Consider the following 72089-nt stretch of genomic DNA (forward strand, 5'->3'; position numbering starts at 1 on the left):
TCAGAGAATATTTACAATTGCAAATTGGATTGTGGAAAAGCACAGAGGAGTAACAGTAGCCTCCTCCAGTCTGGACAAAATCCAGCTCTATGACAGTATTGAAGCTATTTTAGGTATTCTGATTTAATAATCTCTCTTACAACAAAAGCAACAATAAAGAGGATTTAGCTACTATTTTTTAGTAGGTATCTTAACATGTAATTTTCAGTGAAGTTTAGAAATGAGGCAAGTGTTATTTACTTCATTTTACTTGAAGTTATGGCACAGAGAGCAGCAGCGTGTTACCAGAGGTCAGGAGGGCTGGCAGCAGAGCTGGGACAGCAGTGCCCAGCTGAGGGTATTATTCAGTGGTCCCCTATTCCAGAAAGCAATCAGAAAACAGAGGCACCTCTGCCCACTGAGAACCAGTTTGCCCTGAAGAGCCATTTGCACCTCTGAAAACACTCTTGATCAGCTAATCTGGAGGTCAGGCAGTGAGAAATCACAACCAAATAGCACATTTAAAGTTCTTATCCTGAGCACCTAAGTAAAGAGAACAATAAACCTCTTTCACTGCATCTCCATTTTTCCTTTATACTCATCTACAGATGCACCCTCTTCACCATTCTCCACCTCATTTGGTGTATATGCATTATTCAAAAAACCAATAAAACCCAAGCGTGGAAATAATTTTTCATAAAGTGCATAAAATCAGCCCCTCTTTAAGATGACACTATGTTTCCAGTGTTTGGTTTCTCCACTCCCACACACATTACAGATAGCCTAAAATGGCACAGGGACTCTGTTGGGTATGATTTATTGCCTTGATTTATTGAACTGCGCAATGACAGAGCTCCCGCTTGACAAGTTTTCGTTTCTTCATGACAAGTAATTAGCCTTCATATTGCCAAAGGGCTCTTCAGCTGCCCTGTCAATGCTGTTCCAACCTAATGAAAATACACCGTCTTATCATAGTAAGACATTTACATTATTCACATATTGCTTTCCAGTGGCCTCTCATTAGCTTCAGCCTGCTTAACTTTGCTGGTTTATTTGCTGCAACAGAACAGAAAAAATATGATGCTCAAGGAAGAAAGGAATCATTCAGCTGCAATCTTGCCTCACTGCTGGGTTAAAACAAGGTCTTCTGACACCCCTGTGCCAACGATTTTAAGGAGAGCGTGTGAGGATCTATACCCCAGCACACATTTTTGGCTATGGATTTACTCTTTAGCCTTCATAGAGCTGCACCTTGTCATTAAGCACAGCCCCAAATAACAGGGAATGTTATAATCCACACCTCATCACAGTCATAATCTCTCTCCTACTTCTTCCTCCTGACAGGTAGTTTACAGCTATTTGATCCTGATACCGAACTCATCTCCTGCCAAGCTGCCAGCGCTCTAGCCAGCAAACAAAATCTATAACCTCATCCCTGCCTGTTCCCTATCTACCTGGGGAGAGGATAACTGTCAGTGGTTCAACAACCTTCCTAACCCTTTCAGGCTGGGACCATTAACATCCCACTGGAGATTTGCAAACTCTAAAGTGCCTCAACACCTTAGCACATACCATGCACCGACCTACCCAAACTAACTTAACTACAGGCAGTGCGGCTGCCAAGAGCAATTTTGTCTAGCAGCAAGCTCTTAAGCAATGCTGCACAAGACCACCTGGGACCACTGGTTAGGAAGATAGTCAGATTTGTGTGCAAGAAAAAGCATATTGTAAGAGTGAACAGACAAGCTGCCACAAAATACACATTCAACTAGGCTCCCTTATAAACCTTCTGGAATACTAGATCTTTCAGAATTTTTTTAGCATTTCAATCCACAGATTAGGATTGTATTAGAGCACACCAAATCATTCTATCCTTTGCCTTGGCTTTCTCTTATCCTGTTTTCTCCACCTTGCAATAAATTTTATTCCCATTTCTGGGACAAGGAACTCTGTTCATCCTCCATACAGGACCGGGCTTTCCATTGACTAGGAGGCTGGACTGCTAGAGAGAGCGATTAGGAAGCAAAGCATCATTATGAAGATAAACTGATTTCTTTACCTGGAATGGATGATGGAGAAATATGAATTTTACCTTGGGGACTTCAAAGCTGTCAATTAATTGCTTCATACAGAGCCAAGAATTTAGGTCTACCACCAGCAAGTAGAAAAAAGACGGACGAATCGTACTAGGAAACCAGCACCTGGCAAAGACACTTCTACAGAAAGCTCTTTTCTTTGCAGAAGCTGTCTTGCTAACTGGCCAGTGGAGTAGTTAATGTGTTTACATTCAAGAAGAAACTAACTTGCATCCGGACTGCTGGAGCCTTGCTTGGTCTACGACAGATAATGGTCTAACCCTAGGTGGATGCAAAAGGGTAAAATGGGGAACAAGGGCCCCACAGCCATGCTATTCTGTGGCCTTGGTAAGACCCTGCCTTACCCAGGAGACATAAGGAGGGGAAAACAAATCTCATTGCCCTCTGCTTAATCCTAACAGAAAAAGATAGTGAGGAAAAGGTGAAGCACACTTTCAGTCTCTGCTACCCCACTGGATTGCACAACTGAGAAATACAGTTGGTAGTATTCAAGAGCTGGGCATATTGCTCCCAGCACGTTCACCACCACAAATGAGAGCTAACAGAAAAAACATTGTTCCCTACATCCCACATTTCTACTTCTGCCATTCACCATCCGTAGAAGGAATGCCTCATCATCAGCCTGCTTGTTACTCTTTCGTCCTATTTCAGCTTTCAGGACAAACAATTCCCTGATGTAAAACTACTGTCCAGAAGAGCAAAGCCCAAAATGGATATGGCCTTCTGTCTGCCTGTGTTTATTTTTACTAGTATTGCCTTTGATACTAACACTGTATCATCTTCCCTTCAATCTGCAAAGCACCTAGAACATTTTCTACTGCACACTTGAAATATAGTAAGTACTCATAAAACATTGCTTGGGAAGCAATGAGTAACAAAAACCAAGCTGTCCTACAGCCATGTATTATGACAAAAAAAAAAAAATTGTTGATTAAATTCATGCTACACAGTTTAAGTGTTGCTATACAAACCGTGAGCAACTAGATACTTCATCTTGTGCTTATTTTTCGAGGCAATACCAATGCCTTAGGAGGGTCTTTAGTCATAGTTCCTTGCTTATTTCAGAAGTTTCCCCATGCAAGTGCTGTTATGCATACAGGCACCTTGGAAACTGCATCCAAAAGCAGATATTGGGTTTCTAACATTAAGGCCAAAGGCTGTAGATAAATACGGTTGTGGTCACCCAAGGGAACATGCTATATTTCTTCTAATTGCTTTTTTCATTTTCAATTTGAATGTTCAGAGACATAAACTTACTGAAATTTCAGGGTAGGGGAAGGAAGAAGAGTGAGAACAGAAAAGTAATCACATTATGCTAAGATTTCTTACATTCCTCCTAGGAGCTATGCTAAGGCACATAGAGGACAGGGAGGTAATTCAAGACAGCCAGCACGGCTTCACCAAGGGTGAGTCCTGCCTGACCAACCTAGTGGCCTTCTATGACGGAGTAACTACATCAGTGGACAAGGGAAGAGCTACGGATGTCATCTATCTGGACTTCTGTAAGGCCTTTGACGTGGTCCCCCACAACATCCTTCTCTCTAAATTGGAGAGATAAGATGGATTTGATGGGTGAACTGTTCAGTGGATGAGGAATTGGTTGGATGGTCGCATCCAGAGGGTAGTGATCAACAGCTCAATGTCCAGATGGAGATCAGTGAAAAGTGGTGTCCCTCAGGGGTCCTTGTTGGGACCAGTACTGTTCAATGGCTTCAATGACAGACAGTGGGATCAAGCGCACCCTCAGCAAGTTTGCGGACGACACCAAGCTAAGTGGTGCAGTTGACAAGCCTGAGGGACAGGATGCCATACAGAAGGACCTGGACAAGCTTGAGAAGTGGGCCAGTGTGAACTGCCCACTTGAGAGCTGCCCTACTGAGAAGGACTTGGGGGTACTGGTGGATGAAAAGCTGGGCATGAGCCAACATGTGCGCTCGCAGTCCAGAAAGCCAACTACACCCTTGGCTGCATCAAAAGAAGGGTGGCCAGCAGGTCAAGGGAGGGGATTCTGCCCCTCTACTCCGCTCTGATTGAGACCCCACCTGGAGTACTGCGTCCAGCTCTGCAGCCCTCGGCACAGGAAAGACATGGACCTGTTGGAGCGCGTCCGAAGGAGGGCCACAAAAATGATGAGAGGGCTGGAGCACCCCTCCCATGAGGACAGGCTGAGAGAGTTGGGGTTTTTCAGCCTGAAGAAGAGAAGGATCCAGGGAGACCTTATTGCAGCCTTTCAGTACTTAAAAGGGGCCTACAGGAAAGATGGGGACAAACATTTTAGCAGGGCCTGTTGCAATAGGACAAGGGGTAATGGTTTTAAACTAAAAGAGGGTAGATTTAGACTAGATAGAAGGAAGACATTTTTTACAATGAGGGTGGTGAAACACTGGAAGAGGTTGCCCAGAGAGGCAGTAGATGCCCCATCCCTGGAAACATTGAAGGCCATGTTGGACAGGGCTCTGAGCAACCTGATCTGGTTGAAGATGTCCCTGCTCATTGCAGGGGGGGTTGAACTAGATGACCTTTAAAGATCCCTCCCAACCCAAATTATTCTATGATTCTGTAGGCCTTTTTCGAACCTTCTTAAGCCCTAAAGGAGATTCAGTGGTGAAGTCTTTGAAAGAAGAAAAGTAAGTCTTGCTTTTCCACTTGAAAAGCAATCAGAAAAGGAGAAATATGCTAAATTTGTCTAATACTTAAACCGTATATTCAAAAATGAGAAAAGTAAAGGCTGAAAGTTATGGGAAAAATAAAGTACTTTTGAAAAGACAAAAGAAAATCTGCCTTCTTTTCTTTGACCAACTTATTATCAATTTCCTCTAAATCTTGCTGTGGGTCATATAAGTTTCTATGCCGCTCCTTTGAGCAGTAAGGTGCTTTCTTGTAGGCTGAAGGCTGTATAGCAGATAAGGCTTCCCCAAGATGTGGCGGTTTTGCAATCTCATTGATCCCTTTTTGTCTCTCTATTCTGCTTTTCCTCATGAGGCTTTGTTATGTTTCTGCCAACTCTGGCAGCCTCATCCCTTCAACTCTTTTTTTTCAGTGGCATTTTACTTTCCTTTCTCTTCCTTTTCCTCTGGAGTCTCCCTTATACGTCATTACTTCCCCCTTTGGTAACATCTTTCTTTCTTGCTTCCCTAGGGTGAGGGTTTGCTGTCATTCCCTGTTGCAGGTAACCCACCCCCAGGCAATGCTGTCATTTTTCTTCTCAAAGTGTGTTCTACCACACAACTCAAAACCAGAGCTGTTTGCAACAGTCCTGATTCTGGTTTCTTCATAGCACTGTCAAGCACTGCTTAACTTTGAAGAGGTGTCTCAGAGATGACAATTTATGTAGAGACAACTGACCTCTGAAAAGCTATTTGTACTCAGCCTGGCCCAAAAACTTGGGGAAGGAGGGTGAAAAGCTATGTATCAGAGACTTCTTTTCAGTTCTGAATATTGTTCAATAATTCTGAGTCTAAAGGTACAATTCGCAAAGGTAGGGTTCAACCAAGACATAGATGTGCAGATACAGGTGCCAGCTTAAAGGCAATGAGTGCAGAAGATGAGCACTCTCTATTATTAGATTTTGACAGGCTGGCACTGAGTTCTACAAGCTGATGAGTTAATGAGTCATGAGCACAGGATGGGAACTAAGACATGCCTCAGGATAAAACTGATGCCCTTCAGGGACTGAACCAGAGATTTGGAGACTTCATTCTCAGAGAAGCTGAGTCCAGAGGAATTGCAGTTAATCAGCATCACTTAACACCTTCTTTCTGCAAACCACCCACCATTGCAGATCCTTTCTGACTATTTGGCCACTGTGAGTTACCAACTGTGTACGTCAGAGACCTTTAAGCATACTCAAGCAAAACATATTCCTCTATGGAGTTCTTAACTACAACTCTACTTTCAGCTCACCAGTGTGTTGCAGACCTTTGTGCAACACATTTGAGTCCAAGTAATATAGAGGTTCTGTTCGCAGCAACAAAGCAAATACTAAATCTCCTTCTTAATTCATGTAAGGCTTACACTGAGCCAATTTTTATTATAGCATTGCCAAGTAAACATTCTGCTTTTCCCTAGTTTTCTTGGTCTTGCAGGTTTCCTCCCCTTTATGCTACAGCATTGAAAGTGACTGAATTGTGCAGGCAAAACCACAATTGAGAAGGAGGGAAAAACCCTAATGTTTTAATATGTTCGGTTTATATAATGTTTTTCAACATTTTCCTTCTTTTTGTGTTTAAAATTCTACCAAAAGCATTACTTAACACAAAGAGTAAAAAAAAAGAAAAGAAAAATTACAAGTACGATCCAATTTTTATCTGCATAACTACTGACTTACATATCTTTGACATGCATGCTTCTCTAGCCCATGCAGTCTAGTGAAGGCGTCTCCCAAAATGCAAAAGGAAGGATTTTTGCCTTATCAAATGCCTTGCACTCCTGCAATCTCACACACAGACACATAGCCCAAGAAGTAAGCTCTGAAAGGCAGAACAAACCAGAATGGTATATCATAACAGCTTCAAGATGGTATTTGGATTCATTCCTAATAAATAGACTTTTCTCATCACTTTGTTACATCTAGATTAGACGTCCAGCATGTGAGAGGTTTCAGATGCTATATACAACAAGGACTTCCCATCACACAAAAAGAGACGGGACTAAAACTGCAAACTATTGTATATCCAGAACACCAACCTGAAGAGCTAATGGACAATTCACTCCCATAGTATAACTCCCTTCTCCTCTCTATGGACCTGTCACAGAACGTATATTAGAGGACTAAAAATGTAAAAAAAAAACCCAAACCTCTTGCTGGAGGACATTACTTGTAGCACTAACATGATTTTGAGATTAAGAAAGTGTGGGTGTAATGTATCTTCTTTTTCTTGCAATATATTTGTTTAATCACAGAAATTCCATCAGAAAAGGAAGAAAAACAGAGAATAAGTATGCTTCTCAGCAGTGTTTGGGTTACGAAGTAGGGAAATGATGATAACATGGCATGCTTTTTTTAAAAAATTGAGAAATTACAGATGCTGTCACAGAGATTATGTAAAATGCACAAGAAATAGTGCAGCTAATTAATGCATCTAATATGTATTGATAATGCTCATTTAATGTATAAGAGTCCCTATTTGAAATAGCTGATGTGAAATCCTTACAGGAGTTAAACCTGAAGTTTAAGTGCCTTGATCTTCAAGTACTTCCAAACAGAGTGAAAGTCATCACAGAGGGTTAAACCAAAGATGGGTGAAAATGGAAATTACTGGACCACATCAGACAGAATGACAGAAAGGGGACTTACGTATCACTCTGAATATTTAAAAGTTCTACTACAGAAGGAAAAGACAAAATCCCAGCATGCCACTAGTCCTTGATGTCAGTATTCTTCTTCAAAGCATATATGGCATATAAGCATTCTCTTGTGCACTTTGACCAGTCAGCTGTTACACACAAACACTGACAGGGCTGTTTTTACAGCTATTGAAGATCCTTATATCCAACTAAGAATTTTGGCATTACCTATTCCAGTCCAAGACTTAAGAACAGAAAGAAGATACATAATAATACAGCACTAGATAAGATTTATGTAATTTCAAAAAGACTAGCCAATCTCACTTACACCTTCTCATAAGAGTCCCTTATGTATTCAAAGGACCTTACTATCTCAGTAGAAATCAAACTGGAGGAGATATTATACTTTTATTACATCTTTTAATACAATAAATCATAATTAGTACAATATCGTCTGATGATTCTTGTTATCTGTTACAATGAGATGAATAAACAAATAAAAAAGGTCATTTTCATCAGATGTTTCTTCATTATAAAATTCTAATCAGTACTCATTTCTTAACAAATGCAAGACAACCATACAGTTTTACAAAGCAAGCCTGGGAAATAATTACATCCCCAAATAAAATAAAAACCCAACTTATCCTTTGCTTGTTACTGGAAGGTGAGAAAGCACACAACAAATACTCATAGATCCTCCTATGCAACACCTTAGCCTCCTGCTTTTTGCAGGTCATTTTAACAACACATTTATGTGTCAAATCTAAAATGTCAATGCTTTGAAGTGCCAACAGGGAAAGGAGAATTAACACTGAAACTGAAAAAAAAAAACCTGCCCATATGGACATGTCAATTTATAATTTAAGAAGCCCATTTTGGGGTTTTCTTCTCTAATAATGATTTCACCTGTGATGTTTGGTGAGTCATTTTAAGGCATATCTGAAGAAAGACTGTGGTTCAAAAGTCCTGTCTAATTTCAATTGAGCAATGCAAATCCAAATTACAGAATTACAGTCCTCCAAATCACCACTCAGCTGCCACTCCACAAACTCTTAACCTTTTTACATTGAAACACTTTTTACCAAAGATAAACAACCGTTTTAAAAATTCATTTCCTGTGAGTGTTCAGAAACAACCTACTTCAGCTGGCCCTCCTCTAAACCACTGCCTACAGAGTTTTTGCACAGATATATATAAATAGTACACATAGTCAAGGAAAACGGCAGCAGAATCCAGATGTCTGTCCTTCTTACAAAAGCACCAACATTGGGCTGGAGATCAACATCACTTTTTCTCCCTGGTACAGTTTATCTTTAATTTTGCCATATAACATAACCTTGCATCTGCAGCTGACTGATTTTCTTTTTCCATCCCAGTTCCCTCAGTAACTGCACTGTCTTTTCAGACAGTGGTGGTGTCAGTGGAGGTGTGAATTTATAGTTCCCGTAACCTGCCTCACCTTTCTAACTAGCTAGCTACTGGCTAAACAGAGGGCACCTTCTCCAACTGGATTTTGAAGGACCTCTGCTCAGTTTTTGTAGCAGTACTCCAGGAACAAGGCTGTGATCCTCAAGCAGAAGGAGCTGCCTCCCCATTGAGCTCTGTCATCTTCTGTAGGCCCTCTCCACCTTTCTTCTTCTTGGGAAATAACAAAGGCAACAGCGTGTCCCGTGTGTTCTTACCTCAACCTGCTGAGCTCTGCTAGGAAGTGTCGGGCTTCCCCCACGCTTTTGATGGAGACAGTAGATGCTCACTTTCGCTTAGGTCGCAATGTCCTGAATTAAGTGATTAGCGGTAATTTTAAAGCAACTACAACTCAATGGCAAAGATAAGCTAAACTGAGCGTAACAGTACGTGGCTGGTTAGGCAAATATTACGGAGGACAAAACAACTGAATACACATAGGTACACAGCACTCTAAAATTCATAGAAGTATATTGATTACCTTAAACTATTCATTCAATAACAAACTAGATTGTATAGATTAGCTAATACACACACATCTGAATATATCTTAAGAAACAGCATTAAAGAAAATGGGTTTAATCATAAAATGGGTTTAAGAAGAAAAACATGAGATCATCCACTCAGGGAGAAAATGAGGGGTCAAGAACTGTATTATTTTGCTGCACAGGTGCCTGCGCTACAAGATGCTGAATGGGTGATGAAAGAAACTGTTATTGTTTTATTACGATTCATGCAAAGATAGCAACAGCTTTACTGATTTCAGTAGTCACAAGACAGCTTAAGACAGTGGGGAAAATAGTTTTAGAAAGACAAAAGCAACGGGTATGGCAAGAAAAGGGTTGAAATATGATTGTCTGCTTTTGCTCAGCGATAGCTGTCCTTTCTTTTAGCTGGACTGCAAGGTGTATGTATGTAAAGCATTGACATGCAGAAGGAGAAGAATGTGTGTACAAGCAGCTAATGTGGAAGACCTTAGCCTACAAGATTGTGTTGATGGGCTAATCTTCAAAGGGTGGAATATGAAGTATCCACTAACATAATAATAGCAGTAATTAAGAACACAAAGAACTGAAATAGTGTAGGAAGAGAAGGAAGAAGAGAGAAGGAAAAATACAGGCATTTCATGCCTGGCCTGTAACAGAAGGCACGTCATCTGAAAAGTTTAAATCCTGGAGATTACAAAAAAAAAAAACAAAAAAAAAACAACTTTAAACAAAAGTTTAAAAAGAAAGAAGTGAAAAAGAAGTGACAATTTCACCTTCAGATAAATGCTACTAAGGGAAAAAGAAAGTAGAGAATGTAAAAATGTAAAAGGGTATTTTCTTTAAAAAAATACTTTACATATTTCAATTCTTGTATTTCCCTTGGGGTTTGCATATTTCGGTCACATAGTTATCCAATTAAAATGAAAACTCTGCATTATCCTTTAGGCCAGGACAGCTGCCAGCTGCTAAGTTTTATAAAGTCTTTAATCTTGCCCATAAATATTTAACAAGAATTGGTTGGTACACAAGCCAAAGTAAAGTAAGAAATCAAAAGCGTGAGCTCTGCAGTAACCTCTGTATTGTCTGAATGGAGATGAACTACCTGAACAAAATTATGACTTTTCTCTTTTTATGTTAAAATTATTATTAAAATATATGCAGGCAACTTTTCTGATCATTTTCCCATTTTCTTCTCCTCATGTAAAGTACAGAAGAGAAGGAAAGAACTAAAAAGATTTCAAAACTGAGATAAATCTCTCTTTTCCAAACTGAGTTTAGAGCACAGCAAAGTACCGATCTTTGCCATTTTATCCTATATGCTTTCCATGTTAATTAGTTGTTTTTCAAGCACAGCCTTAAATAAAGGGTAACATCTTTTCATGATCCGTTGGATATATAGAGACTCTGTGTTCGATGTCTGTAGGCAGAAATATACTCACAGGTGTAATGAGACCACAGGCATAGCCCGCAACATCAGGTCTGTGCAACGTCAGCGCCAGCATTCCCTTACACGTGGTGTGCCGTCTAAACCCCACGGCAGCAGCGGCGCACACAGCCTTCTCATTTAGACTGGCATCAGCTTGGATGACGGAGCCGGCAGCCTAAGTCACAGCCAGGAGCCAGGAGGAGTCCTGTGATCTGCTCTGCTGCCACAGACTACCTGCACAGGAACGCAGCTGGGAGGAGGCAGCCTTCAGAGGCACATGTCTGAGGAAATCACCGATGCAACAGCCCTGTGCCGAGTCAGGGAAAACTGGCAGCTCTCGCTTGGACACAGGATATTCTAACAGGTGCTGAACTGAGGGACTCATAGACTTATATTTGTACGGCTGCATGCAGTCATAGCCTTGCATAACCTCACTTTTGCAGAAAGCAGAATAGTCCTGTTGTCTATAAGGAAAAGATAACCACCACCCCACCACCCCCTTAATTCCATGTCTCCAATCCCAATGCTATGTCTGAAAAGGATCAGCAGGAGGAGACGTGACCTCGCCCTGAAGGAATACATTCATGATAAGCACACAGCAGAGTTACAGCACATACAGCAGCAGCATTAAAGCATCATCATCTCTTGGGCTCAAGAGAACAAGCTCAATGACAAGCTCCACGTGTGGCCCTTGCAGGATTGGTCTCTGTTTTTCTCACACCTCTGCTGGCCACCAAATCTCATTTCCAGAGCCTGGACTATCAGCTCCCAAGGATCCTACACCCATAGGACTAGGGAGTCCAGAGAGCATAAGGAACAAGCATGAAACAGCACCTTCCAAGTCCTCCGTATCAGTGATGGACAACCCATGGCCAAGACAGAGAATGACAGCTGCTGTTTCACACTTGTAGATCTCTTTTTTCAAAATGTTTGCAAACAGAGTAGATGTTTCGGTGCCTAAGGGTTTTTAGCTTGGTTTCACCTTCACCTCAAGGCATTATCTTAGTTTAACTTTCGTTTGGATTAAATACATACTCCTAAGTATAGTCAAACTTGAGATAAAGTCCTTTAGCGCAGTTTTAAAAAAATAATTAATGAGACCAATTTCATGCCCATTTGACTGCCAGGCCTGTAGAAAGTTAGAGTCAAGAGCCAGCACAAGTGAGCAGTCTCAGTCTAATAAACAAATGCACAATGGCAAGCACTGCTCTTAATCCGATCAGTTTGACAGTAGCTCTTTAAACATCACACTATTTCAATGGGCAGAATATTGAAAAATGTAAGGACAAGCTCTCCAAGCGCAGATGATCCAAGAAGAGGATCAGCCAGGTGACCTAATGGCTTTTCTCTACCTCTGTGACAAAAGTAGGTATCTTTCTCAGCTGAACCCAGCCTGGATGAGTGAGGGAGACGTTTTTGAATTGATTGATTTTTACTAAGGCAGCCACAGCAGAAACAGAAAAAGTAAAAACATCATTTTAATTTCCAGAATGACCATACCACTTATAACGTAAAATAACTATCTGTATCAGGATGTCAACCTTGATGTAAACAGACAGTTAGATATTGGAACCACAAACAGTAAACTAAAGCTGCATATGCTATAAATTGGTTATAAGGCACTCCCTGGCACAATGGAGCAAAGCACACGCTAGAGCTTAATCCTTCTGCTTTCTGAATCAATAGAAATATTCTTCTCAATTTAACAGGATGGGATGAAAACACTAGAATCAACTTCACAGAAGTGGCAGAGTGAATTGTGAGGGATGCTGGAGATGAAATCAGATGAAACGGGTTATTGCCAGGACCTTTTTGAGTGACATGCGCTTTTCAGAAGTTTGTATCTTCAGTTTTAATCTGAAACCTGGAAATAAAGGAACCTGACTTTTCAAAGGAAGATCTTTGGCAATGTTGTTAAGGTGGGAGGTTGGGGAAAAAGAGGCAAAAGAAAAGGGTTCTTGTGAGATTTCTGGAAATTAAAACCTTGACATATTCAAAATCATTAGTCATTAATGAAAAATATGACTCATTCTCCCAGCTCTGTCACTAGTGAGTCAAGTAAGCTTGGAAAATTATGGTCAGAAGTACAAGTGACTGCAAGTCTCTCTGAAGTTAATGAAAGCTGCAGAGACAAAGAGCAATGGAAAAAATCAGGTCATTTCTGCACCTAAATTTCATATATTTAAAAGTAGGTCTGAGGCAATATTGACTCATCTTTTTCTTCTTCAAGTAATCAAAATAAGGCCTTCAAATAAATCCATGTAAAAAAAATGCTTTAAATTCCTCTGAAGACATACTCCAAGTAGAAAGCCAATGGCACATCCCACCCAATCTGTGATTAAGATGCTATTTGAACTTTGGATCCAGACTTAAGAGGTATTAGTCCTGAGTTCTGTTAGCCCTGACAGATTAGAGCACAGTCCTTCGCAGGACTGTGAATAATTGAACAAAGGAATTCACTGCTATGGTCAAGGGGAGCAGAACTTGATAAATATTTTCATGGAAGAACTCACCCTCATAAGAAAATTTTATAGCACAGATTCATCTCTGACATGTATTAATTATAGATAAGCGAGCTCAATGCAAAGATAAGCTTGGCAGGACAGGTACTATGAGAGCCTCAGAAAATCTGCACTTAGCCTACTGAGCAAACCCACTTTTGTCAAAGAGTTCCTCAGGCTCACAAGCCCTTAGGTCAGAGCTAATTAAAGTTCAGAAAGAGCAGCAAGAAGTGATGAGCATAACAATTCCTCTGATAGAGGAAACAATCCAGGGGAAAACAGTGGGAGGCTGAGCATAATCACCCTGAGGTGAGATGTGTCAAAGCCAGGGAAGGCCATAGGAAAACTGGTGATATCTGGGTGAGAAGAACCGGGGGAAGCAACAGCCGCTCCCACACTTTGCAGTGGGGAGAGAAGGAAAGTAAATTACACATTTTTTTTCCAACCAATACAGACTTAACTTTTCTTCAACAAAAGCACCAACAGTTTGCGTGCTGAAGTACAGGGTGACTAACTGAGCCCAACCTCTGGACTAAATTTCTGTGTCCAAATGTTTAGTCCTTGCGCCAGAATTAGCTGTACAGAGTGATATAATACTATTGGATGAAGCCATGGCTACTGGCAGAAATGTTATGAGCAGATGAAAACACATGCAGTTCAGCTGTACAGACTACTAGGGACACATGGCTACTACCAGCTGAAACGTGGCCTTGACTGCTGTGGGACAGGGAGGAGAGGGGGAGCACTTCACCTCCAAGGTATTAAACTGTTCAGCGGAGCAGTGTAAGACCAGCAGGAGAGCAGTATCTTGCTTGTGTGCATCCAGACAGCAATGAGCCATCAAGAAGCTTTGGTGAGAGGCACAACCACCACTACTCTCCTGTTTTGGATGTCTCTTGCCGACAGTACACATAAAATCTACCACAAGACATATAAACAACTTGAAGTGCAGGACATACTGCAGTTCTATTTTTACCTGATGCTACGTCGGAAAAGATTGCTATTAATCTAGTAGAAACTTCTAAAGCAATGCCAACTGCCTTTAACTGATACTATTACTTTAACTGATTTCCTTCAGCAAATAGCCAGCAATAGTCTTTATTTCCTAGGTTACTTCCTCACAACTGTAATCGAATTCTTGTTAACCATTTTCAGTCATGGAGGAAATCTGAACAAACTAATCTCTGATAAAGTACCTCTGTTAACAGCTGTGCAATCTGAAGTATTTCTGGGGGAAAGATATATTAAGCCTTGAAATTCTTCCATTTATTATCCTCATGCCAATGAGAAAATGGAACATTTTAATTGAGTTTTGAAAGAGTGTTGGCAAACTGCTGACCTAGAAGGAAAGCCCTGCAAATCATTTGACATAGATTTCTTACAGGACTAGTGAGAAACCTGACATGAAGCAAAACAGCCGTCTGCCTCGGCACCGGTGAGTGAGTAGAGCATACAGATCAAGTTAAATGCTGTTTTTCACAAGCCTCAGTCAGAGTTACATGTAGCTTTGATTCAGGAGCAACAGAAGTATTTTGCATCGCAGCATCATGCGCACCTTTTCAACTTTCCTTTAAAAGGAAAAAACAGGAAAATATAAACCCAGGCAAACAGGAAAATATAAACGGATACAGATCATCTGGCTTATAGTCCTTGCCTCTCAGCAGAGCACAGAGGTAGAAACTCAAGTTGCTTAAGCAACCATCTGCCTGTTCTTTAATTTGGGGGAACTCTACACACGTTTTCATAAAACTTAGATATAGAGTACATACGCTTATCTCATTCTGATAAGAATTGATTCAGGATAATTCAACTCACTAGAACGTACACAGCGCAGCGCAACACCATTAAGCAGTAGTCATATATCTGCTCTAATGCTACCTTTCTGTGATAAATGATTCCGTTTTGATTCTAAGACTATTCCTGATAACAAAATGTGCTACTAAGCTCAGAGATGCTTCCAGCCACAGAGGAACTCACACCACAGTTATGAGGAAGGAAAAATATGGAATGATATAACCTGCATTCTTGCATTTCCAGACCAGGAGATTACATTTTGGATTACCTTGACAGGCTGAATTGCAATACTTGATATTTTGGGCAGGGTGTACTTGTGTCAAATAATTGTTTTAACAGAAAATGAGAGACATTTGTCAGTGAGAGACACGTGTGAAAGCAGAGATCAAACACACAGAAGCACCTCTGTGCAGTCTCCCATGCTGCTAACTTCACATGTTAAAAAATTTAAGTTTGACCTGGTGCCAAAGGACACAGAAAGGGCCAAGGTACTCAATGACTTCTCCACTTTGGTCTTTCACTGGTAAAGCTTGCCATCAGCAATCCCAGGTCCATGAGACCCGTGTGAAAGTCTGGAGCAAGGAAGACTTACCATTAGTGGAGGAGGATCAGGTTAGGGAACATTTAAACAGACCAGACTTACATAAAAGCATCCAACTTGATGGTGTGTATTCACAAGTGCTGAGAGAGATGGTCAATGTCATTGCAAGGCCACTCTCAAATATGAAAGATCATGGTGATTGGGGAAGTTTCTTGAGCACTGGAAGAGAGCAAACATCACTTCTGTCTTCAAGAATGCCAAGGAGGATCCAGGGAACTACAGGGAAGGTGATAGGACAAATCCTCCCAGAGGTCCTTTACATACAACTGAAGGTCGGAAAGGTGATTCGGAGTAATTGGCATGGATTTATGAAAGGGAAATCATGCTTGACCAACTTCATAGCCCTCTATGATGACAAGACCAGCTGGGTGATGATAGTAGATGTTGTTTACTTTATTACAGCTTTCAGCACCGTCTGCCACAGCATTATCACTGGCGAACTGATGAGATGGACTGAAAACAGGCTGAATTGCTGGGCTCAAAGGTCTGCAATCAGCACCATAAAGTCCAACTGGAGACCACTGCCTAGTGTTTTACCCCAAGAGTCAATACCCAGGCCAGTGTTGTTTGAATTTTCATTAATGATCTAGATGATGGGGCAGATCAGGAAGGCATCCTCAGGAAGTTTGCAAATGATACAAAACCGGGAGGAGTGTTTGAAAGACCAGATGGTTGTGCTTCCACTTGGAGGGACCTCAGCAGGGTCAAAAAAATGGACAGAACAATGTTGGACTTCAGGAAGTTCAACAAAGGGAAATGCAAAGTCCTGTGCCTGAGGAGAAATAACCCAATACACCAGTTCGATCTGGGAACAACTAGATGGAAAACAGCTTTGCAGAAAAGGACATAGGAGTCCTGATAGACAACAAGTTGAACATGAATAAGCAATGCGTCCTTGCAGCAAAGAAGACCAAAGGTATCCTAGGCTGCAAAGCAAAACAGCGTTGCCAGGAGGCCAAGGGAGGTGATGCTTCCCCCCTACTCAGCCCTGATGAGACACATCTGGAGCCCTGTGTCCAGCTCTGGATCCTCCAGGACAAGAAAGATATGCACATACTGGAGTGAGTCCAGCAAAACATTACAAAGATTACTAAGGGCTTTCAGCACACAAGTGGAGGCTGAGACACTGTTCAGGCTGGAGAGGGGAAGGCTTAGCGTGGTCTTCTCAATACCTGATGGGGGACTTAAAGAAAATGGAGTCAGAGTCTTCTCAGCAGTGCCCAGTGACTAGACAAGAGGCAATGGGCACAAACTGAAATATGGCAAATTCCATGTAAACACAAGAAAAGCTTTTTGACTCAGAGGATGGTCATGCAACGGCTTTCCCAGAAAGGTTATAGAGTATCCATCCTTGGAGATATTCCAAACATGACTGGACAGGATCCTGAGCAATCTGCTGTAGCTGAGCCTGCTTTCAGAAGGGGAGCTGGACCAGATTTTTCCCAGAGGTGCCTTCCAACCTCAACCATTCTGGGATTATATGAATTTACCATTTTGATCAATTCTCTACATATCTTTCAGTGGGGTATTTCAATAAAATTGTGAGATGTCTATTATTTCATCTAAAAAGTGTATCTATTCCACTAGGCAGAACACACTTGATGCTGTGTTTGACAGCTGCAGTTAGGGAAATGGTTTTCAAGTATACTTTATATTGCAGCGCATTAGTGTGACTGCTGCTACTGTCTGGGTACCACTATTAGACAGAAATACCTGATAGAATGGATACCATTGCTTTTTCCAAAGTAATGTATCTATGAAAGAGCCCAGACTCTTTTGTAATGCACAAAGAAATTGTAACTCATATTTTATATATTTTAACGCTTTCATAATTCAAAGATACCAGCACTTACATCTTCTTGATTATACTTACAACTCCTAAGTCCAGGGACTTGTTTTCACCTTTTTTGCTCACTAATCCATCTATATTTTTTATTGAAGAAGAGCTGTTTCACCCACAGATATCCACTTGTAGTCAGTTACTGCTTAATAGCAAGCACCTCCTCTCTGTTTTTTCTTTTAGCTTTAGTATAATCTCAACAGCAATTCTGTACTGATTAATCTTACCTAAATGTATTGTATATATGTCTCAAATAGCATGAATATTAAATTTCAAAACACCACCCTGCATTCTGGTACTTCTCTGCTTCAGTTTCCCTTCTAAATCTGTTTGTGTCATCTATAAACTTCTTTGGCGCAAGAAGCATTTCAGCCAAGGCACGCAGGCAATACCTTGACAGAAACAGTAGGAAATATGAACAATAAATCTCTCTCACTGTATGCTGAAAGAAGGTCTTGGCTTCTCTCTGTATGTGCATCTTCAGAAAACAGATTGAGAAGACTTTGCCTCTTTGAGAAGGCATGGTGACGAGGGAATGTAATCAAGTCAGACTCGAATAAATACATTAAAACCAAAACAAAATAAAACAAAGCCGTATTTCCCTAGAGAGTACAATATCATGACTAGCCTTCTCCATGGATTTTTCTCCCAGTCAAAAGGTACTAAATGCTGCTGTGGTGCCAACTTAGCTAGCCAATAATGAGTGGCTGGGGTTGGACTTAATGTGCTCTCATCAACATTCAGTAGCACTACATCATTCTGCAGCAGGGAGGAGATAGAATGAGGATGGGAGAGGAGATAAAAGGAACAAAGGACTAAGACAAATATTATTTCTTAAATTACATAGTAGGTTTTCATGCTAATGGATATCCCCTTCTAGACTTCATGTTAAGTAAAGAAATTGGCATGGTATGTAGTGAAGACACTAGTATTACTATATTTTCAGTGGTTACATTTTGGCAGGAATTTTGGCAGCCTTATTCCACACAGACCTGTAGACAAATCATTCTCTCTGTAAACAGGCCTCCATTACAGTCAGAACAACATCTACTATTATTCTCTTCTTCTCTCTCCATGCTTCTGAGACAACACCATTTTTGCCTGAACAAAGAATACACAGGGTATCTGAGGTCTTAACAGCACCCCAGGGCCAGGGCCACTTGGTGCTAATGGCCTCAGAGGCCAGCAGACCAACAACAGTGCCTATCGGCTGACACTCTATTTGCAAAGATCCACCTGGAATTTCTGACAGACACATGCAATTTCTTCTTAAGGATCTATGGCAAGTGCATGCACTGCAGTAGAAAGCAGAGAGGGAACTGTAATGAAAATACAGGTATAGATAAAGTTTCAACTTGTAGTTTCACATAGTGTTACTGTGAAAAGTCTCTTCCATTTAAGTATCCTTTCCCACTAACATTGCTGGATGTATCAACAGACTTCACTTTCAAACTTCATCACTTAGCAATATGTAGACAAATCTACAGCTGGTTCTAATTGATTCACTCTACCCTGCCTGAAATTTTATAAAATATAATCCCAGTGGCTTGCAGCAGATCTACTGAAAGTGACCATAGATTTCTGATTCCCATTTGCATTAAAAATTAACAAATACTAGGCATAAGACAAGAGAAAGATACTTGTTATTAAAATGGAAGGTCAGGAGCCCATATATCTAGGTTATACTTCTGGCTTGACTCTCACTGCCTGTGGATCCGAGTATATAATTTACAATTTCTTATTTGTGTATCTACCTGTCTATGTAAAATTACCTAGGTAGGGTACTATTTATAAAGGAACTGAAATATTCAGGTGGAAGGGCAGTCTGGTATCACTGGACTAACATTAAGGATCCGTTATATTCAATAGAAGCTAAGCTAAATGGGAGCTATTAGGAAGCAAGTCTAGCACATAGCAATTAGTCAAGGCCAGTTCAGTTGCCCTCATTCCTTTCCCTTTCTAAGTCCCTTCTGCATTCTGAATAAGACAAGTACCCTGCAGAGAACTATAGGATATTATAATTTAAGACACTGGACATCTAGTGAATATTTCACAGCCAACCATAAATCTGGTATTTTTCAGCCTCAAAATACTTGACTTTGCAACCCAAGTAACTTTCTTAATTAACTGCATTGCTCCGAATAAGTAGACTGTTAATCTAGACAAGCATCAGTTCGAAGTGGGAAGAAATATAAATGACATAACTTTATATTTAAGTTTTTCCTAGTCCCACCGCTTACATCCCCGTAGTTAATTTGTCAGTCATTCTACGGATGCATTTGCTAATCACACAGACCCATTCCACACAGGTCTGGCTGCATTTGCACTTATGGATTCAAAAGGTATCACTGAGACCTGAAAGAGTTCCAGCCCCTTGGTCAAACAAACATTTACCAAGGAGCTAAAATGGATATAACAACTCTTGTCCTCCCCCATGTGCTGCCTTTGCATCACCCCTGACTTTGCTTCTTCCTTGGATGCAGCCCTTGAACGCCTACCCTGCCATCTGCATCCTATACCACACCCCAGCCATTAGCACCTGGAAAGTCCCAGAGACTTCATTTAATTCTTACTTGAACTACACCATGTCTTTCTGTAAAAGTATATTCTTGCTATATAGCCTTATACTGGCTCTTTATTTCTCGTACACCGTTACCATCAGGGGGGAAGGCTGTGTAGGTCAGATGAGGTGCCCAGTTTCACCTGTGTAACACCCCCCACTGTTAGTATATTTGCACAGCTGTGACTTAGCAAATGAGTCTAATGCTGGAGAGAAACAAGGAACAAAGTGTTTTTCTTTGTGGTACTGGCTGAGCAAACCTCACAGGCACTATGCTAACAGAGTAAAAAATCATTCAAAGCTGTCTCTTGTCACACTAGTCAGCAAGTATTATTCTCCAAGTGCAGCCTTCTTGAGAAGGAGGAGGCTATCCTTACGTAGATACTTTTTGATCTACAATGCATTTTAAGGTAGAGGTATACATTTTAAAGTGAGAACACAGAGACCAGTTGGAGAAGAAAGAAATGCAGCATGTGCTAGAATGAAATCAGCAACGGCAAAAAAGACAGGACTATGATGAAATACTTTCTTTTACAGCATGCATGTCCAGCTTCAGCATGCCCTTCACAAAGCCTGGAGGGCTGACCCAGACCCTGCTACAGCAAACTTCCACACAGAATATTGCTAGTTGCGTCCTGACTTGACTGCAGATATTTATACGTTTCTTGCAGTAGACACAGTATTTTGTACCTGACAGTCAGCCACCGTCATCATCCAGCCTGTGGGTGACTGACTGCTCTTCCATTATACGTGTAAAACATGGAGAACTAACTAAGGCGTGATCTGGCTGCTTTCACTTATCTGTTTATCCTTGTGGCAGTGCCGTATGACTGATAGCAGACAAACAACAGTGTAGGATCTTTCCTAAGAGTGTTTTTTTTTTGCTAGGTCTTTTTGTTACAATGGTGCAGCTGGACTCCCGCGGTCCACAAGAAAATGTTGATAGGAATGCCCCTGCGGGTCTCCAGAAGGGGCTGTACCAGCCTTGTCTTCTGGTTTCACTCTCGCAGATGTTAAAATGAGCATCTCAGCTTTTTATTCCAGAGAGTCACAGCAATCAGGCGAGCATCCCTCCTGAGGCAGGAGGAGTGAGCTGTAGAAAGCCTTTTTAACCTATGCTGCCATTGAATATATTCTTCTTCAAGTTAAACGTAGAAACTGAAGAAACGGCTGGAAAAGTACAGCTGCACTGAGCCGACAGATTGACCTTCATTTTACAGAGCCATGTTCCCAGTCCAGTCCAGCCCAGTCCTATCTCCCTAGAAGAGTCACCACAGTGTCAGGGATAAAAAGGTCACTGGAGTTTCAGTCTGCAAAGTGCAATTTTGTAGTGCACCAAAAGCAGATATACAGACAACACACACAGTGTGTGGAAAACTACTTCTAGCCGTTAACTCAGTTCATAGATATATCAGTAGCTAGCACACAGTTTCTTCTCCTAAATCTAGCAAATTTTAAAGTTGTCTCTAGAAATGGAGTGCTAGAGCAGGATCACACTGAGAAACAAGCCATTTTCCAAAAAAAAAAAAAAAAGGGTTTGAGGTTTGATTTGAAAAGTAGATTCAACACTAAAATGAACTAAGTTTTCTGCAATTTTGAACATGATATATGTAAAACTGTGACACTCTCTTCCACAAGAAGCAGCTGATACGTCACAAAATTTCCATGCCAATAAAGACAGCGTTTCACTCGTCATTTCAGTGCCTTCATTTGGGAGTTTTCAGCTTGTGACACTTTACTGAAACTTACTCCTTTTCAAGGCAAATATTGCTGTCAGATGGACACCTATCAATCTAAGCACCAACTAGCTCCTTGCTTTGGAAAGCACAAGTCATGGTTTTTTAAGGTAAGAACTAAGCTCCAGGAAAATGGCTGTTATCAGTTACCCCACTCTAACAAAATGTTTCATTTCTTACAAAAAAGACTTGAAATGATGAAAACCCACTCTGTATGATGAGGTATACGAAGGGTGATGTCACAGTAAAGGAAGAAGCGTCCTGCTGTCTGCATTCTGTCTTTCCCCCATGCCAGGTCGTAACGGGAGCATTCGGACTCCTTCCACCCAACGCTCTCTGCCATGGGTTAAAAGTCTATGGTGGGACTCAGGCTGTCTCTGCAGTCTCTTTAGGGTCTATGCATTTTTCATTTCTCAGTCAAAAATTACTTCTTAAACTTGTTTCTGAAAATACAGCCAAATCTAAAAGGGGATCAACAGACTACCTATTTGAAAAATTAAAAGCCATTTTTCATATTTAAAAAGGAATACATATGCAACATAAATACGAAGCCAGAGGGTGCTCTTTTTATTTACAATGTCCTGGTTAAGGCTGGTTTCTATGGCAGCAGAAAAGAAGGATTTTGCTTTTTCCCATACACACACCCCCCAGAGGAACTATTCAGCTACTGAATTTAAGATTCACTTAGCTTATTAAAAATATTTTTTCTTCTTTGATGATATGCCAAAAGTGATAAAAGACCAGCTATTTATAGCATATCCCACTTTAAACATTTCCTTCGATGTATCTGCAACTGTATTTTCTTATTGCTGTTCCGTGTTTCAAAAGATTGAGTGCACCCCCAGCAAGTTCACGGATGACACCAAGCTAAGTGGTGCAGTTGACACACCTGAGGGACAGGATGCCATCCAGAGGGACCTGGACAGGCTTGAGAAGTGGGCCCATGTGAACCTCATGAGGTTCAATAAGGCCAAGTGCAGGGTCCTGCACCTGGGTCAGGGCAAACCCTGGTATCAATAGAGGCTGGGGGATGAAGGGATTGAGAGCTGCCCCCCTGAAAAGGACTTGGGGGTACTGGTGGATGAAAAGCTGGGCATGAGTCAGTAATGTGTGCTTGTAGCCCAGAAAGCCAACTGCACCCTCGGCTGCATCAAAAGAAGTGTGGCCAGCAGGTCGAGGGAGGGGATTCTGCCCCTCTACTCTGCTCTGGTGAGACCCCACCTGGGGTACTGCATCCAGCTCTGCAGCCCTCGGCACAGGAAAGACATGGACCTGTTGGAGCAGGCCCAGAGGAGGGCCACAAAAATGATGAGAGGGCTGGAGCACCCCTCCTGTGAGGACAGGCTGAGAGAGTTGGGGTTGTTCAGCCTGGAGAAGAGAAGGCTCTAGGGAGACCTTATTGCAGGCTACAGGAAATATTGGCACAAACTTCTTAGCAGGTTGTGATAGGACAAGGGGTAATGGTTTTAAACTAAAAGAGGGTAGATTTAGACTAGATAGAAGGAAGACATTTTTTACAATGAGGGTGGTGAAACACTGGAAGAGGTTGCCCAAAGAGGCGGTAGATGCCCCATCCCTGGAAACACTGAAGGTCGTGTTGGACGGGGCTCTGAGCAACCTGATCTAGTTGAAGATGTCCCTGCTCATTGCAGGGGACTTGGACTAGATGACCTTTGATGGTCCCTTCCAACCCAAACTATTCTATGATTCTAAGAGGCGTTTAGCATTACATTTAGCATTACAGCAAGGGCATTTGATTATTTAGCATCAGCTGAGGTTAGAAAATCATACTGATTAATGATATTAAGCTGAGGAGAGTCACAAAATTAATTATAACTTTACAACAGAACTTTACAAGCAGGTAGCTCTAGGTTCATAAGAATGACATTAGGTTTTGGATAAACAGCTGTATAGCTGAAGATAACTTCTCCTATTAAAAGTACATGCATTTACATTTTCTATTTTTGTATCTGACAGCAAAAGCTATAATCACCAACTCATTGTGCAGATATGGAAAGTTCTGTTCTAAGAAGTTCGGATTAGGTAAAACATTGCAGAAAAAAAGAAATACAGTCCATTTCAATTTATCACCTCATAGCCACACGTTAGTAGGGAAGTTCAAAGACTGCAGCCTCTTTACATTGCCTGTGGAAGACTAAAATACTCTCAAATGAAACGATATGTAGATCTGTGCTTAAAAAAGAACATACAGCCTGGCATTCAGCCTGGCATTCAACAGCAGTGAACAACTGAATGGGTAAATTTAGGCTATCAGCTCAGGATTATTTAGACTGTTAGGCACTTGGAGATTGATCTCATTTCCACTGAAGTCAACAGTTACACTTCTGTCCACATTCCTGGCAGAGATTTGACACTTTGACTGAATAGTTTCCCTGTTGCTTGATAGTCTTTTACAATAAAATATGCCAAGCTGCACAGCTTCCCAGCACCAGAGGTATGTCTATATAATCAGCATCTGATCAAACTTGTCCTCAGTCCAAACTACTAATAGGTCCACATTGTGTGGACACAATTTTTGGTTTAAGTCTGCATAATCCCTTGATGTGTATCAAGACAAGAAAATGAGAAAATACGGATCTCTCGTGTGCCTTGGCACAAGTCCAAACACATCCATGTCCACAGTGTGGATGGGACACATGCGCTACCTCTAAACTGCCTGCTACCACATACCCACTTGGTCTTGCAGCAGCGTCATAGGGCGGATGTTAAGAAGACTTTCCATCTATAAGGTCTTTCCTGGGACCCTTTTGTTTGCACGTGAGCAAATATTGCAAGGACTCCTGTGTTCCAAGCAAGGGCACGCAACAATTTACATACACAGCATATGCACAGCTCTACTTTTACCTGGTTTTCATGGCAGGCTCCCTTAAATCCACAACAGAAGCAGCTTTGACACAGTGAAGATCATCTATGCAGATCCATTCCACTCTTTGTAGGACCTCTTCCATTTTCTCCGCAGCACCAGGCTACCTACTGGAACATAGGAAGTAAAGGCCATATAACTTTCTTGGTGTTTTCAGAAGGATTCATGCACAGAAAAAATGTTAGCATTAGTGCGGTCTCAAGTCAAAAACCACTGTTTTATGGAATTTACATCCTATATTCATAATTCTCTGCAAACCTGACCTTATAACCTTCAATTCTGATGTCACAAATATTTACATAGATAAGCAGTTTCTGGGATAATCCAGTTTTGGTCAAAATGCAAAATCCCATATATGGAACACAGTTCATCTATCTAAATATTTGTGTAAACAAATACCTTTTAACCTGGAGCACTATCTTTACCACACCACTTTAACACTTAGCATTTCTTTTTTATTCCAGGATGCCATACTGTTGAAACATGCTCCATGTTTGTTTCAAGAACCCAGCACAGAGGGGGAGGGTTTTGGTCCAGATCCTGCCATCACACATCTTCTTTCACTGACCTGAATGAGAGCTGCATCGAGCCTGATGGATACACCTTCCACTGAGAAATTCTACAGGGCAAACGGTTTTGCTTCATTGTCCTGTGAAGACTTTCATTTTTTCGACTGCTTCAGTACAAGACTCTCCAGGCACAGAGAAGAGTCCCACCTCACTCCCATTGACTGCAATATGAATTACGCTTCATTCCTTCACAAATCTCTCTTTTCTCTCTCTCAGATGGAAACTGCCCAATTTCTACTGGAGGGAGAAGGAAAAAAATGCATTAAAAAGGCAGCAAAGTGTATGGTGATTGCCTTTTTCCCTATCTAGTGAACACTGTCCCAAAGATGAAACTGAGTAATATATTTTAATATCACCGCAGGCGAAGTTTGACCTTTAAATATTAATATTCAAATATTAATGAAATAGCAGGAGGAAAGCAGACTGACAGGTGTAATACAAGTCAGACAAAATAGCACAGTAAAATTATATGCTGCATTGAAATTCTCATTAGTGATAATGAGATATGCACATATAATCCATGATCTGAAGATGTACTCCAGAAAATCCAGGTAGAATAAATGATCAGAAAATTTTGCTAAGAGTCAATTTGGGCGCAATTCTTTAAGAAAGGAAAAGTCAGACACCTGTACTTATGCATGTAAGTGGACTTTTTTCTTTAAATTGGACGCTTATTGTATTTGTTTCCTAAAATATTTTACTCAAGGGTCTCTTTCCATTCCAACAGTATAGGAAAATCTTAATCTTTACACAGTTCTTCACAGTAGCTCACTATTCTGTTTATAAATCAAATAGTATCTCTCAAATGTGCCCTGAGTACTGCTTATTCCACTAAAGCTGTCCGAGAATAGTGGAAAATTACTTGCTAAAATTATAAACATTTTCCCGTTAAGTGCAATATAACAAGATAGAGATATAATTTTGATGTGGGATCCATTCTTCATTCAGCATCTTCACTGCAACATAAAAAGGCAAAAATCACAGAAGTCAGGTAAGGCCACTGGGAGCTTTCAAATCATTCACACTTAAAATCACGTGTGCAAATCCACAAGACGGTTTTGAAAACGTGACTGAAAGAATCTGTTTTAAAACCAATGAAAACAAGACATTAATAATGGAGAGCTTAACAAATCCACAGATGCTGCCTCACAGCTTTGTGTCTCTGTTAGAGCTGTGCTGTTTAATGGAAAGATAATATGATGCTGGAAATTATGTAATTTAAAAAATTATTTACAATTAGTTTGTTTATCCTTTTTGAAGACAGTTAACTACCTAGAAGGTGTAAAGTTGTAAAGGGTGTAAGTGTTTAGAAATGCATGGTGGAGGTGAGGTTTAACTTCCCTGGAAGCAGTAAATACTCTAATATCAGGCTGGCTAGGGAATTCAATTTGTTGTACCTCCCAGTGTCTCTCAGCATCACCTGCAGGGCCAGACTTACTCAATGCTTTATCTTCTTCTGTCAGGAAAAAAAAACATGACTAACACTAATTCTATGGCACGGCACAAATTACTTTACTTTTGCAGGTAAGTTCTTATCCCGAGCAATCAAACTCCACAGAAAGTCACATAGTGACCTACAAATAGCTGTACAACCTCAGCCAATGTGAGAGTACTGTGAGATCACGAATGTACAATACAACTGAAAATGCTATTTTCACAGGGCATGCGTCTCCTCAGGAGGCTGAGATCTGTGCACGTCCTAAGTCTGAGCTGCCAGCATGGCAAGTTTTATGTTATGACACATGTACTACCTACTCCGCCCTTACTGAGCTTCTGACATAGCCCTTCCAATACTTACATCCCCACCACCTCACCTGCACTATGCACAACTCCTCAGCTCAACACACAGTCCAACAAAGTGTCCTGCCAGCTCCTTACTCTCCCTCATGATTTCTCCTGACTTTATTATGCCAGAATCCTGTAACAGGTTCATGAAATTCAGGGAGAACAACTGAGGCAGCTGAGGCATGACATCTAGCTTCTCCCAGATACTACACTCCCCAAACCCCTGTGAGATATGGGTCTGTGTGAGGCAGCCTCTGAGCACAGGTAACATTGTTGACCTCACGTCAAACACATTTCCACTGTTCTTAGTAAGCACCACCCATCAACAGAGACGCTCATTGTCCTTCTGATGTGAGATGATCAACCAGGAGCCATTAATTTCAGGATGTAACAGGGCTCTTGAGAAAACACAAGCTTATCTTTAAGGCTACACAACACGTAGATGGTGGCGACTGAAATGTGGCATGTGCTTGGATGTTGCATTTTGGCATCATCAAAGGACTGTCCCACTACTGTTGTCAGGGTCATTGAGTGAATGTGCTCTTTTAGAAGAGCACACTCAGGGGACTCCAGGGTAAAGCAAAACCAAATCTTTTTGTTGAAGTCAACTATGATTTTTTTTAATCAAAGTTTAGTTCTATAGCATTTGAAATAGCATTTTTACAACCACAATTTTGCTCCACATTTGGTATCTAGACAGAAGACTTTTTTCTGAATGCTTACACTTGCTGGGGTGTTAAGACTTAGGGCTTAAGAAGTCACACGGAGATCTGCTTCATTCATCAAAACCTGCTGGACATCTGCAAAATATATATATGTCTTATGCTCCAGGTCTCCTTGTGCATCGTTGCTTTATTTTCCTTGAAATATACAAATCTCAGCTCAGGATTTTTTTTTCGCATTTTCCCATCTAAATCAGTTAGGCATCTCTTGTTTTTCTTGCTTTCTTTTGTGAAATTACATAATTACAGATTAATGCATTTTGCTATTCAAGGTTGAAGTAATTCAGGCTTCACTTAAAGCCCTAAATTTCCCTTTTAAACACTACACAGTGAATACATTTGCTCTTTGTCTGGAGCTTACCTATACTAATTTTTTGCCCCCTTTTCTTTGTCTTTGACTACCTTCATTCCTTACGGACATGGATGGGAAAGGCTAAAACACACTGTTAACCCAAAGGATGGATATTATAAGAAGCAATGTCATTCTGAGTCTAGGACAAAATAAAAATCCTTTCCATTTCACTCAATCTTATTTTTTTCACTCTGTACCCTCTGGAAGAGGAATGAAGACGTAGGCACAAAAACTGCTGCAAAGCAAGCTGAATATCAGGACTCCCTCATGTTTTGTGCAAAGAGGGCTGAGGGAGGACAGCCTCTCTGAGAGACCAAGGGCTCACCAGAAGGACACAGGAACTCTACAACGGACCCTGTCTCTGACAGTACCCAGGAACTTTGATCCCCCACATATCCTAGACCTGGGGCAAAGGCTGATTGTCACCACGGATAAGCAAGCATAAGTAACTACCGAACTCGATACAACAGGGTACGCGGAACCCTCTAGGTAAGTAAAACATTTCACCTCAAGCAGGCAATACTTAAAGCCTACAAATCCAGATAAACATCCAGCACTATTTCCAAAACTGCACTTAAGGACCTTGACTATGCTAAGAGCCTATTCGCTCTGTACTCCCAACTGTCAATGAAGAGATACAGACACCACTATGGACCTCATGTGACATTTGAACTACTTTTTGGAGTGCTTTAATGCAGGACCCCTGTTAACGTCCAGAGTTAGATGGCAGGAATAGGAGCATGAATTACCTGTTTCAATCATACAGGATGTCTGTGGCAGAACTAGAAGCTCTACAGGTATTTTCTGAGTCCCAGACTCATAACAGAGTAATACTGTGCAATAATTTTTGATATATTATTAATGTCATTTCATTACACCTGTCAATTTACATGAGAACATTTTAAACTGTCAGAGTACGGGGGAGTGTAGAAACTAGAATGTACGCCATGGCTGAACACTGTTTCAATCATCAAATGCTTCCTTCCTTTACTAATACATATCTTCTAACAAGGCCCTGTTAATTCCCTTCAAGAAAATTCCAATATCTGATGTGCTGTTGCATGCTTGGTAAATCACCTGTGTTTTACCATTATGTAAGTAAAGATGGAACATCTCTCTTTGCATGACTGAATGATTTAATAATTATTAATGAGACTTTATGCCTTTAAACATTTCTGGAAGATGATTAAATGCATGCGAAATGTTTCACATAGCTCTTAGAAGCTTGTATCATGATGCCGCATAGCAACTGAAACTTCATCTATACAGCTAAGGTACATTCCATTACAGCTATCTGGGAATTGTTGCTGAGATTTTGTGAAGTGGGCAAAATAACAACTTTGGTCAATATATTTGGTGTTATTTGTATATCAAGCAGTTTTGCCACACCAACGAGTTTTGCACTCTCAGTGTATCCATATTCCAAACCTATATTCAGATACTCCTTACCACGTACACGATTCTCACCTGCAGAATCCTGGCGGGCAAGTCCAAAGACTTTTGTCTTCTGCTAGATGCGAACAGCTCATCTTCCTGCATGCCAAGTTAAAAATAGAGCTCTGCTGTGAGAACCAGTCACCTGCAGGACGTCTACAGGCATGAATGCTCAGGAAAGCAGTGGCAAGACATTGAGTAATGTGCATCAAACTGAACATGGTGAGCTGCAGAAGAAAAGCTGAAGACCTTTACATGCAAACGTGACACGGAAGTCTGTTATCACTAACTTAAAAAACCAAAATCATTTCCCTTATAATACTGACAAATATAATGAGTGAGAACATAGCTGGAAATTTGGAACGATGTATTGTTTTCCCCCTTTGCTTGGTTCTGCAATAAGCTCAGGTAGCAACTGGAATATTTAATAAACATTAGCTACCTTCTACATCTGCTCATCTTATTCAGTATTGCCTGAAAGAATTTATTCATGTTATTATTGTTATTAGTGAGAGGTTGTTTAAGACAGTATGAAATGGTTGTAAGGTGCAAAGCAAGAATTTGCCCATAGAAGACAAAGTGTTAGTCCAAAGAATGTATACGCCTGATGTGGTCCTGAATAATATTTGTTCTTGATCTCTATACACTTGCCATTCCCATGCACCTTATTGCAGTTAAAGGGAAGGAGTGGTAAACACTGAGAAGCAGCTTTGGAAGTCCAAAAGCCACAATGACTACAGAGATGCAAGATTGTTATCTTGTTAGAAGTAAATCTATCACTTAGTTCCAGTAAATAATTGAAGGCAGATCATGGTTTTTCCTAAACTCTGTTTGAGTTGGCCTGGAACAATAAGGATGAAGAGTTAATTTAAGCCACTTTCATGCTCTCCTGTCATGGAATTTCTGGTGCTTACTCTACAGAAAAACATACAGAAAGGTAAGAAGGTTTTGATCATGTTTGCAGCCAACAGCTCAAAAGAATCTGATCTCTAACACTGCCATGCAGCAATTATGTCTCCAGTAAGAACAGACAATAGCATATCTTAGTACAGTGGTATCCCACTGGGTTATTAGCTGATGTGACACTGCCTTTTGTCAGGTTACATGAACAGAGCACCACAGCCAGTTAAAACCACCCTGATCCCCTATGGAGGCTCTGAGTTGTCCAAAAATGGTGACAGATATGTTAAGGAACAAACTAACAGAGAGACAGATTAGGTCATACAGTCTCTGGGTGACCACATTTTTACTGATTAAACATAAATGAATGAATTGTGTTTTGTTTTTAAGATAGTTTTCCCTGAAATAGCCTGTCAGTACAGAGTCTTAGGAAGGCTGGGTAGTCATTGACTTCTCCTATCAGTATTACGAGAGAGAACTGTAGTTCAGGTATGATGAAACAGTCAGACTGCACTAAGGCCAATCTGAAGACTGGGAAGACCATGATTCCTCCTGGATTTATGTGATTGTTCAAGATCTGACACGTGAAAGAAAAGGCTCTGGAAGATACCAGGGGGTCAAGCATTCAATGACTTGCTGTGTCGACAACAGAAGCAGCGTGCCTCTTCCTTCACTTCATTTTAAATTTTTGCCTATTCTGGGGCACAAGAACAGAAATTATCTCCAGTAGAATTTAACTCTGATCCATTAAGAAAGACTGCCATCTCCTGGTTTCTTCAACAACAGTCTTCCACGGAAAAAAGTGTTGGTTTAGTTAAAGCTTACAGCTGATCATAAAGTCACGCTTGCTCTGAACCTTTAAGGGAAAATGTCACTGATAATAAAGGACAGGCAACTGAAAGTCGGAAAGGCTAATGCATTATGACTACGCTATATAGGTTAAGCCAACGTGTGCAATAATTATAACTATCACAGCTTGACACAGCTTATAAAGGCTTGAACCATAAAAGCTCCGAGCCAATAATACAAGCTATTGAGCGTTCTCTTATGGAGTGCTGACTGTCCGAGCTCTCACTGAGCTTCAATCAAAAAATGCAGTATTACATAACAGACTAATAATTAACCATTCTCTTTCTCAGGAATATTAAAACTCCTTTTAATGGCAATCTGAAAGGGCCTTAAGAGTAAAAGCAACTTACACTGTTTTTTAGGACATGCAGAATGATGTAAAGCAGAACAGCAGTGTAAAACTATGGATGTAGGAGCACACTAATAATATTGAGCGAGTGAGGGGTGAGACACTTCAAGGAAATCATTAGTAAGTGTATTCCTAACTGCACCTTACGGCATATGTGAGAATGAACTCATTTGATATTTTTGTTATTCACCATGGGTTAAACGCGCATGCAGGTAGAGGTATCACAGATTGTTTGACATGCTCTATGTTCACAACTTAGTTTCCTGCTCTGTCCATCTTTATGAGAAGCTGGTCACCTAAGATGTATACTTTGTTACAAGGTAGTATTTTACTATCACTCATATACCTAAATTTTGGTGGTTAAGAGTAATACACTTTTATTTAATATTACGACAGAGCCCAGGCCCTCTTTGTTATAGGTCCCATACAAATGTATTTTTTAAGTCAGTCCTTGCTTTAAGGGTTTGCTATTTAATTACAAACAGGCAGTGAAAGTAAAGAAATATGGCTATCCTCATCTTACAGATGAAGATATTCTACTGTGTGGATGACATAAATGAAGTTAGAACAATCACCTTAATAATATGAGCATCTACAGTATCACAAGGCATTGAGTTCTGTCCTCACAAGCTGCAGACAGATGTCTTGACTGTAAAAACTTTTTTATTATTTCATACAGGAAGGAAACGAAGATGTAAAGCATAAATGCCATTCTGAACATAGGCATGCTGTCAATATTACTGAAGTCAGGGGCCCAAGTTCAAGGAGTTTAATATTAAAGGTATCAGTTCCCCATCCATAATCAGAAGAATGCTAATGCCATTGTTTAAATAATGCTTTGTTTAATTCAAGATTTTCAACTTTTTCTTCCTTGAAGGAAGAATTTTGCATTGTTTAGAGTAAAGCTAAAAGGAATTTAAAATTGTTACATAAAGAAAATATTACTCTTGAGTACAAAAAGGTTTACGTGGTTTAGGAAGAAACATAACAATTTAACTATGTTATGTTCTCTGAAAGTTTTTCACGATAGTTGCCATTGCATCTTTCTATGAGCTTTTGGACTTCTAGGTACATGTATGAAAATGACTAAGACTGAAGAAAACTCAGAACAATATTGTACTGTGCTCTCCATCATCTTTTTCACTAACAGTATAAGAAACATAGGGCTGCTATTCAAGGAAGTCAAATCTGACTTCAAATTTCAGGAACCTGCTTTCAAACAGAGCAATTTAAAAAATCATAAATGGCATGATAGAATTGATTTAAAAGAATTCAGCAATGCGCAGTGGTGATAGTTAAATGAACACACGTGACAGACAACTTATGGGAAAAAAAAAAAAGAAGTAACCTCAATTCTTCATCGCCTTTCCTCTTCAGTTAATGGCATTTTTGTGCCGGAGCTATCTCACAGCTAGGGTGACATCTTGTGTTCATTCCATCCACAAATGCCACAGATTTGTCTCCATCCAGCTGCCATGCACCCAGAACATCCAAATCTCTAGCCCTCCCTTTCAAATTTTATCTTCAAAATAGTTGCAAAGAATCTTAGCTGACCCTATACAGTATTTCACTTACTGTCTCAGATTTGATAATCTCTTTAATCGTGACATTATATTATTCGAACAGAGCTGTTTTAAATGAAGATATGTAAATGATAAGGCAATATAAAAAACACACCCCTTCTGAAAAGGAGACAGTAATATATTTACTGGGATACTTCAAATTAATGAGGGAACTGTAAAAGAAAAGACTTTTATGCCTGAGAAAATTATTATTTTAAAGATTATGAACCTGTCAGTTGGTAAATTATAAACTAGCTGCTACACCTGCAGTTTGATTAATCCGTTAATTAATCACTTGATTCTACTTGTAGCCTTTGCAGTATTTTGAAAAAACTTTGACTAAGTTTTTTTAAAAACAGGACAATATTAAAAAATGGATCTTCATAAGTAAAGAAAGAATATAATGAATTTAAATGGTATAATAATAAAAGTGACTGTACCTTACTGTTATGTGCAAAACAGGCTGTTTTTCAAAACTTACAAGGGATGGTGGAACAGTTGAAACAAACAGCTACAAACAGCCTCCTAAAATAAAACAGAAAATGTTTGGTTATAATTTCATCCAATTCAGAAAAGCAGTTTCTGAGTACCCCAAAAATATTAAGTTCATATTACAAATGTCAGAAACAACTTGTTCTGCACTGATAAAATAAAGTAGGATGTAAACTATTCAGCTGTGTGCCACTCATGCTTTTACACTACAGTTATCCTCATGGTACCCTCCTGCCTGCCAGTAGTACTTACAAATTGTGTGCTGCTCTTGTATTATGTATTATTTGTTCTCTCATTGCCTCTGCGAGGATAAAAATGTGTATAGCACCTTGTTTTCCTAAAGGACTTTTTTATTTGAAGTGTGTAAGTGTTAAACATAAAATGAATACATTTTTATCTTGGAAATGGTAAAGTAGCGTTAGCAAAAAAAGAGTTACACAATTATAACAGAAGGACCCACTGTGACAACTGTGACACACAAAAGGGAGGTGATCCCTCCTCCCCTCCCTCTACTCAGCACTGATGAGACACATGTGGAGTATTGTGTCCAGCTCTGGGCTCCCCAGTACAAGGACACGGACATACTGGAGTGAGTTCAGCAAATGGCCACAAAGATGATAAAGGGATTGGAACACCTGGCATAAAAGGAGAAACTGAGAAAGCTGGGACTCTTCAGCCTGGAGAAAAGAAGGTTCAATGTGTATCAATGCCTGATGGGAAGTAGTAAAGAAAAAAGAGTCTCCAGTGGACTCTCCATCCTTGGAGCCATTCAAAATCCGAGCGGACAAGGTCCTGAGCAACCTACTCTAGCTGACCCTGATTGAGCAGGGCAGTTGGACTATGCAATCTCCAGAGGTGTCTTGCAACCTCAGCCATTCTGTGATTCTATGATTCCAACTGTCTTCTTAATTTCGGAGAGATTTAAGCAATATTTTAGAAAAGCTGGGCCCTGGTGATGATGTGTTTTGGAGATGAGGACCAAAATACTGACCTTAGCATAAATTTCTGTGACAAACCAATGCATAAACCCTGTTACTGCAGGGAAGAACTACAGCTTTTTATACTAGGTGGCATTTCCTAAACACTGAATATTTTCTGCCCATAAACATCACATAGTCTAGCTGTCGTCACATGTATATAGCTCACTTCAGTTTAATTAAGCTAATCTCAGACAATTAGCTAATCACCTTGGCAGTAGCAGCGTCGATGATGTAGTCACAGATGGTAACGAATACACACAGCCGGGTGTTATCTGCTAGTGGCTAGCCTCTGAGTCCAGCTGCCAATGTGGTTGCATCCCATTGCTAGAAAAGGACACAAGGAAATTGATTTTTGTGGGTTTCCAGCCATTAAGGATCAAGTGGGGTAGGCAGGCAGCTGATCATCACTCTCTGTTGGATGCATGTCTTCAGGAAGGGCCCAGACTAGTACAGTAACCTGGACTCCTGCCATCCAGCTCATATGACACACCAGGATTTCACGATCAACCACGCTAAACTGCAGAGAGGTCTAAAAGACTGAGATGACACTTTGGTCCTCTATGTGTATAAAAGAGGAGATCATTCATTAAAACAATTAAAATGGTTTCAGTTCCTTATTCTTGCATGATCCAGATTATTCCAACTCTAGAATATTGGCTTCCCTTTAATGAACTAATAAGGGCAATGGTGATGGGCTAACACTTTGAGATATTAAAGTTAGATTCTCAGAAAAACCTGAGCAGCTGTAAGTTCCAGAAAGCCCACAAGAACTATGCAAAATCTACAAGGTCTTCCATAAAATGCAATTCAGCCCATCTCTACTTTCTCATCCCAGCTGCAGGTCTGCACTGGTTTTGATTTGGAACACATGCAGGTACATGTCCATCTGCATTTACAACTGACACACTGAATAGGTTCAGTCGTAAAATATGGGGTAAATAAGAAACTTCATAAAAAATTCACAAATGTGGTTTGAACCCAGCTGTATTCCATATGCTACACAAAGTGTTCATGCTGCTGTAACTGAGACAATAGCCCCATGTGCCACAAGGAGGACATTATTTGGAAGCAATATTAAAACAAAACCTTAAAAAATTGTGATTATGATAGCCTAGCTTGCTTCTTCCAAACACAGATATGTTACTCTCCTTGTCCTAAACTCAAAGACATACTTTAAATTCCCACACAGATTCACTGAAATTCAAAGATACCTTATGGAGGTACAATTTGCACCAGCAATTTCTAAGGCCTGTTAACAACATGTTCTATAACTCAACTAGTCTATTCTCTATGTGCTATATCTTGATATAGCTGTATCTACACCATTTATATCAGTTCAGGTGTGGGTAACCTTTCTCTTCCAAAGTCCATATTTCAGAATTATGTGCCTCAACTAATTGGAAAATTATTTCTGAAGATACCTTTGTATCCATCACTTGCATACGAATACAGATTTTTTTCTTACATAAGTTAGACACATTTGAAAAAAAAAATTATCTATCTGATACTTAATTTTAAACCCAGTGCCTATCGAGCGCTCGCTCATCACTGTCTGACAGATAAATTTGATCTAACAGGAAAAGTTATAATCTGTTCAAAATGAAAAGACATCTCTGAAAGGTTTTCCGGTTTGTGGCTGTACACAATAAAAGCTCCAGTTTTCTAGTTCAAAACTTTTAGCTTAATGGTGCAGATGTTCATAAATGACATCAGTGGTGGACTTTTTCATGTACAACCCAAGATATCAAAAAAATATCTTTTCAGAGGTTTTGTTTTCTGAAAATAAAACCTGTCTGCCTTAACTCAGCTCTGTTCCACAACTCTAGTAACCAAAAATGACTATACACTTTTGTTTTGTGATCTTTTCTATATGTGATTTTGATACCTTTTGTAGAAGTTATTACCATCTACCTAAAATGATACAACTGAAATCAATGACTACTTTTGTGTTACATTGTTAACACAAGTTAGTTAATGGTAAGTTGGAACAAATATTTTGAATTTGACTTCAATGATGGGAGATAAACTCTGGGAGACAAAATACTGACATTGTCGGCCCATTAAAAACATTCCTCTTTGGAGATAAATTCAGAGTCTCTAGTACGGACTTCTTCAGCTCTAAGGCTTTGCTAACCCCAAACATGATTCCCTACAAACCTTCCTGCAAGATCATACATACGGAATTTGAGACATTTTGACAACAACTCAATAACTATTTAATAAAATCTTATTGTTAATAACAATTGCTTGGTAAGTCAAGCAATTAGGAATGAATCTATCGGACAGAAATGAGACATGTGCCAGGGGGAATTCATATGATATCTAAGAAATGCCAAACTTCAGAGAAAAACTGTTAACATGAGTTAGTGGTTTAAACTATTGTCTAGACCTGCCACAATAAAATTATCATTATTGCTTTCCGAGTCTTCTTTTTTGTGACTTTCCACAATTGCAGCTTGAAGAAAAAAACAAAGACAAAAAGAAAGAAGTTCATAAAACGTGTTTTGAAATTTCCAGAGAAGCACGCTACTTTACTAACTCTAAGCAACATCTTTTACAAGATACTAAGACAAAGCAGTGTTGGAGCACATGATACTTTGCCACAAAATAAAATTTGTAATTTCTGAATTCCTATACATAATGCCATGAGACAGATGCAGGATCATCATTCATCTGCAAATGAAACTAAGTTTTCCTTGTGTGCCATGCTGATTATAGTCAACTGACATAGCCAATATATTCTGCTCAGCGGGATCTAACAGACCTTCTCAGGACTGTTTATCAATTTGTGCCTTGTGCCCAAAGAAGACTTGCCAAGTCAGATGGAACCCAACACGGACACTGAGGTGAATTCCTTATTTAGGGTTTTACTTGACCAGGGTTTCCAGGTCATAATTCTTGGCAGAGCTGGGGATGTGACGACGTGGGTGAAAGCAAAATAGTGATGATCCTGGCAGTACTGGTTAAGATAGGAACATGTGGACCGTGCCACACACAAAGGACGTAATTTTCTCCTCCCTCATTATTAGTGTCAACTCTGTCCTGTCCAGATTTTTAATTCAGCAGCATTGCCTCGGTTCAATCTGGATCCAAATAGCAAACTTAGTCACATACATATAAATCAGTACAGACTAGAAAGAACAAACCTGTATCTACTTAAAAATGTATTCTGCAGACACAGTATAAGGTAGCCAGGAAGAAAATATGTCCAGAACCTAAATTACACTGAGTTGCAGTAGGGAAACTTTTACCTGCTTAAAATTCATCCTTGAACTGACTTCCCCTGGACTTTTGTACCAAAAGGCTTTTCTGCTGAGGATGGTTCAGTTTGTTTTCAAACAGCTGGTGGAGATGGCAATTATACTTTTAACTAAATAAAGCCAGTGCCCAGACCTGTTATCCAGTCTGTGAAAGACTAGACAAGACGACATGGTTCATATTCTGAAGTTCTGGCAAAATAAATTTAATTCTCGTCCTGGTAATCTGTATGACCTCTGCAAAACAATAATTACAGATGGTGAAAAATTACTTTTGTTTCATCTCTAACATTAGTAGCTTTAAAAAAAATGTTATATGCAGTAAACACTTTGAAATTAATAGCGTAATAGTTCTGCAGTTTATTCTGCATTACAGCAAGGTACTGCAGGCTGAGCCTTACATAATTTGTAGTCATTCAGATTCCTAAAAACACGGTGGTTACTGGTTTAAGGTAGCAAAGTCATCTGCTGTGAATTCCTGTACTGTTTGTGCCATCTGCTGGCCAAGAAGAACCTGAAAGACGCTGCATTTCAGCCTGCAGGAATCACTCTTGAGCCAAAAAGCAGAAGGAAGAACACTAGAAGGAAAGGTCACGCTATCCCTGGAATCAAGGAGCAGCTGGGATCTCCAGCTGGCCAGCTGGAAAGCACTGCCTAAAAGAGCTCCAAAAAACCGTGTCCTGGAAATGAGGGGCTCCCAACTTTGGCCTACTTGATAGCACTGCCGGGCTGGTGAAAATCCAGAGGATTTCCATGTTCTTTGGGCCCATCAGGAGGAACACAGAGCAGACCAGGTGGCTACTGAAGATGCAGGACTTCACCAAAGGTGCAGCTGTGTCCTTTATCCCGAGGGTCGGCACTGGGGATTCTGCAAGCCTGAAAGTTTCACCAGCTTTAGCGTTGGAAGTCGGCACTGAACGTTTTCACCGCCCCGTGCTGTGCCGTTATCTCCTGGGGACGCCAGAGGAGATAACAGCCGGTGGGGATCTCTGCTTTCGGCTGCCGTCTGGCGGAACTGTGGGGCACACCACCGTGTCTCCAGCCCCTCCGGCTTGCACACCAGAGGCCAGGAGGGTGTCCCCAAAACACCTCTCCTGCCGGTGCTAAATCTAGCACCGTGCAGGCGTTTTTCTTCCATTGGAGATAAACACCGTGAGCGCAGGTAACACTACCGGGCGAAGGGGTACTGTGGGGCAGGGGGTGGCTGTGGAGGAGGCGGAGGAGATGAAGGAGATCCCTTCCTCAGGGTGACACCGAGCACTAGCCGTCTTCCTTCGCTACGCTACCGGGGACGGGCGGGGGCGGGACACGCGGTGCCACCTCCCACCCGTGTCCGAGGACACCCCCATCAGGGGTCGCTGCCTCTGTCGCTGCCTCCCGGCGAGGCGATGTCTCCGCCGGGCCGCCGGAGGCCGCTGCGGGCCGCCCGTCAGGCCTGGCGGGGAGGAGGGGGTTCCGGCGGGGCCCGTATCCGCCGTCCCCACGTGTGGCCGGTTGAGCCGGGGCCGGGGGGAAAGAGGCGGCGGAGATGTCGGTGTCGGTGGCCGCGGGCAACCTGCCCATGCGGCTGCTGCGCAAGAAGATCCACAAGCGCAACCTGAAGCTGCGGCAGCGCAACCTGAAGCTGCGGCAGCGCAACCTGAAGCTGCGGGCGGCCGAGGGCGCAGGTACGGCGGGGCCGGGGCCGGGCGGGCGGCGCTGCGGAGCCTCTCCCCGGCCGAGCTCTTGCGGAGCCGTCGCTGACTTTGGGTTTGTTTTTTTTTTCTCTTCGCTTTCTCTTTTCTCTCCGAAACGCGTCTCCGCGCCCTGCAGGCGAGGCGGCATCGCAGGGACCGCCGGAGGAGGAGGAGGAGGTGGAGGCGGCGGCGGCCGGAGCGGCCGCGGATGCTGCAGATGCTGCGGATGCTGCTGGTCCCCGGGGCGGGGAGGAGAAGAAGAGGAAGAAGAAGAAGAGGAAAGCGGCGGCTAATGCGGAAAATGGTACGTTATATTAATAAATACGACTTGTCTCCCCAGGCTGTTATTCCCGGAGATCTGAAAAAACGCCGGCTCTTGTCTTCCACCCGGTCGGAGAGGATGTGTCCGCTGGACGGTGTGAGAAGTACCGCGTGTCGGTCTGGTGCATGTTTTAAAGTCCTGGAGGTCTTCAGTGTTATCCTTCTTCTTATTCCAGCTGTAACATTTGAATTTTAATATGTACTAAACCAGTAGCACCCAAGGCCAAGTGCCGGGTCCTGCACTTGGGTCACACCAACCCCATACAGTGCCACAGGCCTGGGGAAGAGTAGCTGGAGAGCTGCCTGGTAGAAAAGGACCTGGGGGTGTTGGTGGACAGCCAGCTGAATATGAGCCAGCAGTGTGTCCAGGTGGCCAAGAAGGCCAACAGTATCTTGGCCTGTATCAGAAATAGTGTGGCTATCAGGGCTAGGGAAGTGATTCTGTCTCTGTACTGGTGAGGCCCCACCTTGACTGCAGTGTCCAGTTTTGGGCCCTGCACTACAGGAGGGACATTGAGGTGCTGGAGCAGGTCCAGAGAAGGGCAACGGAGCTGGTGAGGGGTCTGGAGCACAAGTCTCCTTGTGCACAAGGAGCACAAGCTCCTCCTTACGAGGAGGGAGGGAGGTTGTTCAGCCTGGAGAAAAGGCGGCTGAGGGGAGACCTTCTCGCTCCCTACAGCTACCTGAAAGGAGGGGGTAGCCAGCTGGGGGTCGGTCTCTTCTCCCAAGGAACAGGTGATAGGACAAGAGGAAACAGCTTCAAGTTGCGCCAGGAGAGGATTAAGATGGATATTAGGAAAAATTTCTTCACTAAAAGGGTTATCAAGCATTGGTGGAGGCTGCCCAGGGAAGTGGTGGAATTGCCATCCTTAGAAATATTTAAAAGACGGGCAGCCGTGGTGCTGAGGGACATGGTTTAGTTGTGGACTTGGCAGTGCTGGGTTAATGGTTGGCCTTGATCTGAAAGGTCCCCTTCCACTCTAGATGATCCTGTATTGCTGCACAGGATTCTGCTTTGTAACGTTACGTTTGGATGTTTTGCTTGTTTATTATGCCAATACATATACTGTCTTTCAAAGTAGAGCTTTGACAGACGGATGGTTTCTGTCTTGAATGTGCTTGAATGTTCACCCATTGCATCTTTTTAGCACCACATCCAGCCTTTGGCAGCATCTGTACATTATGAAACTGAAGTATAGTGGGAAACTACCCCAAAAAAATGTCACCCTGCAAATATTCTTAGATTTTTCTATGTTTTTATACATACATATACACACACACATATATATATTTTTATATATATTTGAAACTTCTATCTTTTATATGTTTGATTTTTGTGACACTTCTCTTTATTTGCATACCCATGAGTGTTTTCATGCAGGATTTTCATGTGAGGATTCAGGTATTTAGAACATTTCACATGACCAGAGCACAAACTGTGTTGGAAACTTGGTGTCTGCATTACCGATAGGAAAGAATTTTGTAACTTGTTCCACGTTTCCACAGAAAATTTCATGTAGTATACATTAAGCTTCACTGTTTTACTGTGCGAGGTGGACTGTGCGCAAGGAACTTCCGAATTTTTTGCTCTTTGCCTCAAACTTCCATAGAAACCTCACCTCCCTCCTCCCACCCATGAAGAAAGCATGATATTTTAAGTGGTTTACAGACTAAAGAAATTCACTCTGTCGGACAACTTTTGATCATGAACATGCCTTTTGTGTCTCTAACTGACGTGTCTTCTGTAAAATAATACTCTAGATACAGAAACTAAAAAAGTGAAAACTGAAGAAGATGAATCCGTGGAGGCAGAAGATGAAGAGAAGCAGGATTCTGGAGAGAAGGAAGAGGAGGAGGGGGAGGAGGACGAAGTGCCCAGTTTACCACTAGGTGTAACAGGTATTTTGTGTCCTCTTTTTCATACACGTGCAAAAAGCCAAGGTCTAACACTTTCTTCTAGAGCAAATTGCATTTTTCAAATTAGCTTTGTTAAGTCAAGTGTTTGAATATAGGTGACATGACACTGGCAACTGTACAGCTGTTACTCTGTTCCTGTTCTTTGAAATTTGGATTATATACACACTCCTATTAGTCTTAAAATTGTTAGTGAAAACCTGTTCTAATATGTATATACACATATACGTTTAATTGTAAAAGAAGTCAACAAAGGGCAAGATGGAGGTGTACAACTAGTAAATTTGGCATGAGAAGCAGTGCATTCATGTTCATTTTTAACAGCTCTGTGTACTATTCTTAGGAAAACGTTAATACAGAGTATTTTGTCAGCATCTTCAGATTTTATGGTAGAAAGGAATAAGAAAAAAACCTTTTATTTTAATTTTTTTTCATCTAGGTCAATTCTAACTGGGTAATCTCAGAGGATAGATGGAACTGAAGAAATAAGTTTGAATTTTTTGTTTTTATTCCCCCTCCCCTCACTTCAGGTGCTTTTGAAGACAATTCTTTTACTTCCCTGGAAGGTCTTGTCAGTGACAATACACTGAAAGGCATAAATGACATGGGTTTTACGCACATGACCGAAATTCAGCATAAAAGTATTAAGCCACTTCTGGAAGGCAGGTAAGAAATGCATATTTTAATCACTATATTGACCCCAAATGTTGTGTAAATTTTGTTAGGAAGCTAAATTCATGAAATGGCACTTTCTGTAGCTAAACTGTTTTTTTTAAGTATGTTCTCATACATTTTAAATGTTTTGTTTATAGACATTAATACAAGTTAACACAGTATATCTGTGTTGGCGTGTGAATAAATATTTGGGGTAAGCTCATGGAAACTGCTTTGCATTTGGCTTTGAAAGCAGGGGAGTCTGTCTTCACCTGTCTCGTGTCAGCGCGTCCTCAAAGAATCTCTAGAGACATGGGGACCAACTGCTGTGAACCACACCTGCCACCCAGCTCTTAATACCAGCTCTAGTGGTTTTCTGGATGCCATGTTATGTATTACAGTGTCAACGTTGCTCAAAATACGATTGTTCTCTTCTCTGTAGGTTTACCTAAAATACTTCTCTTTGTAACTTTCTTGCATACAGGGATATTTTAGCAGCTGCAAAAACAGGCAGTGGTAAAACACTTGCGTTTCTTATTCCTGCAGTAGAGCTCATCTACAAGTTAAAATTCATGCCCAGGAATGGTAAGGCTCTTCATTTCACAGTTGAATTTTACTGTGCCGCAGCCGTTCAGGGACGTGGCTAGGAGGGAGACTGGATGAATTGTTGTAACTTATTCTTGTCTGATTGATGTATTTTTTAGGAACGGGTGTTATTATTCTTTCTCCTACTCGAGAGCTTGCTATGCAAACCTATGGAGTTCTTAAAGAAGTTATGAATCATCATGTTCACACCTATGGTCTGATAATGGGGGGCAGTAACAGATCAGCAGAAGCACAGAAACTTGCAAATGGAATCAACATCATTGTAGCAACACCAGGAAGACTGCTGGATCATATGCAGGTAGATAAAATATTGATGTCTAATCTGCGTTATTAAAACGTAATAAAACTCCTGTCCCTGTCTGACTCTGAATTTGTTAATCTTCTAGAACACTCCAGGTTTCATGTACAAGAACTTGCAGTGTTTGGTAATTGATGAGGCGGATCGTATCTTGGAGGTTGGATTTGAAGAAGAAATGAAACAGATCATAAAACTTCTACCGAGTAAGAAAAAAAAAAAAAATCAGTCTTTTCTGGAAGTCACTTGACTAACATTATGTCTTCTTTATGACTCGATTATTGTAAGAGAAGTCATTAATTTTTATAGTTCTGTAAATGCACTTGCGACTGGTTGTCTTACTCTGTCCTTTTTTCCTGATAGCTAGTATGTATTATGTTATTTAACATCATTTATCTGAAGGACAGAGTTTTCATATGCACTTTAGGGATATAATTCTGTTCATATACGATCCTTTTAGTTTAACGTCTACGTTCTCTCATTCATCTTCCTCTGTCCGTTTATTTTCTGCCGTTATTTCCTAATAAGACTTAAACATAAGGAAAAAGCTCTTCTGACTTGCAGTTCAAATTTTCTTCATACATCCCAGAACAGTACCTTAAGGAATTTTAAGTAATTACCTTAAAATTTTCTTCTCCTAATTTTTCATTTAGTTATTCCTTCCAGTTGATGTATTAAGAGATTTTCAGAGTCAGTAAGGCTCTACCTTTAACTTTCCAAATGCAGAAAAAAAACTCAAAAGAAAACATGGAAATAGTGTATAAAAAAATCAGTGATAAATATTTTGAAGTTCCACATCTTAAATATTAAAATTCAGATTTGCATGTTTAAAATGCAGATATATAAATCTAAAAAATAACATCCTGTGAAGAATGTAAATGAACAGTGCTAAAAAGAAAGGGAAGGAAGAGTGGGAAAATGGCATTTTCTTCATGAAGTGGAAAATGACAGATAAAAGAAATTTTTACTTTGCATGAGTTTAAATTGGTTTTGTCGCATTATGAAGGAAATTCCGTCTTAAAACGGACACTTCAAAACAGGAAAAAATATTCAAAAATGGTGGCAGCGGTTGTTCGGCAAGAACAATCGCGACTGTTCTTGCAGTTGTTAAATGGAACAGGCGAAGTCTGCGTTTTCCATGTACTCATGTAACAAGACAATGTTAGAGGATCAGGATATATATTTGAGGTGGGCGATGACAGGCAGGCAGGAGATGTCCTACACCTGCTCTAAGATCACCAACGTCCCTGAGGCTCAGTGCAGACGTACTGCCACGTGACTAAATAGCATGCACAGATGTGTAGGTTCTAGGCTGATTTTGCAAGACAAACAGTAACAATGCCCTTTAGTTTTGGTAAGTTTTTTTTATTGCGGTCTCTAGCATGATTTTTTTTGTTTTTCTGGTTTTGTTTTTTTTTTAACAAAAACATTCTAGTATTCATGGGAATGAAATCAACTTATAGTTAGAAGTAGAAAATTAGAAGGTCAGTCTCTATTTAAATCATTGTTTTGTGTCTAAATTGGAGAGCAAATTATTATTAACATTCTCCCAGAGAGAAAGAATAATTGTGTTTTGATAGCTGTTAGGATTTTGGGGGTGGGGGCAGCCTAAGTAAACATCCTGTACAATCCATAATACAACTGCACCTGTCTTTGCTTGTCATTAAGAGTGTGTTTGAATTAGAATTTAATTGAAAAAAGATGATGACTTGCTCGGGGAAGTTTGCAGCTAGAGATTTTATGGAATTGCTATTTGAATTCTTCATTAAAAAATCAGGTTGTCTTCCAAAATAAATATTTTTTCAGAGCGCAGACAGACGATGCTTTTTTCTGCTACGCAAACCAGAAAGGTTGAAGATCTGGCGAAGATCTCTCTGAAGAAAGAGCCGCTATATGTTGGGGTTGATGATAACAAGGAGACAGCAACAGTAGATGGTCTTGAACAGGTAAAACATAAATGTTATTAAAAGAGGCATGATCTGTGAACATACCGAGTCCTATGTGTTTTTAACAGGGTTGTACAAACAGTGTCTTAAAGGGTGTTTACCCTCCTAATCAGCAAAAGCTATCAGTTGCTTAACGGCCTTTATTCAGTCTGCTAGCTATAGTCAGTTCTGTGCATCTAATCAGTGTCTGCAGGACAGATGATATAAAACATCATGAAATAGTAATATTACTTACTTAAAAGTTACTTACACTTGTCTATTCCTATTTATATTACATATCTAAGCCCCAGTTGTCTTTCTAACTATTCTCCACGTTACTCACTAGAGATACATGTACTTCAGGTATATTTAATTGTTGCTGCTTCAGATAATAGCTGAATGGAGCTGCACAGTAGTTTCTGGGTTTGCGCGGTTGGTATGATGAGTGTTGTTATAAAATTACCAGTAGCTATGTATTACCTTAAAAGAGTAAACTGGTAGCAAGAATTCTGTAAAATAAAATTTTTGAAATCATAAAAAATATTAAGAACCCTATGCAGTTATTCTCATGCCTAATGTCAGTAATTCAAATTTCTTGACGTGGATTTTTGTTGTATAAACTAATTACTTTTGACCAAACTTGTGTTAGTTTGGATAATTAAAAATTACTTCTTTATGTTTCAGGTTAGTACAGTAAGTTTCTTGCCAAGCTCATCATCTTTAGGAGTTCATATACCAGGGTGAGGGACAGACAATAAATCGAATGGTTTGGTCCAATGTAGCTGGAAAAATTGGCATGTTTGTTTCACAATATAACACTTCCCTGATTTAATTGTATTGCTGAAGCAAAAGTTTGTTCCATGCTACTTTATTTAACAATATTTAAAAATTTTCCAGGGGTATGTAGTGTGTCCATCTGAAAAAAGATTCCTTTTGCTCTTCACATTCCTCAAGAAGAACCGGAAGAAGAAACTAATGGTATTTTTTTCTTCATGTATGTCAGTGAAGTACCATTATGAATTACTCAACTATATTGATCTGCCTGTTTTAGCCATTCATGTAAGTATTTTATTAATTGATTAATTAATCTGATAGTACCTGTAAGTTGTTACTGACCTTACATTTGCCTTGTTTATTTCAGTCCAGTTTCAAATAAACAGATACTCTGCTCACAAAACTGATGATGATCTTGGTTAGCCTGTAGAGGAAGGAGATAAAGCAAAGACTACGTAATAACAACACTTCAACATTGTTAATATTGCTCTTTTCCAAACCAGGGCTGAACACCGATAATAATTTATTTTCTGTGTGTAGAAAACGTTATGGTTTCTTCCTAGTGGTTGCCCGCCATTAGCACTAAAACTCAATTTGTGGGGCAAAGCTATTGTCAGAGGAATCCAAACACCCTGATCCGTGGAGTGTTGGGTACTTTTTCTAAGGCCAGGGTGATGTTTGGTTTTACTATGCCAGTGCTCACCATGTGGATGAGTATTTTCAATCTTTATCAAAACCATAGGATACATAGTTTAAGTGAAAGAATTGACTGAAAGTTTATGAAATAGTTATAACTAACCACAAATGTCCTTTTTTAATTTTCTTTATTATTTTGGGGATTTTTTTGCTATACTTTGATAGAACTGTTACAAGTATTATTTTATTTTTTTTTAAACCTGTAATCTTAACATATCGCTAGACTTGCAAATGTCCTTTTTCTGAACTTCAGGCATTTATGCAGCCCCCTTGAAAGGAATGCTTACGCAAACAAATTTTTAATGCTTTGGAAGATACAGTGGTATCTCTGAGAGATGCCATTTCATGTAGCCCTGCGCTGTTGCCTGTGGTGGCATTGTTTCTTCACTGTGAAATGGTTCGGCTTGGTCTGTACAAGTCCATGATAGGGAAAGATGCTTCATATAATATTTTTTGGGGGGCAGAAATATGTAAAATAGGAACCTTAAATTTGAGCTTACAAGTTGGCAGACTGTTTTTAATTTTCCTTTTTAGTTGCTATTTCATCATTTGTGTGTTTCTTTCCTTTCAGGGCAAGCAGAAACAAACCAAACGTACTACAACATTTTTCCAGTTCTGTAATGCAGAATCTGGGATACTGTTGTGCACTGATGTGGCTGCCAGAGGATTGGATATTCCTGAAGTTGACTGGATTGTCCAGTATGACCCTCCAGATGATCCAAAAGTAAGTTAAGGAAATAGAGAAACTTCACAGAAACAAATCAAATCCTAGCTACAAATGTAGTTGCAGAGAAAAGCTGAAGCTGCTGCTTGACAGAGGTCAGGATTCAGCCATGTTCATATCCAGCAGCTGATTTCTTCAAGCTCCCAGGAAACACTGCACCTAGCTGAGACCTTCGTTACCTTTTTAAGAGTTGCTTTTTTAAAACATTATTCTTTGTGCTGTTAAATTATTTAAAATCTAATCAGCTGAATAACAAAACACTTCTCAGGAGGAGTATGAGTTTATATATGCATCCCTGAGTCTCTTAAACAGGTTCTTCCAATGGAAATTTGATTTTTATTTAAAAATCAGTATTCTTATCTGAATAAACATCCAGCGTAAACAAGCAAAACTCAAAAAAACTCAGAAGTTTTGACAAATATACAGGGCAAATATACCAAAAGCAAAGTTTAATTTTCAGTTACAGCAGACTAAGATTTTTTTTACTTCAGTAAAAGGTTTACTGAAGTTCACTGAAGTAAAAGGTTTACTTTTAGTCCGGGAGTTTCTGTCTCAGCCTAATTATGCTTTGCATCTTCCACACTTGGTTTCCCTCATCCATGTGTTAGTGCTAAGAAAAAGTCTTACAAAATAATGGATGATGTTAACTATTAATGTTAACTTTGGGGTTCCTTTGTGAAGCTGATTATTATACACGTGTGAAAGACTGATTGGACTTGGTGTTTCTTATTCTTCCAAAAGGAATATATTCATCGTGTTGGTAGAACTGCCAGAGGCATAAATGGTAGAGGACACGCTCTGCTCATTTTACGACCAGAAGAACTGGGCTTTCTTCGTTACCTAAAACAAGCCAGGGTAAACTTATGTCTAGATGCTTTTAATAATTTTTCTTTTTTTTTTTACTGTGCAACAGCTTATAAAGGCAAAACCTGTAATGATTAATCAACACTTTAATTTTTTAAGCAAAAAACATTCTGTTTCTTAGAAAATATTTAACTGAACATCTGACTTAAATCTAAAGTCGGCAGGACAAAAGTAAACGTTGAGTGTACTTACAGTTGCTTTGCAACTGTGCAACTTGTGTTATTAAAAGCTAAATAAATTTCCTACGTCCTGTCTGTGGGAGGATACTGGGAGCTTGGCCATCCAGAGGAAATTAAAACACGGATGTTGCTCATGCTTTTTATTAATTTTTTTTTATTCAAAGACTCAATCGAATTTTGTTCAATTCCAAAAGAACGGTAGCCTTCTTCTAAATATAATCATTTTAAAATGATAAAACTGCACATAGTTTTGAGGTTGCTGTCCTTATGGGCTTGTTTGCAGAGTTTTGTCACTTGCAACTGAAGTGGTATAGCTTCTAAAGCGAAACCTAAAGGGGTAAAAGTGCCGTATTGTGAGCATCTTTATTACTCTAGCTTAAAGGAGGTGATAATACTGACATATTGATGTAAAAGCACTTTGTGCCTATGATAAGGGTAGTAATGGTATAATGGTCTGATCATTGCTATGAATAAAAGATGATGCCAAAAACCTAAAAATAGAAATATGTACAGGTGTGCTTTTCATTCACAAAAACATCCTTGAACTTGAGAGTTGCAATTGCATATTAACAGATACAGCTGTGGTATTGAAAATAAAAATCTTCTGTTACCTTGCAGGTCTTTTTCTATTTGTCTTAGGTTTTAAATGTATCCAGTGTTCACACGGTACATATAACTTTGATATTTTGTTGTGGTTTTGTTTTTTTAAGGTACCCCTAAGTGAATTTGAATTTTCTTGGTCAAAAATTTCAGACATCCAGTCTCAGGTATGAAGTGACTTCATACTACAGCTACTCTGAATATCTGTGTAATAATTTATATGGAGAATGTTATAGTCTATAATGACTGAAGCTTAAAAATATGTATGCTTGTCTGGAAAAGTTCCTGTAGATGACTACCGTGCAGTAAATACTTCTGCCGTGTTGTCCCTCTATGATATTAAAGCAGTAAGATGTTTTGACATTAAAGATGAATTTTAATATTCAGTACTAAAGCGTCATCATTATATGGTATGAATTTGCTTGTAAGAATTATTTTTTAGTGTTACATGGCAAAACCACAGGGATGTAAACCTGCTTTCAACTTTTGAACAGAATGTTCTTGTGTAGCATAGCAAACAGGATTTCAGTAGCTTTTATTGAATAGTTCTGTATGTTCAGATTCATTGGGAGTAACATATGTCTTATAAGATGATTTATTCAGACTTCAGTGTGCAGAAGGAGATCCAGTACCAACACTTAGAAATGCTAGTATATATCCCAGGTGTATTTAAATGATATTAATAAAGCCCATTATCAGCTAAACCTGTTTTGTGCTGCAAAAATAGCCATGGACCATGAAGTTGAATATCATGGATAGTTCTGTAGATGTGAATTTCTATTGTCCCTTAATTCTGTGAATTATTCTTTTGATAAGAGCTCTGTAAGGCTTCTTTGCAGTAACTTAAATTTATAGCAAGTACAAGAAACAGTGAAGACAGTCCTTAAAGAAGGAGGTTCCTAGTTAAGAATAATTAGGAAATAATGATGTCTATGTAACTTATTTTTAGTATGCTGAATTAATGTATGTTAAACATCAAATGAGACACTTTGACCTAAAGGCTATTGGTCCGCAACAAATAAACTGAGACATTTTATGCTACTGCATCTGCATTTTTGTCTTAGAATTAATACTGCTTACTTTACAATGCATTTGCATCATAATAGAGAAGACTACATAGAGAATTACATGGAATGGTACAGTTTAGATGTCTGACTTAAAAGTATACTGTCATTGTCCATTAATTCTGAATATGCATAGTTTTGTGGTGTGACTGCAGTTGTATACTCCTCCTTTGATGAACTTGTTTGGGACAAGCCAATTTATTATTTCTGTAAATTTTCATACTGCTGAGGTTTTATACTATAATTCAGCTTCAGGCTATTTTGTCCCTCTATTTGTTTATAAAAATACTCTGATATATGTATGTGCGCTCTACTGTCAAAGGGCAATTTTGCTGGAGTCACTAGTGAATATCACTGCAACTCACAGTCAATAATTTTCTTGAATGTAATATATATGCTTGTTTTAGCTATAATTGAATATGTCTTTTGTTTGTTTGTTCGTTTGTTTTTTCCCCTCCACCAGCTGGAGAAACTGATTGAGAAGAACTACTTCCTTCACAAGTCAGCCCAGGAAGCATACAAAGCTTACATTAGAGCTTATGACTCCCATTCTCTGAAGCAGATCTATGATGTCAATAACTTGGATCTTCCCAAAGTCAGCCTTTCATTTGGTTTTAAAATTCCTCCGTTTGTCGACCTCAGTATCCTTTTATGCTTTATAAATGTTAAATGCAACTTACTAAAGGTCCTATGCTACTTCAAATTCTGAATTTTTTTAATTTTTTTTTTTTTGCTATTAATCACATAAATGCATCATGCTCCAACAATAGTTTTATCAAAGAAGATGTTAAATAGCAAATAGCACAATGGAAACAGTTGCCTACAAACATCGATGTTCTGGTGCATGTACGTGTTGTATGTGCTTCAGTTGCTGCAGGGTAGCAGATACTGAAATGCATATATGCCTACATGTTCTAGAGCACTGTTCTCCTCCATGCAAAACTATTTTCATTGAAAGGTAGGTACTAATGTTTCATAATCGTAGAATATTGAAATAGAGGGACAAGAGGGACAATAGAAGACTGTATCTAGATTACCGTCAAACCTTCCAGTGGATGGAATTTGAAGAAATAGTACTTTGGCCAACTTAGTTGGACAACTGGAGAAATAAAAGCATTATTTAGAACCAAGGGCACCAAGTCCTAGTTTTGTCTGTAGTTATGCAACTTAACTATTTGTATAATGCTGCTGTTTTATTCTCACGCTATTAACTCTTACAATACCTAAAAAGCAACATTTCATTTTATTCCTTTTTAAGTTCTTTAACAATAAAATTCCAGATGTTAACAGCAACCATGGCAGAAGACTACAGAAGAGAGGTGGAGGTGGTGGATTTGGTTACCAGAAATCAAAGAATGTCCACAAAGCTAAAATCTTCAAGCATATTAGCAAGAAATCAGACAGTCGGCAGTTTTCTCGTTAATCACACATTCATTAAAATGGCTCCTTGCATTGGAACAGACTACCTTGATCAAAACCATCTGACAGTTACTTCCAATTTAAACTGCTCTTTTCACATTTTTAGGGGTCTTCAGGGTTTTGTTTCTGAGAACATCTTTTATCTTTCAGTTCAGGAAGACTCTTTGGAAGTGAGACTAAAGATAGAAATAGAGAATATGGCCTGCTAATTTTGCCATACTTGTTGTGAGGAAGAATATAGTTGAATATAATTGTCTTAAGTCAATACTACAGAGCTTTTTATGAAAGAAAGAAAAAATACTTTTAGGTTTTATAGAAGAATTTTTTTTACATTTATCCTTTTTTTCTATGCACACCTCTGAAAAATTGTAGACAACACGAGGACAGGTTACAGTGTGAGATAAAAAAAAATATTTGCACACATGAATCATTGCAAGGGTTTCTAATGCTACAGAACTCTGTTTTGTCCATCAAATATTCCGAAGAATATAGGAAGATTCCTTTAGAACAGAACATACCCATGAATAATTAAGGCTGTATGAGCTCGTGATTAATTTCAGTTGTGATATCTGTATAACAAGTACAGTGTCATAGATTAAAAAAAAAATCTCTTATACAACTCTGGGACATGCTTAGTAGTGTTTCTTTTAATGTGATAAAATGGTAACATTCTAGTGAAATGTTTGGTTCTCCTTCGTATTCTCTTTAAATCTGAATGTATCCATCTGGTAATGTCTAGTGTACTCTCTTATGAATATGCAAAGAAAATTGAGAAAAACAGATTACATAAATTGAAGCACTTGACCCAGATAATTTTTAAAAATGCTCCATAGCCTTGATGCAGTGAGAATTTTTGCACTTGTATCTTGTAAATTATAAAAGTGAATGGTTTTTTAGTCTTAGTTTATCAGACTAGTGATGGTCAAAGTCAAAGATACTACCACAGGATTGGCGAGGGGGGGGAGAGAGACTTGGTAAGTGAAAAAGTGAGATAGGGTATAAATATACTAGAAGGATTTTTTATGGGAGAAATGTAGAACACTGAAATACAAGAAGATGGAATACATGTTGCAAATAGAACAAACATGGAGACTAAGTAAAAAAAGAATACACAAGTTGGACAAAAGTAGAATAACTACATTCCATATATTATTTTCATATCTCTACTACTGTAGAGTAGATAACTATTATAAGACTACAATGGGGGTGGGCAACAGTATTTCAAAAATGTTCATCCATCAATGCCGGGAAAGACTAAAATGTCAGAGAATCCAGACATCTGGGCCCCGCGTACAGTAAAACAGCTTTTAATTTGCATCTAAAATGTAACACAGGACCAATTATGAATAAAAAAGCATATGTAGTTATTCCAATATAAGGTGGACTGTTATTCTGTAAGTCTTCTGAAGTAGCATGTCAGATTTAAAACTATGATATATGCACTGAAGTATCACAAAAGAACATCAGTGAACTTTCATTTCACCCTTGGAGAAACAAGATCATTTGTTTTGGAAAATAGTATGACCATTCTGTTGCTAGAGCTTCCACCATTCAAAACTGAGAGTGTTGCCTTCTTTTCCCTTTTTTGTGAAACAGCTCTGACTTTAAGCCCTAATGGACTTTTCAAGACTCTTAATTAACATTGGTCAGGTATTAAGAATTTCTGATATGTCAAAATACTGAAGTAAGTTAATTTGGATTTGAATGTCTCATGCTTCCAGAAAGCAAAATCTGCTCTGAAGGGTAAGCAATACTAAGTATGTGATACCTAGTCCATACAGTTCTAGTCTTTGATTCTGGGTTTGCTTATATATTTATAAATAATAGATGTCAAAATAGTTCTCATTTCTGTTTATTAATAGCATATTTTTAGAATAATCTCTGAGACCTACAGCATCATACAGTTTAAGGGTTCTGTCTACACCTGCAAGCTGTGCAGTTACAGTATAGAAATTAACTTACTGTGAAATTGACTGAGGGGACTCATTAGATGAACTACAAAATTAATTACTTGGAAAGAGATGTAAGCAAAGCCGAAGTAAACCTCTGTAAAGATCAAGAATGTGGTTATGTGGGCACATGCAGTGTGAACATAGTGTGGAGTACTCGTTGGGAACAGAGAAAAAGCTGAGATGATGGGCACAGTCAGTGACCACCTGTCTGACCATGACCAGTTGGGCTTCAAAGCGCATCAGAATTCCTGCAACTTCTCTATGTAGAAAAAATCTGCTACTCAGAGAACTGTTTTTCTGTCACTCCTCATCATCCTGGGAACAGAAGGCTGACTGCTTTCCCAGCAGCTCGACAACCTCCAGCTCCACCTAATTTTTTCTTCGGAAGAGTTGAGGCACTGTCAATTTCTAAAGTCTGATATTGAGGACAACTGAAAAATAAGGGTTTGGCACAAGTCTGCATAACTTCTCCCTAATGTTTTTTGTTTGCATTTTCTTATAATACAAATAAATCTTTGAAATCTATCTAGAAGATGAAAAGGCTGGATAGTATTTCTCTGGAGTAGCACTAGCTTACCCTAACAAAAAAAGAAAAATAAAAAAAGTTAACACTGTTACTTAGATATTATAGATGTATAATGGCTGCACGGTCTGAAGTAACTACATAGTCTGCTATTTCACACTAATTTAATGATAAAGTAAGAGAGAAATTCCTGAGCTGAGACTAAGTGGGTATTGAAAGAGAAGGGCTTCAGCTTCTGGCTTGTGCAGATGCAGTTAGCTTTCTCTTTGTTTACGGAATCATAAATGAAAAATAGTTTCTGATGAAATATCTATGTGTCTCAGGCAGCATCTATTCTACTATGGTATTGCAAGAAGTTTAAAAGATTGTCAAACTGATTCAAAATCTAACGTTTCCTTTGCAACTTACCCTGTTATCAATCTTGTGAGCAGTTAATAGACCTCAGCCATCAGACTCTCAAGGCTTGTCTCATAACAGTGACTGATAGGTTGGGGACTAATATTGTGTGCTTTGAGAAATTGCCTTTTTTTCTCTGAGAACCTTGACAAAGAAATTGGACTCTTTAAACCACTTAAGGGGGTGATCAAAACTGTCCTGCTTGAACTGGAAGGTTTTTTTGACAGTTCTTGGAACAGGCCCATAAAGGAGAATTCCATTGCTGAGCTACTGCTCATAATCATGAAAAATCTTGTCATGATACGAGATTCCTACACCATAACGCTGCCGAGTTATAGACAAGCACGAGACTAGGCAGAAAGTGTTGCCATCAAATTTTTCAGGGTGAATGTCACAGATAGAGGGCACGTTTATTGACAGTGTAGAGCAAGAGTACTTGAGAGCCAGATAAGATATTATCTACTTAGGTCTGCTGTAAATAAATGTGTTTATATTTTGACAGTAATTAGCCTTTTTGTTTCCTGTATGAGTTGATAACTCAGTTTAAGTAAGCTGCCTAAGCTTTAGATACTCTTAATGATTTGCTTTCAAGCCAGTAATCTAAGGCTCAGGGGAAGGAAGCTCTCACAGGAAAGGTGAAAAGGACTATGTGATTTTAAAAAAAAAATAAAACAAAACAAAACCCTCTAACTTTTGAGTAGAGGCCTCCAATTTCTTCCCACTGTGAAGGAAGGCAGGGTATTGACAGGCTACAGCACAGGTCTGTAACTTGTCTTTTTAGTTCTACCACTGTCCTGGTTAGGAGATAGTTGTCCAGTTACGTCAACCCCCCAAAAGTTAAAAGGGATTTTACAGAAATCTAAAAACCTAATAACCAGAAATGAACCAGTTATTAGCCCTTAAGAGGTGGGTTGGTTTGTTTTGTGTTTTTTTTTCAAACTAAAATAACGATGCTGAAAGAAGCCTAGAATCATCTGGCTAGGCATGCAGAATAAAATCTGTCTCTGTTCTTGACTCTTGCTCCACTAGCTTGATTTCCTCAGGATTTTAGCTGCTTGGCTTGACAGGACACTTCATGCAACTGTTTCCAATGCTTTTGTCTGCTCTAGATTTATAGAAGATGTTGCGCCGTGACAATAAGAATCCAGCCTCTTGAACTGGAATGCTCTTTGCTTCTAAAAAATTTGCTGGCTTGCATCAAAGTCATAAATACTATAATGTTGCTTGTGTCAAATCTCTTTATTGCACAGCCACGTGGGGAAGAGATTACCTTTTCTTTCTCCTCTTAGCCACCACAATAAACTTTTGATACGGAGTTGTGAGGAGAGGTAGAGGAAGGATGCCATTAAGAGAATGGAAGACAAATGGAAAATCGGGGTGCTGTCTAGACACACACTCACTTTGTTATATCGGTGTCATCCAGGTTAAGAACTGCATTCACTTTTCAAAAAAATATCTGAGCATACTCTACACTAGCAGTCCATCTTCCCAAACACTTTTGTAAGCTACAACACTGAAAAACATATAAACCATCTACTATTTTTTCCCAGTTGGTCAGAATAAAAAGAAGAAAATCATAGGCTCTGCAAAATCTTGTATAACAGTTCATCCAAACGCTCCTCTCTATTTTGGCTGTCACCTGAAGATATTTAGCCACTCAGGACTTTCAGAGTTCCTCAATGAGTGGTTGCAATCCCCTATGAATGTTGAGAATCACAGGAATATTAAATGTGTTACTCTGCATAACTACAAGTAGATGTTCACTCACGGGGGTTGATAGACATGTGAATTTGTAGGAGCTATTTTATCTTCCTTACAAGCTCCGGATAACTGTTCTTGATATATTGTCACTTCTTCTAATTAATAAAACCCTTTCTGTATACCAAGAGAAAACAGACTTGAGTAGCAGTTAAGTTCTGCCCAGCACCTTTTTCTAATTGTTATTAGAAAACCTGAGAATGAATTTATGAAGGTACGTAGTAACACTAATACCTACAAAACGTAATTTGAGAACATAAATGTAACCATAAAATGCTGTTGCTTAAAAAAAAAAACAACATAACTTATTTTTTCAATAGAAATTGTATTCTCTGACATCTTTACATTCCTCTCTTAATTGTGGCAGAAGGGAAGTTAACTAAATGGCATGTAGTACTAAAAGAGGCAATTCTTTAATACTAGAAAAAGAATCCTTAACTTCTACTAAGCCCTAGCTGCAGATGACCTGTAACAAAACTATATGAAGTGCTAAGTGATTTTTCAAACGTTGTATTTTCCACTTTATTGCAAAATTTTATGATTCTTTTTCTGGTGCTTTGTAAGTATGTGCTTCTGTAACTTTATGGAAACTCTCCATAATTTTTTGTCCCACTTTCTACATAAATTCAACATAGGATTATTTGTAAATAAGGATCGTTAATATTTCAGGTGTAAACTAATCAATAAGGTATGCAGGTTTTAATTATTGAACTCTTTCTTTGAGTACGGGTATGAAACTTGTCTATTCAAAAGTATTGCACAAGAAATAAACCACACACGCATATATTCCAGACTTGTACTTATGATAAATTCATATAAAGGCCTTGCTTTATTGTATGTGGAATTAATTAGTAGTAACATCTGACCCATGTGAGGAATGTTTTGTGAACAATTTGTCCAGGGAAAGAAGGCCATTTCTACCAAACTTAAGACAAACGTGAAGGAGCTGCTGTGCAGGTTTTAGGCAAGCTAGAATGAGAATCAAAGGCATTTGGGCACCAAAACTTTTTTTAGACACCAATTAAAATAGAAATCAATGGATGTGGGCTCCTAAATAACTTTGAATCTGACACTTAAAAATATTAAAATCAACAAGTGGAAAGCCCATGTCTTGTACATAGTCAAAATAATAGTTTAAAAAAGAAAAAGAAAGAAAAAAATCTAGCTATTCCTTAAGATTATTGGTGGCAGCAGGAGTCAATAGTCAAGCTCAAGCACATTAGATTGACTCAATTTGACTCAATTATAAATTACTAGTTGAGGGGGCTTTTTATGTGGCTGGTCTAACAGGAGGAAGGCCTAATGTTAGCAAATCTGCTGATATATAATCCCTTTTGTATTCATGTGTTGGCCTTAGCTGTGCAAGGGCTCATTCATTATCTGTTAACATAACACGCACACACCCCTGTGGCAAACCTAATTTATGCAGGTATCTTTGCTGACTACCCCTTGTATTTGAAAAACTCCCACTTAGTGGCTCACATCCTCATAGGTTGCATAAAACTGATATTTGAATAGAAATTATTCTGTCCAAAGATTTGCTCATTATTATTAATAAAATCAACACTAGCTAGCATTTATGTGACATCTAGATTCTCCATCACATTTTCAATCACAAAAATATGGAACCAGCTGTCAAAGGGCTCTTGAGGGTTTGGTTTTTTCCCTTGAGCTGAAAGTTTTTATGATATTTATCAAATTAATTGCAGGATTTATATAACTGAGTTTTCTGAAAAATGCTTTATAAAGGAGGCTGGGTTTCTATTAAAGAGCTAGCAGAGAACAGAGGATGGAATAAAATTGCATCTACTAGAAGCTCTCAAAGGACTTTTGTATCTAAAACAAAAAATGGAAAATGAGTCAAAACAGTCAAGTTCAGTGTAGTCCCTTTATAACAGTCTAAAATAATCTGCTTCTATCTCTAAGAGATAAAAGCAAACTTCTGAAAAATGTAAACTGTATTTAAATTTTATATATATGCTATAAAAATACAGCATCACTTCACATAATGAGTTGAAATTCTTGTTATCTGAATGAATCACCATCCTGCGAAGCTGTTCCTAAGCAGCATGCTGTCCTTGAAAGTGCTTGAAAACCAAGTGCTGTAATGAGGCTGGCCTGGGAAGATGCTGTCTGGTGAAGACACAACTGCACAAAAGAGAGCTTGGACAGGAACTATAAGGATGCAGGGAGGATTAAGAGAAGTTAAGAACTTTCAGACTGACAGAAAAATATAACATTATGACAAGGCTGGGTCTGAGGAGATTCATTTCAACGTCGGCAGTCAGAAGAGTGAGTTTTACAGGTGTTTTTTGGTAAGGTGATAAGGACTAGGAAATACGTTTTGCAGTTCCTCACCTCTGTCACAAGCCCTTTTCTCAGCGGTTCTCAGGTCAGCAGGGAAAAGTGAGAAAAGTTGCAAAGGAAGATGGAAAGGATTTCTACGCTTACTTATAAGCAGATTACTATTTTCCACCCTTTTGTGTTTTGTATCCCTCAGACTTCTCAGCCCACAAAACTCCAAACATCCAGATGGAAAGATGACGTTATTTTACATTTACTGTTAATTCCATCATCTAGCTCCAAGTCCTTAGTCACATATTTATTTGCTTATTTTAAGAGCAATGAAACAGTTGGTGGTATCAGTTATCTTTTGAGGATACACACCGCCATTGTTGAGAGAAGAAACTATGAAGATGCAGTTTCTGAAGTCACTGAAAAGTATCAGTGAATGAAAGAGTATTTTCATTGTTTTCGGTGCACTTTGACATGACAGCAACTTGTAATACTGTAACTACTTAAAATTAAACTAAGTCCTCCTTTAGTTTTAGTAGCAGAAAAGTGTGTTTTCATTTTGCTTTATCGTTTTCTTGGTATTGTTTTTTTTTATATAATTTCGTGCAATATTTACTTGCTTTTCTATTATTTAGGATCCATGAATACCTGCAAGTCTCCTCATTTTTTAAAATTCCCTCTTCTCTGCAAAGTATATCCTAGTTTCTGAGACATTGTAACGTGTTGCCATAGCAATCTTTGAGGAGCACTAAGCCTTTGCATTCACAGGACAAGACAGCAGTGGGGTAATTATCAAGAAAAAATAAATCCCTTTGAGACTTTATTCAAGCCTCTGTAGTATAGGACTAGGTTATTTCAGCCAAGTGGGAGGAAGAAGTGGGAGATTTCAATGCATCTGACGTGTGAACTGGAATGCAACTATCTGGATGTGGCACATAACGTACACATAATAAATAGGAGTAGAGGGATGGAACACGCGGTTTCTAGGAAAAGAAGATTTTGAGATCATCCGGGCTGCTTTAATGGTGGCCCACACACAGTCTGCAACCCACAAATGAAATACACAAGAAAATGACAACCTCATTTCTTGCAGAAGCAGGAACAATCGGATCATATCCTGGCCCATTTGGGCCTCTGAACATGAAACTTTTGCAGTTAGTCTGAGTTTTGTTTGTTTGTTTGTTTGCAGTCTTTTATTACTGAGTTATTCAAATTGTGTCAAGATTTTTTTATTCATTTATTAAGTCCACAGAATTGGACTGATAATTGTTGAAACATTTTTAAGTTAAAGGGTTTTTTTATTTGCTTGTTTTCCTTACTGCTTTTAGGTCTGAGTGCCTTTTAAAGGAATACTGATGTTCAGTAATTCTTTAGCCGGCATTTTAAAAGTGGCATTAACTAACTAAACAAGACACAAATTAGAAACAAGCAATATACAAAGCATGCAAAGCTGCTTGTGAAACAGACACGTGCTGTCTGCCAACCCTGACGTTTTTACCAGTGTCTCATTGTTTCAGATGCTGCTTTAGGCTTAACTTGCAGCACTATTGTGAAACGGCTCTTCTTGACAAGCTCTGTCAGATTCTGCCTATTGGAATTTCAAGTGGCAAAATGTGATACATTTAGCACTCAGAAGTCCTTTTCTCCTAATAATAAAAGCTGGTAAGTAATGCAGATGATAGTTTTCTTTTAGCTGCTGGCTTACACTACAGCGCTTGTTAGAATTACTATAGGAAAGAACAACTAAAATCATGCCTACGTTAAGAACCTGGGGAAGGATTTAGTTGCTTTCATCTGGTGGGTGAAGCGGCATGCAAAAGTTAACCAACAAAACAGGCTGGTTATTCTGACTACAGTCATTGTCTTTCATTTCTGTAATATTTCATCATTGTTCCAGCTTTTGAAGTTGGGACCCCTGAGTAAAGCGAGCTGGACCCTGCTTGCTGTGGGTAACACAGTGGTGCTGTGAGAGGACTGTTTTGTCAGATGGTGCTGTTCCTTCAGTGAACGTGAATACAAGTGAAGAATATTGATTTGAGCACCATTCATTTAGACAGGACTACTCTGACCCAGAAAATACTCCTTCTCTACCTCAAAATAGAGCAACCATCTCCTGTCCCCAAATTCTGCCCCTTTACAGTCTGTGACTGCAGGTGTGCTGTTATTGACTGGAAAACGGGAAACATGACCCCCATTTTTAAAAAGCGATTAGATATTAGGAAGAAATTCTTTACTCTGAGGGTGGTGAGACACTGGAACAGGTTGCCCAGAGTTGTGGATGCCCCATCCCTGGAGGTGTCCAAGGCCAGGCTGGATGGGGCTTTTAGCAATCTACTCTAGCGGGAGGTGTCCCTGCCCAGGGCAGGGGCTTGAACTAGATCATCTTTAAGGTCCCTTCTAACCCAAACCATTCTATGATTCTATTTGCAAGGAAACAAACTTCACTGACCTTCTTTGGTCTTTTCTTCTGACCCTCAAGAACTTCAAAACCCTTTGGAGATCTGTCAACAGCACCATATGACCTGGCAAGGGAAAAGAGACTATGTTTTGTCCAGTAACTTCCACTGAAATTGTCCTAGTAACAGACTGCGGGGAAACAAAGGACTTGTCCTAGTAACAGACTACGGGTGAACATGCTATAGGTTGTAAAGGACCCCGGGAATGAAAGCAGGCTGGGATAAAGGATACCACCCAAAGACCCTAGATATAGTACCTTAAACACACCTTAGATATAATACCCAGGTCACTCTATGATCCTGTCACACTACTTGTCACCATTTATTACTCGGGAGGGGACAAAGCTCATCACTATGTCTCCTTTTTGTGTGCCACCCTGTTCGCATCTATTACAACCTTTAAAAGAGGTTGTGTAACATGTTTAAAATTATTTTTGAAACGTCTTGATTTTGAGGGTAGTAACTGGAAAGGGCCAGGAGAAGGGCACGTTTTCAAAGGCTGGGCACATGCCCTTAGTAAAGAAACCGTGCCATGAACCTGCCCGAAACAGCCATAAAGATGGAGATGCTCCCGGCCACTTAACAAATTTAAGAGAATTTCAGAGTTTTGGGGGGTTTGTTTTAAACTCGAAAAATTCCCGTTTAAATGCTGCAGCCTAGAAATAACCTCGTGTCCAGCACTAAAACCGTCACCAACCTTGCAGGCGGCGGCGGATGCAGGCAACCGGCGGCGGCGAGAAAGGGGCGCCTGCCTGAGGCGAGGCAAGGCGACGCTCCGGCGGGAGCGCTAAGGGGAACATGGAGGACGGGGGCCGTGAGGAGAAGGGGGTGTCCTGCCTCCTCAGGGTGGCCGTGAGGGGAAGCCGGCGTCCAGCCGCCTCACGGGGGCGTGAGGTGAAGAAGGGGTCCCGCCTCCTCGGGACAGCCGTGAGGGGAATGGGGTGTCCCACCGCCTCACGGGGGCCGTGAGGAGAAGTGGGGGTCCCGCAGCCTCAGGGGGGCCGTAAGGGGAAGGAAGTCTCCCGCCGCCTCAGGGACACCCTGAGGAAAAGGCGGCGTCTTTCCACATCGGTGCGGTACGGCAGACGCGGAGGGGTTCCGCCACCGCCCCCGAGGCGGCCACCGGGGCGGGGCGGGAGCGACGGTGCCGCCCCCCCGTGCCTGCCCCTCGCCGCCGTGCCTGTTCGCCGCCGCAGCCGCCCGGTTATGGGCGTGAGAAGCGGTGGGCGGCGGCGGCGGCGGGTGGGTGGCGGCGCCGCGGAGGGGGCGCGGGCTGCGATGGCGGCCAGACGCTGAGGGAAGCCCGGCGTGGGCTCCCGCTCGCCGGCATCGGGGCCGGGAGGGGGGAGAGTGCTGGTGTGCGGGAGTAGTGAGGGGCTCAGCCCCGGTCCCGGGCATGGCGGAGACCCTGAGCCCCTGCACCCCACGGGGCCAGTGTCAGGCCAACATGGGTGCCAACACCTCGTCGGCCAACGTGGATGCCAACGCCTCCTCGGCTGCCTCTGCGCTGGTGGGTGGCAGCACGTGGAGGGGCCGGGAGCCCTTCTCCATCTTCACCATCCTCATCCTGACCCTGCTGGTGCTCCTGACCGTGGCCACCTTCCTCTGGAACCTGCTGGTGCTGGCGACCATCCTGCGAGTGAAGGCTTTCCACCGGGTGCCCCACAACCTCGTGGCCTCCACGGCGGTGTCGGATGTGCTGGTGGCAGCCCTGGTGATGCCGCTGAGCTTGGTGAAGGAGCTGTCGGCCGGGCGGCGGTGGCGGCTGGGCCGGGAGCTGTGCCTCGTGTGGGTCTGCTTCGATGTGCTGTGCTGCACGGCCAGCATCTGGAACGTCACCGCCATTGCCCTGGACCGCTACTGGTCCATCACCCGCCACCTGGAGTACACGCTGCTCACCCGCCGCCGTATCTCCAACGTCATGATCGCTCTCACCTGGGCGCTCTCCGCCGCCATCTCCCTCGCCCCCCTCTTCGGCTGGGGGGAGACCTACAGCCCTGAGCAGGAGCGCTGCCAGGTCAGCCAAGAGCCCTCCTACACCATCGTCTCCACCGGCGGGGCTTTCTACCTGCCCCTCTGCGTGGTGCTCTTCGTCTACTGGAAGATCTACAAGGCAGCCAAGTTCCGCATGGGGGGCCGCAGGAGGAACGCTGTGATGCCCCTGCCTGAGGCTGCTCAGGTAAGGGTGGGGGACAGGGAGAAGAGCCCCCACTGCCTCCCCCAGGCGCCTGTGCTCCTGCTTTTCCTCTGCTGCCAGCCACCACACCGGCATCGGTGGTTTTGGCATAGTGAGAAGACTGAGACGTGCGCTGGGGCTCTCGTGAGAATTTAGCTCTGTTACAGACCAGGCATGAGCAGTAATTAGCCAGTCAAAAAGTGACACTCTTGGAGAAGAGTTTAATTCTCATTCTTTTCTTAAGTGGGCTATAAAAGTAAGTGACAGGTGCATTCACTGCCAGTCTGGAGAGCCATTTAAAAATCATCTCTTTAGTCTGAATTTAAGATTCCTTGGGGTTTTTTTCTCTTTATTTTTTTACAGTGTTGCTGGGGTAAACAAAGACATAAACAGATCCCTAGGTTGTATACAGAGTATACAATTACCTGCCAGCACGGACTTTGTGTGGGATCTATCAGTGTCTGAATAGATTTTAACAAGTAAATTATACACTTTGTTTATGTGCTTGGGCTATATTGCCTTGAATACTGGAAACATACTGCTCACTGCATAGTACTGAAGCTATGCACAATGAATTGTTACTATTTTAAAATTACCAGCTGTCTTAAAAACCACATCCTCCTCCTCCTCCTTATCCCAAACGTTGCCAGTAATCCTGCAAGCCCTTGTCAGGTGGGAGGTCTCATTCATTTTGGGGATACAACTAGCTGACAGAAAAGCTGTGTCCCCGCGGAAGGGCTGGGGTCAGCCCATAGTGTCCCGTTAAGTCAGGGTCTCGCATGACAGTATTGTCAGCCGTGCTGTGTCGCCAAGCTGCTCGGTAGTGCTCTCTGTAAACTCCCTTTGCTTTCTGTCACATACCCTTACTTTCGTTCCTAACTGTGGAGGAACTGATTCTTTATAGTACATTTTTGTGATTGCATGTAGTACTTGCTGAGTTCAGTCCCTTCCCAATAACGAAAGACGAGCTGTGTGGATGTTAGAGATATCTAAAGAGACACGGAACATTTCTGTTCAATCGGGGCTAATTGTGCAGACCCTCACTCGTCTGCTAAATCCCTCTAACTTTGATTTGGAGTCATGGTGGGAAGCGTTATTATGGTCATGAATTAAAGTCTGTAAGTTGTGTCCCCTGATTCTAGCAAGAGACGACAGCACTGGCAATTATATGTGGTCAGACTTGCATATTTGGATCCTAATGTCTTGAAGATGTTTTTAATATAAATTGATTTATGAAGCTGTCTTCTATGCAAAAGCAGAAAATGTGTTAGAAAAGATGAGAATGGCTCCTCTAGTGGCATTTTTTTTTCCTATGGCCTTCATTCCCTTGTTTGCACCAAATTTCTTTCCAAGTTGTTATAAGTATGATGAATGCATTGCTTGGAGTTATGTATAATCTTTCCAAGCATGAAAGCTAACTGCATATTTGTATGCTTTATCTTTTACATACACTCTCATACAGGACTAGTTGTTTGGAATCTAAAATTCTGGGAAGCTAAATAAAGCGGAGGCATTGCTGCTTCAGTTTTAGCCCGTTGTTGGTATGTCAGTTTTAACACAAAATAGTCTGGCTCCTAATTGTCATAGTTCTGTCTGCAAAAGCCCTTGCGTGGGCACAGCTAGGCTGGCAGGTAAGTGCTTTTTTGCTGATGCACTGTCTGGAAGCTAGTTTAGGCTATACTGACAAAAGAGCTCCTGCCAGCATGAGCTGAATACCCATTTTGGAGGGGTTGCTATTATAGCTGTTAACTGCAATACCAGCAAATGCTCAAGCCAGTAGTTCTTAATCTTTCTTATATTGGCAGGGATTGACATAATAACTTCTCCTTTTATAACAGTGATTCTTGAATCTGCAATTGGTATATAGTGGCAACCTTACCCATTGTCCCAGCAGCTTCATTTGCTGACTTAAGTAAAAAGCCTTTTGTGATATGCACCCACACCTTCACTCATCACCTTTTACATCATCATGCCCAGCTGCGCGTGTGTATATTAAATGAACTTGTGTATCAAGGGAGCTGGTGGCATTCAGGATGCATTTCTTCTTAGTTTTCTTTCTAAGTTAAGAGACTGAGACTTACGAATTTTATCTGATCTCATTGCCTGAGGTGTTTGTAGTTTTAATGAGAGCTTGTTTCTTACCTTCCCTTGAAACAATAAAAATGCAGAACTGGGACCCTAAATTAGGCTGGTGCTTTTATCATTATTTGTTTGCTAATTATGAAACACTTTAAAAAGTGAATTCTACAGTCAATACTGACGTGAATGACCCTCATAAAAAACACTAGTGACATACCATCACTGACACTGACAGCTATACTCTCTCATACCTTGTTGACAGTAGGTAGTAATTCTCTTTGTAAATAGTCCAACTGAAATAAATGAGACTGCTTGAAAAACAGCAGATACTGCTGGATAGTGCCCTTTTAAATCAATGAAGTCACTTGTAGCACAGCTTTTGCCAGCAAGAACAAGGATGGCAGAATCTGATTGTCAGGCTTACTTACATGTGGCAATTGCAGGGTCAGGATTAAATTTCGATGTGAGGTGTTAGAAATCAAGTTCTGTTGATGGTTGGTTTTTTAGTTGGTTTTGACTTTTTTTCCTCCCCTCTCAAAGTACTGTGTATAATGTATGAATAATTAAGCCTGATCCAAACCTTATCAGTTTCGTGAGAGTCCTTCCCACTACTTAGTGTCAGGCTCCAGAGCCCCAGTGGTGCAGTGTTGGTTTGTGCCTTGGCCTGTTCAGCCTTTCCAACCCACGAAACCAGTCAGGTCAACATGGGAGAGAAAACAGATTCTCATTTTCTCTGCAGGAGTCACAGGCCTTCTATTTTTTATTTCTGCCTCTGACTGTGCAAGTAGAAGAGATGGGTCAGGAAACAAAGTGCAGCTGTCCAGAAGAGTGGCAGCAGATGTCAGACAAGAGAAAGACGAGGCAGGAAGCAAAGTGGAGTGCCTAGTGATTTCCTGGGAGAAATGCAGAGCTATTCCTGTCTACAGAAGAAAATCCTATGAAAGAAAGCAGGTGTTCTTCTCCCTGTCAAATGTACTGTATGTCATATTGGTGGAGCATCCAAGAAAGTGTAGACATTCCTATGTTTTGATCCTTCGTTGTGCATTTCAGTTTCTCGTGTTCTTGTTCAAAGACCAAGAAGTATGCCAAAGCTTCACCGAGGCAGCAATGATCTTTTTCGTTGCTGAATCACACTGTAATAGGCAAAACTCTGAATTTGTGATAGGAAGCCAGATTTCATTGATGTTTATCATCTTTACTGTTGTTTAAATCAGAAGTTATTGCAGACCCTGGAGGTATAGTACAAACACACACAGAGTACCTGCCATGAAGGACCAGTAATAGCAATCACTAAAGCTCTAAGGAACATCTTAAATCAAGGGATTTCATCAGAAGCTCTGTGGTGGCATGTTTTTTATAATGCCGCCAGGAGCACAGGAATTGGGAGCATACAGGTATTCAGTAGTAGCAATGTACTGGGAATAGACAAACAGCAGAAGTGGCATTGAACTGTTACTGCTGATCAACGTACGGAGGAATGAATTCTGAAACCAAACTCCTTTGTGTCTGTAGAAGAATTTGTGCTTGAGAGCTCTTTTCCTTCATTTCACTCTCTTCATGACACTCTCACTGGGAAGAGGTTGTCTCTGCACTTTGCAGAGCCTGTTGTCCTCGAAATAGCTGATTTCATGAATTTAGAACCTAATTCTGGACCTGGAGTAGCAGTCCTATCATACCATCTTTTTTCCCTACTGCTCCTGGAGCAGAGCCTGAACGGAGGGAAGGAAATCCGTGCCCAGTGCATAGTGTGCTGCTAGCCACTGAGTGAGAACAGCGTGCGACACCGTGCAGAGGTACTCACATATGAGAGATGTCCCCAGTATGAACTTGGACGTCTTCATGGACTGCTTTAATTTACAGTCTGTGACCATCTTTTCCCCCATCAGAACCTGTTCATTAGTGCTCATCAGTAGGCCCAAAATGGGGGGAAAGGTTTTATGTTGGGCTTGTCCTTTCTTCCGTGTGGTACAGGGATAACAGTCAGGTATTGTGACTTAGGTTAGAAATTGGAGTCATGCAAAGGCTCCAGGATTGGCACTGGAAGCTGCAGATTTGGTATAGTCAGAGCTGTGTTTAGTTCAGGAAGATCACAAGTGACAACGCTGGAAAGGAGCTACATTATCTTCTTGGCCTGTGCTCTTGTTCAGACAATGCCAAATTGCCGTGGATTACCCCAGTCCTGCATAAGGGGGGGATCCTGTAGCATGGTTCCCCCACCAGCACTGTGTACTGCAACAGTGTTTGCCTGCAGTGGACTAATTTACTTTCCATGTACTTTGCGTGGGTTGGCTTATAACAAACAGCCTTGACAACATAGTCTTGGGGGCTGATAGTTGTAGCAAGGATAATCTTGCACCAGCCAGGCCAGGGAGATGAGTCAGGTCTGCAGCAAATCATATAGAGAGCAATAAAATAAAAAAAATTGAAGTTATAATGAAAGGTTGGACTTTCCCATCTTTGCAAGATGCTCTGATACATATTTTCTGATATGAACAGCACTTCAGATTAAATCAATTTTTAACTTCAAAAATCTAGTGGACTTGTGCCCTGATGACTCGGGCCCCACAGCAAGGATGAGATGCTGGCAGTCCTGTAGCAGGTGTGTATGGTGACCAAGCAGGGAGGGAGCACAGAACTGCAAAGCTGATGTGTTTACAGGGTGATTGAGCACAGGAGCACTGAGCACCGGGCCTTGCTAGAAGCCCTGTGTAAAGTCTGGCTCCTTTTGTGATGGTGCAGGCCAGGAGCAGCTGGCCAGTGGATCACAGGTCTGCCAAGTGGCAGCGCTCATGCCGGGGGCTGGCACTTGGAACGGTACCCCACGCCGGGAATGCCCGAGAGGCTGGTGTCGTGGCGGGCGAGCCTGATGGAGCGCCAACTGAGTGAGGGTCATTCACAGCGTGTGCAGCTGGTCAGCTGGAAGCAATTTACAGGGTGAGCATTAGACACTGATGATCACGGAAAGCTGAGCTTTCATACAGCTCCCAAGGTTAAATGCTTGTCTGAGTCCTGTTGAAGGCACAGGCTGAAGGACCTTCCTGAGCAGGATACTACTTACTTTTCAAGAACATTTTGTGTATCCTTTTCAAAGGATTTCTTATGGAAAATTGAAGGAAAATATCTCCAGTCTGCCAGGGATATTTATACAGTTTACTTAATGAAAGGTTCCATGAGAGATCCCATTATTTTTCCTAAAGCACCAGACCGCTATTTGCGCTTTTATTATTATTATTACTGTTATTACAACATCATTCAGAAGCCCCAGGCAGAACTAGTCAAAAAATAATTGAAAAAACAGCTATGACAACAGAGAAAGTAGAAATTATGTAGATAGGAAGACAACTGCTGTCCTGTAATATACGAAAAAACACCATGATCTATTTTCACTTGCTCTTTTGTATTCAGAGGCCTGATCTAACAACCAGGAGAGTTGTGGAAACTCCTGTGATTTCAGAAGGAGCTTGACCAGGCTATAAATGCATGCTTCATTAGGGAAAATACCTGAGGACTTTTATCAAAATAATGTAAATAACTTTTTCTCACCATATGAAATTAAGTGATAAAAGAGTTGCTACTAGTAAATTCTGCAGTTCAGTCACAAGCCTTCTAAAACCTGAAGTACTGAAAAGAAAAGGCTCTGATTTGATGATGGCACACTGCAAGCTCTATCTTTTGAGTGAGAGTTGAAGGTTAAATATAGTACCAAACTATGCCCGATGCTAGTGACAAAGTCCTTTGTATGGCTCTTCCCAAGAGGCATACTTATGTAGCTATTCCTCAGGGCTAAGACGTAATCTTTCAGGGTTGCTTGTCACAAATTTGTCCTCATGTCATACATTCATCCCTTTTTGCAGAGTGTGATTAAGGATGTGCAGAGCAACTCCTTCTGCAGACAAATGGTGTGATCCTTGCTACATGAGGGGTGTCCTATTTTAATTGTCAGGACAGATGTGATTTTCATTTTCCTCCATTATTTGCCTGTGCCCATAATCTGCTGCTCTTACATTCTGCAGCCATGTCTCATGTCTGAGGGGGAAGACAAGGATATCCATCTCGAAGAGTGATTGTCTAGCCATTGCCAGTGCTTCCCTCTCCGAGTTGCTGTGCTCATATTAAATAGAGGCCCTCCATCTATTACAAAGCTTGCACAAAGGTGGCACTCGCATGTGGAATATGTAGCTAATTCAACAACAACTCATCTTTGGAGTGGTGTCAAAGTCTTGCAGTGCCTGTGATTTACCATTTAGGCAAATTTCAGAGCCTCAGGTTGCATCCTTAAACTGTTTATTTTATTGCGTTGTCTTCTTAACTGTAGCACCTAGAAGAACCTTAAACTCGCAGATACTTTAATCTTCATATTAAAATCACAAGGGAGTATCTTCTCCTGGATAGACCCTAAGCACATTAATAACTTGTGCCCAGAACCTGTTTGCCACAGTCTCGCTGCCATCTGGGGCTCTGTGCTGTACTCACTGGAGTAGCTGACGTTTTCCCCTCTCTTGTGTAACTTCTGTTGAAGCTGGAGTTTTTACTGAAGGCTGATTGAAATGGTGTTTTTCTCTGGCATCGGAGTACTTCTGGTGAGAATAACAAGTAGATCTGAGGGAAATAAAGGAGGACAGGTGACAGAAAAGAGAAAATGAGGACCAGAAAATGCTGCTTGTCCAGCAAAGCTTTTCTTCGATTACTACCAGAGAATTTTATAAGGTAATTCACAATGGTGGCACAGTGCCTGAGGGTACGTCACTTCGGGTGCATCCTTATGCTCCCATTGTCATATACTGTGTTGGCACTGTGACCAGGTTGCAGCTGGTGCGATACATGGCTCTGTCCCTCTCCAGGAGGGCGAAGTGCCTGTGATGAGATAGCCTCTGCCAAGGAAAAGCAGAAGGCACCTAAGTTCTGTCTTTCATAAGAGACTCTCCTTGATGGGTTTACTTCCCACTGAAATATTTCCAAAGTATTCAATTTTATTTCAGGCATTTATGATTTGGGGGGGGAAGTGGTGGTGGTGATGAAGTATCGGCATTTTCCAAAAAGCAGACCCATTTCTTAAAACTTTATTTTAATTGAAATTCCATTCTTTTGTTAAATATGGGTCTCATGGGAAAATATTCCTGTAGATTTAGCAGAGGTTTTTGGGGTATTCTCTGTCCCTTCTGCAGAACAAGTGGTAGTGCCAAGTTCCTGTACCCACCAGGGATGGGATTTTGAGCTCTGCATCCAGGCAGTTAGTCTGAAGAAAATAGCTTTATGTTCTAGTCAAAGACCAGGCATTTGTTGCAGGTCCCTCCCTTACACCTTAGGGAGATGACACAAAGCGTCTGCAATGGAATGAAATCAATTTACGATGCAGGCCTGAGAAAACCTAACGGTCATGTAGCAGTGTAGGGGAGTCTACTTTAGGGACAGGCAGAAGGCACGTGCCTTTGTTAGCCTTCCTCAACAACCTGATTTCCTACGAGGTATCAAGGCATCCAATAAAATAAACTGAAAAAGAATGCCCACAACACACACGGCATCATTTACTCTTTATTTAGCTTTGTTTTTCAGTCACACTCAGGAGCTTTTCCAACATAATGAGAAGTCTAGTAATTTTGGCACTCTGGGGCATTTTCTTTCTTTTAGCATGTAAGGAATGGAGTTGGGGCCTTTTGTCGTAGGTGCACAGATGTCGTGCTGTCATTTAAAAGTAATACTTCACTCAAACAAACTGTCTTGGTAAAAATCCATGTTTGCTTTTGTTTTGAGGTGAAGGAAGCTTCGCATGAACCACAGATGGTGTTTACAGCTCGTCATGCAGCTATCGCTTTCCAGACAGATGGAGAAACATGGAGAGAACAGAAAGAGAAAAAGGCAGCTCTGATGGTTGGCATCTTAATTGGAGTTTTTGTACTGTGCTGGATCCCTTTCTTCGTCACAGAATTAATAAGTCCTCTCTGTTCCTGCAACATCCCACCCATCTGGAAGAGCATCTTTCTTTGGCTTGGCTACTCCAATTCTTTCTTTAATCCTCTCATTTATACAGCATTTAACAAAAATTACAACAATGCCTTCAAGAACCTTTTTGTAAAGCAGAGATAAAAGGGGTGAAAATGATTCCTTTCTTGCAAACTACAGAGATTTCTTGAGAGACACATGCCTGCGATATGTACAGTTTTCATGCGCAAGAGCTACTTAAGAGGATTTAGGAGCAATGAAGAAGATGGAAGATGTTTGAATATAAATCTACTGACAGTTTACAGTTCCCCCTTGGAAATACATATATGCTGCTCCAGGGTTTGGCAAAGAAGCTCGAAGCAGTGAATACCTCCTGTCTGCTCTTTGAATCAACACGTGTTCAGGTCTGCAAGCAAAGCACTGGCTAATACCATGACTATCAAATCTAACCAGACTGATCTCATCTAACCAGCTACAGGTGCCATTCTGTAGCTCGCTCATCATTAGCAAAGGCACTGGTGGGAACTGCTAATGGAGCAATACTGAAATGTTTGTACGGGCAGGCTGCTGGCTTCATTTTTGAGATTTATTTGGAAAGGAGGGAATAAACATGCTGTATTCAATCAGTTGTTGCATTGATGTGAAATGAAAATGGATGTCTACACAGCTCAAAACCACACCCTAGTATGACTGAAGAGCTGCATGTTCTCTAGCAAGCAGCACGGGAAGTCCTGGTGAAATACAGGCTAGTTGTGTCCCCTGGGGTTAAGTGACATTTTAGAACCAAGTGTACAATCATTCAGAGCTACTGGTAATATGCTTACACCTGCTCACGCAGGAGGAGGATCTAGCGCAGAGGTTTCACCTGGCATTTTATCCTCTTACTCTGCAGGGCTC

At 40.6% G+C, this 72089-nt stretch overlaps 2 protein-coding genes across 2 annotated transcripts; both read left to right on the top strand.

Moving 5' to 3' along the window:
- The first annotated feature begins 39371 nt into the window (after positions 1-39371).
- Positions 39372-55502, top strand: DDX18 (DEAD-box helicase 18). The gene is made up of 14 exons (XM_054209686.1): positions 39372-39573; positions 39719-39886; positions 41665-41802; positions 42348-42483; positions 42956-43056; positions 43176-43375; positions 43464-43578; positions 45179-45318; positions 46195-46356; positions 47339-47491; positions 48233-48346; positions 49245-49301; positions 50662-50839; positions 51479-55502. Exons 1-14 carry the CDS (start codon positions 39435-39437, stop codon positions 51619-51621), a joined length of 1944 nt encoding a protein of 647 aa, XP_054065661.1. The 5' UTR covers positions 39372-39434; the 3' UTR covers positions 51622-55502.
- Positions 55503-62393: 6891 nt separating this feature from the next.
- Positions 62394-71391, top strand: LOC128912880 (5-hydroxytryptamine receptor 5A-like). Its single transcript, XM_054209608.1, has 2 exons — positions 62394-63176; positions 71004-71391. The coding sequence occupies exons 1-2, from the start codon at positions 62394-62396 to the stop codon at positions 71334-71336; spliced, it is 1116 nt and encodes a 371-aa protein (XP_054065583.1). The 3' UTR covers positions 71337-71391.
- Positions 71392-72089: the final 698 nt, after the last annotated feature.

The sequence above is a fragment of the Rissa tridactyla genome, chromosome 7 (assembly GCF_028500815.1).
Source record: "Rissa tridactyla isolate bRisTri1 chromosome 7, bRisTri1.patW.cur.20221130, whole genome shotgun sequence".
Taxonomy (NCBI): Eukaryota; Metazoa; Chordata; class Aves; order Charadriiformes; family Laridae; genus Rissa; species Rissa tridactyla.

Bases quoted from the DNA above. Each gene is read 5' to 3' on its own strand.
- DDX18 (XM_054209686.1), top strand. From the start codon at position 39,435: ATGTCGGTGTCGGTGGCCGCGGGCAACCTGCCCATGCGGCTGCTGCGC. The intron at 46,357-47,338 runs GTAAGTATTTTA...CTTTCCTTTCAG, and splicing joins TGCCTGTTTTAGCCATTCAT to GGCAAGCAGAAACAAACCAA. The intron at 49,302-50,661 runs GTATGAAGTGAC...CCCCTCCACCAG, and splicing joins TTTCAGACATCCAGTCTCAG to CTGGAGAAACTGATTGAGAA.
- LOC128912880 (XM_054209608.1), top strand. From the start codon at position 62,394: ATGGCGGAGACCCTGAGCCCCTGCACCCCACGGGGCCAGTGTCAGGCC. The intron at 63,177-71,003 runs GTAAGGGTGGGG...TTTTGTTTTGAG, and splicing joins CCCTGCCTGAGGCTGCTCAG to GTGAAGGAAGCTTCGCATGA.